The sequence below is a fragment of the Chenopodium album genome, chromosome 21 (assembly GCF_948465745.1).
Source record: "Chenopodium album chromosome 21, dcCheAlbu1.1, whole genome shotgun sequence".
NCBI classification, from domain to species: Eukaryota; Viridiplantae; Streptophyta; class Magnoliopsida; order Caryophyllales; family Amaranthaceae; genus Chenopodium; species Chenopodium album.
Genome location: NC_137854.1, coordinates 26,486,205 through 26,558,293, shown reverse-complemented (window position 1 = coordinate 26,558,293; position 72,089 = coordinate 26,486,205). Strand labels below are relative to the sequence as shown.

The window sequence follows — 72,089 nt, the reverse complement described above, 5'->3', positions numbered from 1 at the left end:
AGATTATATATCATGGACACCTTTAGTGCAGGGACAAGTTTAGTGGGCTCAATGAGAGCAATTTTCCCAAGGCATTCAGCAACCACATTGCGTACTCCCTCTTCCTCGCTTTCACAATGATTAAACAACAGGTTTAGAATCTTATCAACACTCGAGGCCTGGAACTCAGCTTTATCTGTTGATTGTCTAACAATAACCTGCACAAACATACAGTTTTAGAAGAACTGAAAAAGCTTAAAAATGAAAAGTTTAAGAATATACCTCTTTCAATGAATGCAACAACAGATACTGCTTCTTTTGCTGATGATCAATCTGATCCAGAATAAAAGGCAAATACTTCGAAAGATTTCCAACAGCAATGTTCCCAAGGGCATAGGAGGCTGCAGATTTAATTTCTTCAAAAGGGGATTGAAAAGAATCGATAACAATATTCTCAATATGAGCATGTGAGCTCAGGTCTTTCCTTCTTCCTATCTCTCCCAAACAGAGCAAGGCTAGGTGTTGCTTTGCCTGGAATTTGTAAATAGAGATTGTTGAAAAAGAATCAATAAACCCATTAGACAAATCAACACAGAGAAACGTTTCAGCATCTTAGTCAATAAAAAACATATATATAAGATTTAAATAAGCAACCTATTCTCAGTCCCCAGTAGACAATATGACACAGAATAAACATCAAAAATAGAAACAAAAGCTATCAGTAGTTCACGGGAACAACTAGGGTCATCAAAGCAATGATGTTCGAACTATGAAATGGATGTAAGCAATGATCGAGTCCAAATATCAGTAATCAAGCAAATTATGTGGCAGCCGGGAAGAAGGGAAAAAAGAAAACCTCTTTTTTTGGGCCGTAACAATCCAGTTCGGCTAATTTGAAAGCAATATTGCAATAAACTAACAAAGCTAGGTAACTTTTATAACATTCTTAATCATACAGACCAACTTTGTCTTTTTACAATATTCATATTGCATAGTGCAATTGTACTCAGGGGAAATGAAGATTTTAAAAGATGACTGACAGAAAAAATTGGAAAATAAAATATCTAAAGGGGAGTAAAGTGGAAGATCTGCTGAAAGTCAAATTAAAAAGGATCTTACTTGTACATGTTCAAAACAATGAAACAAGGCATAAAGATATCAAAGATTGGCTCTAATGAAACCCAAGATATATTTTTCATTTGAAGAAAAAAGTAAAACTGTCCGGCACCTGGATAAGGATCCTTGAAGCCTAAGTGCACGGCACAACGCAAAGGTATGCGCGCCTTTCATTACAAGATGCAACTTAGATTTTAATTTTTTTTACTTCTTTTTAGTTTTTTTGGCTGAGTTAAAATTCATTACCCATAAAGAGATCTTAGTAATGATAAAGTTAAAAACAAAAAGGAAATTTTAAAAAATATATGTAATAAATAACTTCATCCTACACTGGTTAGAAAAAGAATGCAAATCTATACTAATAGAAAATTATAAATAATGTTTTTTTTAAAAAAAAAAAAAATAAATAAAGGTTGCCGTGTAAATATCTGAATACCAAAGAATACAATAAGACAAATAAAAGTTCCATAGAAACTACAACTGACAATCAAAAGGGGAATGGCGGGCTACTAAAAGTAGGTCACTACTTAAAATAAGAAAGATAAAAATCAGAAAACCAAAGAACACTAAACAACAATAAAAACTGAAAGCAAAGAGCAGAAAGACCAAATGGCAATCCTAAATTGAAAGCAAAGGGCAGAAAAACCAAATGGCAATCCTAAACTGATAGCAAAGAGCCGGAAAAACCAAATGGCAATCCTACAAGAAATACGCACTGACAACAGCCTAGATTCGAATTGTAACCTATTTTCCAAATTAGGGTTTAGTCAAGATTAGGGAATTGTAATTTAGGATCATATTGAAGCCATTTCATGCAATTGATTGAGGCTTTTTACTCAAAATGGGGTCTTAAAGCCTGAGTAATTAAGTAAAATTATTCTCTCCCTCACAGCATTAACAAAGAGCACTCAGGGAATCTTGCGCCACAAAACAAAAAGGATAGAGACACAATGCCTAGTGCCTAGGCAAAGGCACGTCAAGGCATGCGCCTTTCATTATGTGCGTCACCTGACAATGGAAATCACCTAGGCACACTTTTTAAAAACTAATCCAATAGAAGAGGAATCTGATGGAGATATTGCTCATAGAGTCAAGGATGGCTGGTTGATGTGAGAGCACTACTAGGTATCTAAGGTTTCTATGTGATCATGGTTTGTAGGTGCTTTCTATGTGATCCAAACATATTGAAGGTGCATTAAGACTGCACTATTATATAGTATGGACTGCTACCCATTATCTTGAAAATATTGTCACATTCTTAATATGGACGAGTTATGAGACAGTCAAATAGAAAGAGTTACACCTATTCAAGACAAAATTAAGGATTAACATGATTTGGCCATGTAAGATGGATCAAGTGATGCGCCAGATAAGAGGTATAACAAGTGACAAAATGTTGGAATTGTGAAGGAAAGAGAGTAACAAAGTGCAAAGATTAAGAATATGGCATTGGCATTGAGGACGAAAATGAATGCAGATCACATGACTTTATGTATGTACATTCTTTCTACTCCGTATTATTTATTTCCTTTTTTCATTCCTTTTTAAACTCATTGTGTTTTGCAAATTATTCTCCCTTAAGCATATTTCATTCACTATCTTTCTCAAAGTATTTTTTTTTTTAGAAAACCTAAATAAACTTTATTACTAGGTATATCCTTTTTTTAGGACTTCCATTTTCAACCACCTTCGTTTTTCTGCTTCCACTATTGTCTCTTTTTTCTTCCACACTTTCTCACTTGTTTTAACCTCTCTTCTCTTGTTTCACTTTTCATGGACATTCCTTATGACTTATTCATTTTAGCCAACCCCAAAATATTTTGAAACTCAAGCTTGGTTGTTGGCACATCATCGCCTGAAAAATGGTCAAAAGCTCAATAAACCCATTCGACCTGTTTAGGAGCCCTAGGATTATCTTCAGTTTAGCAATGCAAAGTTCTCATATGCTAAGCAAATATTTATAAACAAAAAGGAATGACCAATCCCAACAATCATAAGCAGACTAGAAATTTGATAGATGAGATGTAACATAGTCAAAAACCCATAATGGTCAATGCAACGTGCCAACATGTAAAACATTTCAAACACTCATAAGCCATAAGCATGCACTTACAACTGTCCTAGTTTTGATTAACATCACCATTTAAATCTCACAAGAACTTGATACCAAAAGAAAGAAGCGGCATGCATTATATTTCAGGATCAATGCAAAAAAAATCTCTAACAGCATCAGAGCTTACTAAATTGATTGTGCTGTCACCCTTGAGAATATTTGTCAGCATGTCTACTGTAGAAGAGCATCTGTCATCACCCGCCGCAAGGCAAAGAACAGCAACACACTGAGCAATTGAAAACATCGCTTGTTTAGCGACACCACCAGACTGAGGAGATGGTTTAGCACATGAAAGCAGAGAATCTAGCAAATTCTCAAAACTTGTATAGGCAGAATAGACCAATCCAGCAAAAAAATTCTGTAGTGCCTGCAGCATTCAAGAAATTTTCTTCAGCTAGCAGGAAGATAATTAAGAATAAGTAGCATCCATTGACCAAAAAAATACCGTGAGTGCTTGCCCCTGGAGCAAGGAGCTCTTGACTAATGTTAAAGCAGGAGGAAGAACTCTGTCCCTCACAGTCAAGCCAACACTTGGGTTTGACCTTCTGTCAGTCATTAAAGTGCAGCACAGCTCCAGAGCAAGAGCAGTCATATGCAAGTCTGAATCACTGGTAAAATAAGCATTTATGTAAGAAAAAAAGTGAACTCCACAAGAAACATATGTATAATATCTCCACATATTGGTAAAAGAAACACCTAATGAGAGTTGACAATTCAACAATAATGACTCCATAAGCTGATGAAGTTATTTTGTCGCCATATGCAACTATTAGAGAATTCAGTGTCCCCAGAGTTGCCTGTCTAAGCGCTCGATTGGCCTATTTCAAAATCATAACAGCAAGGTATCAGCAAACAATTAATGCCATTAATAAATTTTAGACACTGCCCAGTAAGAATATTGAGAGAACCCAAAAAGATTGATCTTCAAGATAAGCACAATTAGCAGGATCACTATACCTTCCGTAGAAACGCCGTTAACTCAACGATAACATTCTCCAAGACACATGACAGATCGATACGAAGTGGAGAAGCAGCAATGACAGCAAAAGCCTGTGTGGAATATATCAGCACATAATTAACAAGTACTTTTTGACACAAGTATAACAAACTAAACGTAAAGCAAAAGAGCTCTATTTCTATAGAGCTCAAGCTAAACATTAAACATAGCATCTAAAGAACTTGAAACTTGAAAGATGGTGTCTTAGTTGGCAATCCCATAAAATTCAAGCAAAACTGTTGACAGGCAAAAAACAATTCAATCATGTCAAACAGAAGCGAAAAACTGAATAAAAGATCCTCTCTTTAAATATGTAACACCTAAACTATTTTACTGAAAATAGAATTCTACAGTGACAGGACTAATAGCAACCTTGACACAAGTCATAAAAATATACCATAATCACATAATGTCAGTGAAGCTTCCAGTAATGTTCCTCAGCACAAAGATACATGACCAAGATTGCAAGTCAAAGACTTCTTATCATTGCCCCATAAGAAAACAATTATGGAAAAAAAAAAATTATAAAAAAAAGGGATTTTATCACTGGTACCCTCAAAGATTTGACTTTTATCAATGGTGCACCTCATTAAGTTTTCATTATCAGCGGTGCCCCTAATATTTTCACCTAATTGCTACAGTGATCATATGTTATTAAAACGTTTAGTAAACGTTAACTTGGGGTTTTTGGCTGGTTAAATGGGTTAGAAAGGTGTAAATACTGAAATGCCCCTACCCTAAAAACTCCCTCCAAAAATCAGCTCTCCTTTTCCCTTCCTTTTTTCGATTTTTCCCTCTTTCCTCCGTCTCCTATCAAAAGAATGTATGATTAGAGCACCAAGGGAATGTCAGCCAAAGCTTCACATTGTAAGGATGGTTTCTGCCTGAAAATCACTAAATGCAGTATCCTAAAGCTTCTCAACATAATATAATTCATTTTTCATTTCTGAAAAAGTAGGTCGCCAGTTCTGGCAATAAAAAATACTTTCTCACAATTTAATTAATATATTTCCAGAACGGCAGCTGCCACTACCAAAAGATACCATCCCACCTTGTAGAGATTTTGAGACTGTAGAATAGAGTTATAAAATAAATTCATCCACCCAACCCCCAAAACACAAATAAACAAAGGGAAAAAGAGATAAATTGCAAAAGAATTGTACAGTAGGAAAAAATTAAGACTAATATCAAGTAAACAAGAGTTGCACCATAAAAATGCATAAAAAGAGAGCGAAGCCTAGCCTTCCTTTTTTTTTTTAACATCTGTTAGAAGAGCGTAAAACACCATCGTTCACTTCCCTTTTTTTAAAAAGCAGACTTAGGTAGGTGCAGCGCTTTACAGAAGGTGCTGAGAGGCACATGCCTCTGTCAAGGCACCGGGTGCTGCGTGCTGCACTTTAAGTTCAACAGCTTTGAAACTTTCAAAGTTACCAGAATTTCTTCAAATTAATCTCATCCCGTCTTAAATAAGAAAAATCCCTCAATTAATTACATGATTTTACTTGCTTTTAACTCCATATTGAAAGCTTTACTTACTGGAAACCCTAATTCGCAATAGAAAAGTAATTGGCAAATTGGTGGTATAACAGACTTTGCCAATGAGATTTCTCTGGGGTTTCTGCCAGGAGAACTGGGTGGATGTTACTTGTCAAGAAATTCTAAGTTTATTCTCTCAATGCACTTCGCACCTTTTAAAACTAAGGCCACTACTCATATTTCCAGCAACTACTAAACCCCTATCGGTGCTCATAGGTATTCTATAGTTATTCTTTTGCACAGCATTAGTAAAAAATAAAAAAAATAAATAAGAAATAAGAAATAAGAAAAAAATAAAAATAAATAAATAAAAAGATGGAAACATATATATCTGAAATTACATGGAAAACTAACCTTTACTGCAGTAAGCCTGGTTATCTCATTTCCCATTCGATCAACGAGAACAGGGAGACATGCTGGTAATTCTGCAGTAAGATTATCACCAAATGTTGAAATAACAAGTCCCATGCAAGTGATAGCACACTCCTTAACTTCTTGGTCTTGATCTTGATTCGTCAAGCGTGTCATGATAGCATTGTAGATAGGATGAACAAATGGCTTAAAGTCAAAGCCAGAAACCTACACAAACAGGGCAATTTGAATGAAGCTGTCTTGATACATCAGTAAGTTGTGAACATGTCACGATATCAATTAACTGTGATTTACATAACCAAACCAACAATCATACCTCAATACTTGGACGCAAAACTCGGACAAGTTCTCCACAAACTCTCAATGCCTCAGCAGTGACTTTGTAGTATCGCTCACCAACCGAAGATAGTACAGGACCAGAAAGAGCCTGTGTAAGTATTAATCATCAACTAAACAAGTTTAGCCAACCTTTTTCTCAGGGGTGGTGCCCAAGCCAGGTCATAAATTCATCATACCAAATTTTTGGGTTTAAAGCTTCCTATTCGTCCTACAACTAATCTAACCTGCTCCAAAGTAAATTTACTCTTAAGAAGCATTTTAATGTAGCATATTCTTATCCATTATGTCGCATGAGATTCACAAAACATACCGTCATACGACTACTTCGTGTCATAAATTCTTATCAGCAATAATAAATGTAAGAGTGTAAAATTATGATTTTAATCTTTATATTTACAGTACTACAGATAATCCCTCTTTTAAATGTTTTCCTAAGAAAACATTACAACTTTCAACAAGAAAAAACCACAGTCACATATAATAAAAGTAAATTGCTAATGTCCATTACTGTCAGTGACTGCCATTTCAAGTCAACTGTGGACAGTCCATTAAAGGAAGGAGGAAAAGTGAAAACTCTAACCAGTCTCCTAAATGCAAAATTAGCATTCAATATGAATGCTTTAAAAAAAACCACCATATGAACAAAGAGAAAAGCTATCCTAAATCCAAAAGTATCAATCATTACATCTACATCGAATAATATGAACATTGACAATAATAAACATTACCTTTATATGCGGATGAAAAACAAGAGGTGAATGTGAAGCCAAAACTAATCTCGTAAATACAAGTGCCTCAATTTTCAAATTTGATGTAGATGAATTTTCCTGACAGCATTAGTGCAGAAGAGATGAGAATCCTGGAACGAACAAACAAGACCAGCTTAGAATAAAATGAATACAACACTTACTAGTAAGGCCTTCTCTATTCCTGAAATTAGAGATCCAATCTGGTCGGCCAAGCAGTCTGGCAAGACAACAACAAGTTCTTTAAGCACAGAAAATGCACCAACCTGCCAAAAACAGGAACAGCATCAAGAAACCATAATACAAAAAAAAAAAAATATTAAGAAAAATATATGTAACTTAGTATGCATAAATTTCAAAGAGTAGAAAAAGAATTCCAACCTTAGTTTTGATAGACTTTTCACGCAGCAGCCTATTTATAGATTTCACAATTTTCGGAACTTCTTGCTTTAGTAACCACCTAGGACTGTACAAATGATGAGAGTCTACCATCAGTTTGAAACATGCAAATAATCGGTGCCACTGCTGTAGTGATCAAGGATTCACATAATAGCCCATCCAATTGCATACATATGTATAAAGGTCATTAAATATGTTCAAGTAGCCAAGGGACCTACTAAGGATAGGCTTAAGGTACACTATAATTGAGGGGCCATGGCTATGAGCCATTCCGTGATTGCCAACTATATCCATCCTAACATTCTGCAACTTAAATATATAGACAAGCATCAAAGAATCAGATATCATCCCTTCATTCTATTCTACAATATAAGCCATCTTTTAGAGGAACCAAAAAGCCCAAAATTGAAAATTTTAAGCCTAACCAACACACCCAAACTGGAACTCACCAGTGCTCAAATAAAAAATATTAGTTAATTTGTACACTAAGAAACAAACAGTTAAAACAAATCAACAGCTAACACTAACTAAATAGCCCATATTGTCAACCATTTCGTAGTACATGACAGTCATAACTCACAACATTGCTTAAATTTAAAAAAAAAATCTCATGTAAAAGATCACAAACTCATAAATTCTGAATTCTCGGCAAATCAACTGCAGATCTCCAATAAAAACCAACGCCAAAAATGCCCACAAACATCTAAATTTCCAGCGCAGGTTAAAATGTTGCAACTTTCAAATAAATAAGGAGCCAAAATAACAGCGCAATGTTTCCTACCTCATCTCGTCTGTATCCATCTGCCCTCCGGTGACGTTTCCAGTCTGCCTCAAGAGCTCAATGAATGTATTAAATACATCCATCTGCAGCCGCAGAAAATAAAATATCAAGAAAGAGAGAGGCTGAAAATGGCAGGCAGGTAGGAGAGAGCCAGTCTACTTTACCTTAACATTTTCTTCTCTTTCTTTAAACCTGTCAATAAGCTTTGGACAAGCCTAGAAAATGAACAATCAACAGAATCATCAATTATAAGCCCTTTTCAAGATAAATAAAGCAACAACATATTCTGGTAACTCGAATTACTTATAAGTAATTACCTCTTCATATAGGTTTGAGAGCATCTCAGGCCGAGAAACAATGAGTCCAGCTAAACATTTTGCTGCAGCTCTTCTCACTTTCCAGCTAGCATCCTCGTCATCTGTATATTCATTGGCACTTTCACTGCAAAGGGATAACATCAACAAATAAAAAAAAATATTGTTAAAGGATGACAACCCAATCAGATTTGAAATTTTGTGTGCTACATCAGCCATTAATTACATACTCATCTTCATCTTCCTCGTTATTTTCGTCATCAGTATCTTCCTCCATGTTATCAGTGAAATTTGGATCATAACTAAGAAATTCCAGAGTAAGATGAAGAATTTCGTCACAATAAGCAGAGATATCCCTTGGACATCTAAGTAGAAAACTCTCAAGAGCCTGCAAAATGAACAATGTAGCATTATACATTGAAAAATAAAATAAAATAAAATAAAATAAAACAGCAAAGCCAATAGCAATTACTTACTCCCTTTTTTTTACTTCCAACACAGTCTCATCCTCTTAGGAAGTGATAAGAGAAGGTAAACAAATGACTTAATTAAAATAATTTTAACACTGGGAATAGGGGAATTGATTAAGAATTTCTTCCTCCGTTCTATTTACTTGACCTGTTTTATTTATCACGCCTGCCGATGCAAAATTTTAACTTCTAATAATTTTAATTATTCATAAATAATAATTTATAAAAGTTATATATTATGATAGTATTTATTGAGACGATCCTAATAAGATCCCAAATGAATATGTTTTTCCTTGCATATAATTCAAAACAGATGGTCAAAGAAGGGGTGGTGAATAGTTTTAAAGTCACAGAAGGTCAAGTAAAAAAGAATGGAGGAAGTATGTGTATAAGTAATTTATTTCAATTTGTCTATTGACATTATCTAATCTCCTCCTCATAGAGCGTGCCACAAGGCTGTGTTGCAAGTAAAACAAATGAAGTATATTATAGCTACCAGCAAAAATAGCCACAAAACAGAAACTTGGTAATAGCTAAAATCCACATTTTAGAAAATTTAATTTTTACTGCCTTTAAAGGGCAAAAAGAATTAACATAAAATAAATTGCCATGTGATTCCTGGCAAAAAAGAAATAACATCATACCTGCAAACTGTACTCTCGAAGTTCTTCATCATTCTCAGATGCACTTTTGCAATAACTGATCAACAGAGGAACAGTATCCTGAAGATGAGGCCCAAAACGATATCCAACAGCACGACTACAATACAATAAGTTAAAATCTATTAAATGGAGAAGCTCTACAATAAAGCACCAAAAACAAAGACAGGAAAAATAATAAAATAATTTCACCAACACAAAAAGAGCACATGGAAATCACAATAAGTATTAGGTCCATATCAAGAAAAACTACATGAAAATGATTTTCTCATGAATTCTATAAAGAACACAACAAGTCCATAGGCTATCTCTGAACGCTATAAATGGAATGGAAAAAAAATAAATAAATAGGGGAAAGAGTAATGATAACGTTACCTTTACTATACATTTGGTATCCTAATGGAATGAAAACAATTTGATTAGATTGTGATTGAGTAAGGAAACGTAGTTTGTTTCCACTAGTTTCCTTCGGAAACGGCATTTGTTACTTTTAACTCATACCAAACTACTAGAAATGGAAACACTTATTTGAATCCGTTTCCTACATCTAAAATTACTATACCTAACACCCCTTGAGTTTTTACAAAAGTTAGCTTAATATGTTACGTCATGATTGCTTTGCTAATCCCATACCGTCTTTTTTTTTTTACTATCGTATTTCCAAGTGAACCACCCATTTGCCATAGCACAATCTTCCACTCTCTATTCAGCATAATTTTCCTTACCCTCTCTTCCAAACTACAAGATCATCTTTCAAAAAACCTACAACGGCTAATATAATGAAACCAAAAATATGGGTCTTAAGACAAGCTACAACAGTTCGTAGGGGGAAAATTCCATATCTTCGTATAAACGAGGGACCAAAATAAAAGTGAGCTTTAGGGGCCGCACCATCCCAAAAGTCCCCTCAAAATCAGCGTGGTCAACAGAAAGACATCCAAAAGCATTAGCACTAGATCTTCTTCCTTTTCACAATGAAATCTTGAAAAAGAAACAATTCAAAATTTTCAATGCAATGCATTAACACTAGATCTTCTTCCATATCACAAGGATATCTTGAAAAAGTAACTTTTCAAAATTTTCAATGAATGTCCATATATACCTTATTTAATGGTAGCTACCTTTAGGATGCTCTACAAACATTCAGCAAAGCTTTTAGGATTTAATTCTTAACAATGACATGCCAAAACAAAAACCTTGAACCATTCTCCACTTTTATTCGATCAGGGATTTATAAACATGCAGCATATTTTCCATAACTCTTGTCCTCTGTTTTGTATATATTATTTTTGTCTACAACTACATGGTTCAAAACAAGAAAATGCTGACCAAGGTAACATAACAGTTAACATCCATATACTTAGCCAAAGAGCTGATGAAATATTCCCTTGTCTTCAAATGTATATTGCTTTGCAAAACATGTAATCTATGATCACTAATTGAATGGACAATGATACACTCAACTAGCAATTTGTTTAGGGGAATGGGCAACATTAGACAAATTACAAAGGGATACCACTAGCATGGAATACAAAACCACGTCAGTCATAGCTTTAAAGAAATAACAGCCAGCTACAATATGACATATACAGACCTTAGAGCCCCAATCATTTGAATGTGTGTCCGCGTCATTTCAGGCTTTGTAGCCTTGCGTTTCAAAAGTCCAACAACTTCAACTGTAGCCTTCGTCAATAAATCATCAGACAGGCTTGATGCAAGTGATGCTGAGCAAAGCAAACATATGAAGAAAATTGTTTAGAGACCTTAAAGAAGTTTCTTGGAGCCTTATCCTATGGCAAGACTAGAAAGCCATGAGATCTGGAATTGTAAGGCAAAACTATACTACATCAGAACATTGTTTATAATATATTACCTATGCAAGAAACTGTCTTCTTTCTAATAGTAGCTTGAGCAAAATTCAACTGAGAGAGCAGTGCGCGAAGCAGCTCCTCATGATAGGCAACCACAAGGTTCCCATATCTATGAAGAACATCACACAAGATATCAAGACACTCACATTTGATCTCTGTACTTGATCCCTGTATCACACACAGAGGTTATCAAGATACAGTATCCAGGTTCATAAATTAAAAGTAACAAATAATATTATAAATGTAAAAATTTATCAATTTTAACCAACAAAAAAAAGATGAAATTATCAGCAGAGATAAGATTTAGCAGATTAAAGTCATGAATTTGAGGACTAGGGTCTCTACTCTCTAAGATATCACGGTTACACTCTCCATTGAGAAGCTTCTGGTCCAGTCACATACCTTTCATGTATCATTCAAAAGATTCGTCTATGAGTGGACAGAGGTGAGCCTAACCAAGGTCAAATTTCAACTATCCATTAACTTATAAAGTGTCATATTCCCCATCTCATCAAGATTTGAGATTTTCTGGGTTAAAAGATTATGTAGGGTTGCATTGTTAACTACTTAAATACTTTGGGGGCCTTAATTTGGTTGGAAAGTCCGAGATAGTGGTGTTGGTTGTGAGCATGGATTCTAACTTTCTTTCTCAAGTTAAACTCCATTATTAATAAAATATTATTTGAAGACAGAAATTCATAAGTTAATCTTTAGAAGCCCCATAATTGTTATTAGGCATAGCGGTATACTAAGGATTTGATGAGTGATGGAAACTCATCCATTAGAAAGAGTCAAGTTGATCACCATTACTGAATGTGGTTGGACCATTAAATTCTTCAATTTAATATACCAATGACCAAGGAAAAGGAATACTCCCTCCATCCCTAGATAAAAGCTTCATTTGCCTTTTACACAAGTTTTAGGAAGGTGAATAAAACAAGATAGGGGGGTTTGGTGACGTGTAGTGAATATTGTTACAAAAAATAAATTTTAATTACCAAATAAAAAAATTAAAAAAAAAAAAAAAAAAAAAGGAAAGTGGGGTTTGGCTAATTAAATGTGAATATAGAAACAAGATGGTAAAATTAGCTGATTAAAATTGAATTGATAGGGAAAAAAGATAGTGATGATTAATAGGTAGTTATTTTGATAGATTATTACAGAAACTAAAAAGTTGTCAATTTATTTTTATTGCTGGTATATTTACAACAAGGTGGTAAATTAATGGTAGTTTTAAAGTTCTTTCTTTAAGATCCACCATCCATTTATAAATGAATACTTTATTGGGGAAATTAACATTCTACTGAAATTCTTTACTATAATGGACAACATTCAAGTGAGCCACAACAACCTCGTTTCAATTAATTCAGGGATCAAGGAGACAATTTACAAGATGATTGAATTGTGATACATGGCTTTATGATGATATGGTCATCAATGATGCTATCCATGTTAAGTCAGTTAGCTCTGTGGGTTTTTTTATCTTTTTTTGGAAAGGTGGCTCTATGGTTATTTAGTAAAGCTGAAGTTGATCAATTCAAGATACCCTTCCTCTTTTCTGGGAAAGTAGACCTATGTTTTCAAAAATAATCTTTTATTATTAATTTAGGGGGTGTGGGGCATTTTTTTGAAGCAACCTATAAATTAGTGAGACCCCAGTGTACTTAAGCAGGTTTACAAATGCAAGATCATAAAAATAATTCGATTAATGGCTTAGTGATATTTAATCTTTTCCACTAGAAAACAAAACTCTTTAGCTAACTAAAAGTTAATAGTTTAAAACTCACGCTGCCAATTATTCCTGTTGTTAACTGAGGTACAAGAGAATCAAGTAGAGTTTGAACAGCTGATGAACTGTTGACTTCAGAAACGATCGTCTTTAAAGCTATGCTTGCAACATCTCTGTGTTGTTCTTTAACATTCAGGAGCTTTTCACAAAGTTTGTTCGTCATATCCAGTACCCTTGCCTCATTGACCTTCTTCACTAGTGGAGCAAGACTGAAAAGGTATGGAAACAAGTCAAATAGTCAATAGCAATAGAGACAAAAAAATGCTAAGATAGAAATGATGGAACCATTGCACTACAGCGTCATTCTTGCTCCACAAAACTAATTTCCTTATTTTATACAGAAGAGAATTGAAGAATAGATTTTCTGTGAAAGGCTATACAAACCCAATTTCACTGCCTGAAAATCTATCCTTAACAAAAAGAATAATTGTATTCCATATATGTTTCGAGGAGTAAAAGTCACTAAGTTGGCTTTTTAATCTAATCAACTATAGACGGTATAAAAAATCAACGAGAGCCACCAGCAGGCTATACAAATAAAGTCCATAGGTGAAAGATGAGATTAAGCAGCTAGGTAGCAAAACAGCAACACGTGGTTCATTGATGAAACAATGTAGAGGCAATCAATTAATACGAGTGTAAAAAGTCTCTAAATTTTTTTATTTTTTTTTTAAAAAAAAAAGATGGATTAGAAAATACAGGGAAAATGATTTCAAAATTAAGAACAAAAGGGTTTTTAAACTATAATCGACTACAAATGGTATAAAATTTAACGAGAGGCAACAGTAGGCTATACAAATAAAGTCCATAGGTGAAAGACAAGATTAAGCAGCTAAGTAGCAACACGTGGCTCATTGATGAAGCAATGCAAGAGGCATCAATTAATACAAGTGTAAAAGGTCTCTAAAACTAATTAAAAAGATAGATTGGAAAATACAGGGAAAATGGTTTTAAAATTTAGAACAAACGACTTTTTAATCTAATCAGCTACAGATGGTATAAAATTTAATGAGAGACACCAGAAGTCTATACAGATACAGTTCATAGGTAAAAGACGAGATTAAGCAGCTAAGTAGCAACACATGGCTCATTGATGAAACAATGCAGAGGCATCAATTAACACGAGTGCAAAAAGTTAAAACTAAACAAAAAGATGGATTAGAAAATACAGGGAAAATGATTTTAAAATTTAGAAAAAACCATTTCACAGCTAGTCCAGAAACATCCCCAGCCGAATCATCAAGTTGCTGAAGAATGGTAAGCGCCAACTTAATCTCCAAATCAGAATCAACCTTAAATCCCTCCTTGCTCAATTCATTTAACAAATCAGAAGTAGCCATGTAGCGGTAATCTTTATCTTTACCAGTCATCTGGACCAAAGAAGAATACGAAGATAAGTCAAGAAAAATTTAATACAATAACTCGTTAACTATTGTCAAACAATATGAATGATAATTCATGACATGAGCGCAACAATATCAAAAATACATAATGTGTTATTGTGACTCGAACACAAAAGCAAATTCATTCACCTTAAAAATCACCCAATGAATCCTACTACTACTTGAAGAGATCTTAACGTCGTAATTCATACTTTTCAATCAACAAAAACAACTACTACAAATTAGGAAGAGATGATACCTTTTCAAGTATCCCTGTCAACGCAACATTCGCCATGATTACACAACCGAAGCAAAAATGCAGCAAACTACAACAATGGAAGATTCAGCATTAAGATTAAACCCTAAGAAGCACAATCATAAATAAAGCCGAAATCGAGTAAAAACAACAACATCAAAAAAACTTAAAATTAAACCCTGAAATGCATAATTAAGCAAAAGCCCTAATTACATTGAGATTATAAGGGTTTTCGAGCAGTAACGCACAAATTCAGTTGCGTATTAAGGGGTTCAATTGGTTCAACTGAACCCCAAAATCTAGAAATTGAAATCACTGATAAAGTACGAAAGAATTAATCTGGAATTCTAAAGAAAACAAGACGAACATTGATTTTACCTTGAGAGCAAATGAGAATGGAATTCGATTTGTTTTTTTTTTTTTTTTTGTGCAAAAGGTGAAGAGGGAAGTATAGAGTCTCTTGTTTTTTTTTTTTTTTTTTTTTTTAATAGTACTTTGTATATATATAGTAATAAATCCTTCTATAGCAATAACTCTATTTTTTTTAAAGGAAAGAAAAATAATTGTCACAGATATACATTATTAATTTTTTTTGGGAAGAAATCCAAATTGATATAAATGATCCTTCGTTTTTATTTACTTGGAAGAGTTGCGACACATCTCGTTGACACGTATTTTAAGGGAGACATTAACTAGGTAAACGGATAAATTAAATCACAAATTTTTACCACTGATAAGAAGAAAGGGATAAGTTGTTACGGTTAAAATTTTATAACTTAATATATTTGTTTACCTAGACTAATCTCCTCTTCGAAAAGCGTGATAAAAGGTATGTTGCACCTATTAATGAACAGAGGTTATAAATAATAATACCTAGGGGTGAGCATAACAGCAACAGGTTCCTCAAAATGGGAACCGGAACCTGTTGAACAGGTTCCTAGAAATTGGGAACCGGAACCGTCAGGGTACCCTGTATTATAAAATACTCACTAACTTTTTACAGATTTTCTAATCAAAAACTGGTTGGTCACTAATTTTATAATGTTTACAACTCGCAAATAAGACAAACTAGTAGTAGTTGTCTAACAAATTTAATATATATATATATATATATATATATATATTTATATTTATAATTGTAATTTTGATATATATTATTTAAAAATTGAGTAAGAATTAGTGTATAATTTGAAATTAAGTGATATTTTCACCAGGTACAGGGTACCCTACAGGTTCCGGTTCCAAAAAATTGAGAACCTGATCCGGAACCTGTTGCAACAAGTTCTTCAATTTGCTACCCGGAACCGGAACCTCTTGTACAGGTTCCAGTTCCGGAACCTGCGGTTCCTAACAAGTTCCGGTTCCGATTCAGGGTACCCAGATTTTTTGCTCACCCCTAATTAATACCAGTGACTTAGGGTATGTTCTCATTGATTGAAATAAGCTGAACTAAACTGAACTGAACTTATTAGAGTTGAACTGAACTAAACTGAAACGCATATTTTAAAGAGAAGCAAATTAGGAGCTGAACTGAACTGAACTGTATTTATTAGAGCTGAACTGAACTGAAAATTATCGTATGAAAACAGGCCCTTAGGTCATATTTATTTCAAATTACCTTTAGTTAATAGAAAAAATTAGTTTAGATTAAAAAAAAATCAAAAAAATTAGTTTTGATAAAAAAAAAAAAAAAAAAAAAAAAAAAAAAAAAAAAAAGATCTTATACACTTTATCAATTTTGTGTGGTTTTTATCACTAAATATCTTTAATTTCGTAATGAAAATTAATATTAATAAAATAAACATTATTATGAAACTAACAAGACCACACTTGATGTTTCTTTATAGATTAAGGTACACATAAATGTTAAAGTTTGATCAAATCAAACAATCAAAATAGATCTAATCACACCAGATCACCTTATTTTTCCTAATCTGATATGATCTTGTTTGATTTGGTCTAATTTGATCTAATCTAGATCAGATAAAGAAAAATAAAGTGAACTAAACAAGTCTTTAGTTAAGAGCAATGTCCGGGCCAAAACAACCCTTTACCTAAGAGCAATAGAAGTATATATATTATGGATATATACTTTGTAATTGTGTCTAGATGATAGCCCGATTGTTGATAAAAAAAAATTAGGATAAAACTTTTGTTCAAACCTCTGATTTAGACAATCATGATACATATAAATCATATCTCATATGTAGTAAGAGACATATAATATAGGATACTTTGACATAAGATACAATCTATCTATACTTATTTTATATATACTAGGGATTCCAACGCGCGCGATGCGCGCGGTATAGCTAGCCCTTTGAATAGAATTATTATCGATATTCTTTATGTCTTATGCCGGTTTGTGTATAATATTTTATCAAAGATATTTGCATATAAACGATAAATGTGTTGGATGTTGTGCAATTTCTTTAGTTGAGTTACTTTAAAATAACACTCACATAAAGAAACCACCTTTCGTTGTCCAGTAACTAATGTTGTTATATAATTATACCATAAATTTCTAAACAATTGTAAACTTTATAAATCCAATCCTCCATTTAATTTATGATTAATTGATAAAATTGCAAAATTAATTACACATGAGGATAAAAAGGTAAATAAATATTTTGAGGGGTATAATAGTGCATGCACTATTCATAAGAGCAATCTTCTACTTTTTATAAGGTAGGGATTAAAAAGCATTCTTAAAATCGTTTATGTGCCACGTCATTCCCCTCTCATAGCATTGTGCTACATCATCACTTAATGACATGTCATTACCAATTAACAAATAATTCCAACTACTATTGATAGATTAATATTAAAAAGCATTTAATGGGTTTTGAACACTAGACCTTGAGGATACAAGATCTAACTCTTTACCATCTTAGCTAATAATAACTCATGTTATCTATACAAATAAATATAACTATAAATGACACGCACCTAGGGTTGTTAACGAGCCGATCCTGCTCGTGAACTATTCGATGCTCGGCTCGGTCAAAGCTCGATCAAAGCTCGGCTCGAGCGGGCTCGACTCAAGTTCGAGTTCGGCTCGACATCTTAACAAGCCAAGCCTGAGCCACCCATGGCTCGGCTCGAAAACTCGTGAACAAGCTCGATTGTTTTTTTAATATTAACATTTTATTGTATATATTAAAAAAAACAAAAAAATAGTAATAAAAAATAAAAAAAAAAACAATTTAGACTTTTTTTGCATACGTATTTCCCAATTCTTATATTGGGCCTCATTTTCATTTATAGATTTACCCTCCATTATACACATCTCAATATACTACCTTCAAGTTTCAACCCTAGCCGTTATTGCCTGATTGCCTCCCTTAGTTCTTCACTCCACTGTTTGCCTCACTCCTCCGATCCAATTAAGCAATCCTCTGACGGGTGAGTAGTCTTCCGATCAAACTCCGATTTCACCTGTTTGCCTCGCTCTTTTGGTCCCTTAGTCCTTCGAAGCTCCGACAAAAAAATGGCAGGTGATTTTCGTTCAATTGTCTCATAAAATTATTTAATTTAGTTATGAGTGATAAATTGATTATGTAATTAAGCAAGATTTGATTTCATATTTTGGTTATAAACAACAAAATCAAATTCGTTGATCTATGTTTAATATCCTGTACGAGTTTGTTTGGCTATGAGTTTAAATTAATTTATTTTTGTTTAAATTTGTTAAATTTTTTGTCAAATTATTGTGTTTCTGGTTGTACTTATTAAATTTATTATAAATTTGTTGTTAAATAATGTCTTGTACTCGTGCAATGAGTTTCATCTTTCTTCATAATTTGTGGGTGCATGTTAAATTAGAGAATTTAATTGTTAAAATGGTTGGTAATTGAAATTGTATAATACCACTGTGCATTTGTGCATTGTCTCTAATTTTTTTATGTTGCATTATTTTTCCTCAGATGAATGTAATTCTACATAATTACCAACTCCTAATTGTTCTTCTACACCTCCTGTGGAAGAATTTTTTGTGAATCACGGTGACGAAATGCAAATGCCCAATGATGAATTGGAGGAGGAGGACAATGTTGAAGAAGGGGTACCCATTAACAACCAATCAGAGACAAATAAGATGTATCCCAACCTGCTAAGAGAGCAAGGACATCTGAAGTATGGAAGGACTTTGACGAACCTTTTCTCTTAAGTGGAAAACGGAAAACTAAATGTAAGCATTGCAAAAGAATTCTTAGTTTTCCCAAATCTGGTTGTACAAGTCATTTAATACGTCATGCTTCTAGTTGTTTACCAAAAAAAAATTTTATTGAAAAAACAATCTATACTAAACTTTGTGTCATCTGATTCAAGTGCGGGTACACCTGATTATGGGTTTATTAGTGCTTTGCATAATGGTAAGCTTGATATGTTGAGTATGAGAGAAGGAATTGCAAATTGGATTATGATGCATGAGAAACCATTTTCTGTTGTAGAAGAAGTAGGGTTCAATATGATGTTAAAGAGGGGAATACCACAATGGACAAGTGTATCACGTCATACTATAAGAAATGATGCATTTAAAGCTTATGAGATTGATAAAAAGAAGTTGAAAGAAACCTTAAAAGATGTGGATAGGATTTCTCTAACCACGGATTTATGGCGTTCAAGACCACAAAGGATTGAGTACATAGTTCTTACGGGTCATTATGTTGATCGTGATTGGAAATTACAAAAGCGAGTGTTGAGCTTTGTACATATACCTCCTCCTCGAAAGGGAAAAGACATAGCAAATTGCATATTTAAGTGTTTAAAGGAGTAGGACATTGAAAACAAAGTAAGTTGTTAATTATGTTGGGGTTTGGTGAGTCCGACCCACCGCGGAAACAACCCCGACCCGAGGAACCACTCGCATTAATAAAATCATAAAGCATAAATAAATAATCACAAGGAAAGGAGAACGAATCTTACCCTCGAAGCGAGCTTTGCCCTTACAAAAACGGGCTCTTACTTGAAAGCCACGAGCACCGCAAGCGCCGTGCCTCCGACGGTATCCACCCACAAAGGACGAACACAACTTTAAGGTCCGCTACCTTGGAGTTATCAAGGTCCGACCAAAACCCGAGTGTTATATGAGTTTAAGAGTTTTCCCAAAAATATGAAATGCTCTTTCTAACTTCCACTCAAGCACTTTACTCCAAATCCCAAGGTTGGTATTTATAGAGGAAAGTATGAGTGGGAATTTCTATCCCATCAATGTGGGATCATGAAATTCCACAAATTAATTTAAAGCTAAATTAAATTAAAATTGCAAACTAATAATAAATCTACGAGTGGCATTACCATGTGAGATGGGTTGGTGAGGACCACATGGAGAGTAGGGGACCATACTTGCTCCCCACTCAATACTCTCCTTATGCCACATGTCCTTACCCACTTGCTCCCTTATTCCCATGCTTCCCCTAATCAACGGCCCTATGGCCCGAGCCTAGTCACGAGCCCAGCCCGAGCCCGGCCCGAGCCCAGCCCGCACCCAGCCCCGCACCAAGCTGCGGGCTACTGCTGTGCGCGCAAGCCACGCACTTGGTGCGGGCTTGCTGCTGCTATGGCGCGGCTGCTGCTGTGCTAGCGAGCCTCTAGCTGCTGCACGCACCACGTGCTGCGGCTGCTAGCTGCTGCTGGCCGTGGCTGCTAGCATGGTGCGCTAGCACGCACCTAGCCAGCCATGCTAGGCTCGGCTTGGTGCTTGCTAGCCACCTTTGCTAGGACATTTTTGCCCCTAGCATTCGAATGCTCGGGGCACTCCGATGCTAGGGGTATTTTGGGAATATGGTCGATTTATTATTATTTTTGCGCGTCTCGTCTTTTATTATTTTGACTCGACTTCCGATGATCGGTTTCGACGCTCCAAGCTCGAATTACCGATGTCTAAATATTTAACACTCGGGCGACGAATTAATTTCTTCCGAATTAATTCGTCGAGTCGGTTCGTATATTTTGCTTGGGTGTGACCCAAAGGGTTCAGTCAAGATTAAGTTGTAATATTAATTATATTAATATTACTGATCGGAAGCGGCCTCCACCCAGACATTCCGATCACTTGACCTTACTAAATATATTAGCTTTCTAATAATTCTGAACCCGCTATCAGAATAAAACACTTGTTCGAAGGACACCATTCCTTTCAGATTATACATTTGAATATATTTATTCCATGTACTTGTTATTAGTGATAAAATTAACAACTTTTTTTTTCTTAGGTCTTCACGGTATCGGTTGACAATGCCACCGCAAATGATTCATGCATCCAAATCATGAGAGACACTTTCTCACATACTAAGAGATTGATTTGTGGGGGGAAACTGTTCCATGTTCGTTGTTGTGCACATATTCTTAACATCATGGTGCAACATGGTCTCAAACAAGTCAAATCAATCATTAAGAATGTTCACGATTCTGTGGATTACCTTAATGGAAGTGAGGCAAGATTAATAAATTTTTGTGAGATTGTCCAACAATTTAATCTCAAAGAGAGGAAACTAATTCTTGAATGCAAGACTCGATGGAATTCAACATATGATATGCTTGCTTGTGCTATCAAATTTAAGGAGGTATTTTCTAGACTTGCTTTAGAGGATAATGAGTATGTTTATTGTCCTAGTGCCGATGAGTGGTTGAAAATTGAAAAATTGCTTGATATCCTAAAGGTGTTTTATGATACTAATAATATTATCTCGGGCTCAGAATATCCTACTTCTAATTTATTTTTGTCCGAAGTATATTATATTAAAGAAATGTTGGATAGAAGTTATGATTCCCCTGATATGTTTGTTAAAGATATGGTTAAAAATATGAAAGAAAGGTTTGATAAGTATTGGGGTGAATGCAATTTGATCATGGCTATTGGTGGGATTTTAGACCCTCGTGTAAAAATGAAGGTTGTTGAAATTACATTTCCTACAATGTTTCCTTCAGATAAAGTTAGGGATAATATACATAAAGTTAGAGATACTTTGTTTGAGTTGTATGATGAGTATTATAATATGTATCCCCCTTTGATGGAGGAATTTGGTGAATGTGAAAATGGTACTTCAAATACTAACATGGGGCCAAGTCTTCATGGGATGTCTAGAATTTTACAAGTTGTAAGAAGTGGGCAAACATCTCAACCTAGGAAATCGGAAGTAGAGTTGTATCTTGAGGAAGAAACTTATATTGATGAAGGAAATAGCCCAACTAAGTTTGATGTCTTGCAATGGTGGAAAGAAAGAGCTAATAAATATCGCATTTTGTCTAAAGTGCGTGGCTACGGATGTTTTAGCTATTCCTATTACAACCGTTGCTTCATTCTGAGGCTACTTTTAGTGCTGGAAGTCGGGTTATTGATCCTTATCGAACTTCACTGCTTCTCGAAACCGTACAAATGCTAATATACACCGGAGATTGGCGTAGGTCTCTTTTTGGAGTAAAAAGAAAGAACAAAGTAAGATACTAATATTTATTTTTCTTTTATATGTTCCTTTTCTATTTATAATGTGTAAATTGTATATATAACTTTATTATAATTTTATAAACTCGATGAAGATGAGCCAAAGGAAATCACTCTTCCAATTCCTTAGGTTAGTTTTCTGTAACTTTTTCTCCTTATACTATATTATTCAAAATATATATTAAGCTATTGACTACTCTTAATCTCTTACATATTGTGCAGGTGTTTGGGAATCAATATTGAAAGACCAACAAAATTTGGCAACAAAGAGGCGCTACTGCATGCTACTATTATTTATTGATCGAAAGCGAAACCATTAACTTTATATATTCTGTAATATTTATGTAGTAGTTTGTACCAAATTTCACCACCTATAAGTATTTATATTCAACTGTTGTACTTTGATAGCTAAAAATATTATTTTGTGCTTCACAATTGAATGTCTAATTCTAATAAGTTAATTAAATTAAAAAAGTTAAATTTTGAGTAAACAGGTAAATTTCAGACTAATTAAGGCTCTTAATTCTCATATCCTAAATTCGAGCTCAAGCCGAGCCTTGAGTTGGGCTCGAGCTCGGACCGAGCCCAAGCCGAGCTCGAGCTCGAGCCAAGCCCTTGTATAAGTGTTTCGAGCTCGAGCCGAGCTCAATATCTCAAGCTTGACGAGCTTCGAGCTCGAGCCGAGCCTGAGTTCAACATTGTCGAGCTCGAGCCAAGCCTAGAGATGTTCGGTCTCGGCTTGGCTCGTTAACACCTCTACACGCACAAATTAAAAAGAAAACGAGATAAGCAATTTGAAAAAAACTAAGAGGAATAAAATCAACATTTCTCAAACAATAGAGTATTAAAAATTGCTTCCTATACTCTTTGTTAATTAGTAACATTATGTTTAACATTTATACATAACATACATAATGGATGATAATATATTTCATAAAGAAACAATTTAATCAAAGTGGTAACCCGGTGCAATGCCCGGGCAGCACACTAGTTGATTTATGTAAAAACAATCATATCATATACAAGCAACTAATCTATAAAGTCGTATGATTAGTTTGGGACATGAAACAATTAAATTTGGCATTCCTACTTTATTTACAAGTGTCGTGCCATGTAGGCAACAATTAATTATTAGTATGACATGTACTTCCTCATTTTTTTTTATACTTGCAACACACCTTTTATCACGCTTTTCGAAGAGGTGATTAAACTAGGTAAACGAATGAATTAAGCTATGAAATTTAAACTATAGCAACTTATCCATTTCTTCTTATAAGTGGTAAAATTTTGTAAATTAATTTATCCGTTTACCTAGTCTAATATATTCCTTAAAATACGCGCCAAATAGGTGTGTTGCAACTAAATACAAACGGAGGAAGTATGATTTTTTTTTTTGGTAAGATTTTAAAGTATTTATAAATAATTCCATACGATATCTATTGTAGGTTATATAAAAAAGTTTATAACTATATATATTATTTTATTCAATAAACGCATATGATTATCATTTATTTTTGTAGTTATAAACATATCATCAATATCAATCATCATCAATATCAATCAGTGTATTATACTAAAAGACAAGCAAATCAATGTGAGGCTGACACATGTCACTCTATGATTTGCTTGTCTTATAATGGTTAAAAAATAATTTAAAGAAACCTAAAAACAATAATTTTTGTTAAAATTTATTGTATAAATCATTTGATTCAGAATATTATTAACAAAATTTGATAGAATCTAAACTATTTAGAATTAAGTCAATTTATGGCAACTTATATTTAATGAATTTATGCTAATACGTTAACAATTTTTTTTAAATGATTAGTTCAAATACTTCCTCCGTTCTTTTAATATAGCCCCACTTGCCTTTTAAGGAAGTTTCACAATTATTGCCCCATTTCCGTTTTAGGACAAAAATTATCTTTATTCACACTACAAATATCCAACATACCCTTACTTTTTCACCCTTATTCTTTAGTTCATGTTTACAACACATGGATACTTTTTAATTGATGATAATAATTACTCTATTTCATTATCTGTGTCTTTTTAGTTTATTTTAGGGTTGTTCCCAAGCTAATGCATAACAGGTATTATCCGGAGTCTAAAAATGATATTTTTTGAAAAAATAGACATGATGAGTACCATGTACTAAGGTTGTACGTACTTGAGTGGACCTACTCTAAAATTTATATGAACATACTAATGTTCATCATATTTTTTTAGAAAATAGTATCCCTGCTTCTTATTACTTGCAACAAAGGGGAATTATTTAGGGATATAAAAATATTTCTTAGTTGCAACTAATAAAAAAAGGAGTTAGTATTAATTCGTGGTATTTTCAAATGTCAAGTAGTATAATTTTAGGAATAGTTATACACTTGGGGTGGTATTATTGAATTTATGTTCTTAATGAGTTTATGTCAATTGTTCTAATCACGAGAGTAGACATGATATTGATTTTAATATACGTTTTCTACCTTGGGAGAGGAGATAACATACTATTGGTAATTCAATCATTTCTATGTTATATTTGTTCAACACTGCAATTAGTTTAGTTTCATTATAGAGAGTAATTGGCGAAACTCGAAACCTAGAACTATTTCTCATACTTGTCTGTAACTTTTATAAGTTTGCAACTAAATTCATTTATAGTCTTAGCAGTACTTTGCTCATATTTTCCACTATCTAAATAATATTTTACTTTTAGCTTCTTAATTAATAATTGAGTAGACCTCCTTGTGGATACGATGGCTTGCTCACCCTATATTTACAGTAGTTAACCCGTACAATTGCAGTAGATTAAGGCCCGACCAAGTTTTTGGCGCCATTGCCGGGGAAGCAATAGTTCAATATCATATTAAAAAAAACTTTCCTACTAGTTTTAGACTTTATTTTATTTTTGCTAGTGTTAGCTGCTACTATTTTTACTGTTTTCTATAATTTGCATTCTAAGAAAATTACCTGTTATTGCTATACTACTGAAAGGAATGGTATCTTTCGGACAAGTGTATTATTCTGATAGTGGGTTCAGAATGATTAGAAAGCTAATATATTCAGTAAGGTCAAGTGATCGGAATGCCTGGGTGGAGGCCGCTTCCGATCAGTAATATTAATGTATAATTAATATTACAGCTTAATCTTGACTGAACCCTTCGGGTCACGTCCAAGCAAATATACGAACCGACTCGACGAATTAATTCGGAAGAAATTAATTCGTCGCCCGAGTGTTAAATATTTAGACATCGGTAATTCGAGCTTGGAGCGTCGAAACTGAGCGTCGGAAGTCGAGTCAAAATAATAAGTGACGAGACGCGCAAAATAATAATAAATCGACCATATTCCCAAAATACCCCTAGCATCGGAGTGCCCCGAGCATCCGAGTGCTAGGGGCAAAAATGTCCTAGCATAGGTGGCTAGCAAGCGCACCAAGCCGAGCCTAGCATGGCTGGCTGGAGCGTGTTAGCGCACCATTGCTAGCAGCCGCGTGCGCACCATGCGAGCAGCAGCTAGCTGCCACAAGCTTTGCGTGCTAGCAGCGCACGCAAGGCCAGCAGCTCGCACCAATGTGTGTGGCTTGCTAGCCATGGCAGCAGCCCGCAACATTGGTGCGGGGCTAGGCTCTCGGCTGGGTCGTGGCTGGGCCATAGGGCCGTGTATTATGGGGAAGCATATGGAAGCAAGTGGGGTAAGGGACATGTGGCCAAGGAGAGTATTGAGTGGGGAGCAAGTATGGTCCCCTACTCTCCATGTGGTCCTCACCACCCTTTACATGTGATAGTGCCACTTATAGATTTATTATTAGTTTACATTTTTATTTTAATTTAACTTTAAAATAAATTGAGGAATTTCATGATACCACATTGATGGGATTGAAATTCTCACTCCCACTTTTCTCTATAAATACCAATCTTCGGATTTGGAGAAAAGTGCTTGAGTGGGAGTTAGAAAGAGTATTGCATTTTGGCAAAAACTCTTAAACTCTATTAACACTTGGGTTTTTGGTCGGACCTCGCTAACTCCGAGGTAGCGGACCTTAAAAGCCGGTGTTCGTCCTTTGTGGGTGGATACCGTTGGAGGCTCGCATATTATCGGAGCAAGAGCTTTCAAGTACGAGCCCGTGTGTGAGGGCGAAGCACGCTTCGAAGGTAAATTCCGGTTTTACCCTTTTGTGTTTTTGTTATGCTTTATGGTTTTATTAATTGCGAGTGGTTCTTGGGTCGGGGTTGTTTCCGCGGTGAGTCGGACTCACAAACCCCAACAACTATTGTTTTGGGTGTTTTTGTCCCTCGGGAGAGTTACAACACAAAGACTGGTCCGGTGCGGCATGTACCTGCAAAACAAACGGAGACACCGGTTGGGTGGTGCTCCGCCTCCAACGATCAAGTTAGGAATTTGAAGGGAGTGAAAAAGGTGCGGAAATTTAGGTGGGTATCTACTCGGATTCCAAGCTCAGATGTCTCTATCAAAGGGACAGTTTGTAACAAAATGGTAAAACGTGCCCTCGAAAAGAGGAGAATCTCCCTATTTATAGGGTCCTCGGGATTTGTGCCCCTGATTAGGTCACTGAACCCTAATCATTGGTGGGCTGCGCCGCATTGCGGCTTTCTCGGGATTTGGACCTGAAGGCCGCCATTTCCCCCAAGTTTCTGGAGTGACACCTGTCAAGCAGGGATAGGTCGACTTTGGGCCATCCTGGGGCTGACACGTGTCATCCTCTGATTGGACCACGTGGCGGGGTAAAATTACCCTAAACATTTGCCCCTCACAGATGTGACGTGGCACGCCACGTGGCATGTGTGACACTTGTCACGCTCCGGTTGGTGGTAATTTTACCGCCAAAAAAGTAATTGTTCACCTTCTGAGTAAATTACGGGAATGCCCCCAAATTTACCTTCTATATATAGCCGTTTACCCTCATAATTCTGTACGTTTACAAAAATTTCGAGAGAGAAAACTTTGAGAGAGAGCAGAAGTCATCCGTCTGAGTCAAGCGCAAGTAAGAAAACCCGTTCTCGTCAACCCAGCCGGACCCGTCTACCTTCAAATATCAAATCTAAAGGTACCGTCTCTGTCTCTCTCAGGTCTTTTTCATTTTGCACTGCTTGTACATATTTCTTGCAATAAATGGATGCATCACCAACACACATGGCACAACCTAGGTTAGAATCCAGCCGGTCACCAGGGACGACTGAGTCTAGGACTGGGAGTGTCGTGTCGGGGTGTTGGGACCACCCTTTTGCTTGGATTCTGACCATTTACGTGTCTGTGCAGGACACAATGGCTCGGACTATGCAAACGGCCCCTGATCCAGATTACCAAAGCGAGGGCTCAGGCGGCCAAACGCCTGAGGTAGAAGCGTCTGGTCAGGGAAACCAGACGGCTCTGGAGAGATCCCCTCTGCGTGCCCCTTCGACTCCCGCAGATTCTTTTTTGGAAGAATGCGACCAAGGCGGCGATGAAGCCGTCTCAGCTCCTGTTTCACAAAATGAGGAGGAGACGGAGAGCAACAGCACCGCCTCCACTTCTGAGAGCAGTGACGACTTGCCACTGCTTGAAGATAGTGAGGAGGAAGAGAGGAAGAAGTGGAAGGAGAAGGACGACCCCTTTAAGATCCACGTCTCAGCCAAAGATAGGGGTCACATGGAGGACAACCTTGAAAAATTTAAACAACTGCACCCGTTAGGAGACAGGTGCAAATCAGAGTGCCGCCTGAGGACGGCACCATCTCCTGGGAAGATGATCAACGGAACGCCAACGGCTACTTCGGCTGTTATGAGGCGGCGTTCAAGGCCGGTCTTCGCTTTCCCCTACACTAGGCGGTGAACGCAATCATGAGAGGCTACGGCCTCGGAGTCTGGCAACTTACCCCCAACTCTTGGGCAAACATTTTGGGGTATGTTGCCGCCTGCGAATTTCAGGGGCTCCACCCCCGCTGGGAAGCTTTTGCTAAGATACATTATCTTAGACGCAACCTAGGCGGCTACAGGGCGTGGTACACTTTAACCGCGTATCCCCAATATATGATGACCTTAGACAAGGTCTCCAAGTTTGACGGCTGGAAGCACAGGTTCTACCTGTTGACGGCTCCTAGCAGGCGGGATAACTATGAGCTCCGCCAATACAATAAGAAGCCCGAGCTGTTGGCCGGAAGTGCTGTCTTCCCTAGATCCCGGATGAGGACTTCAACAAAATAATTGAGGCCGACTTTTTCGACCTCACAGACGCGACTTTGTCAACCTGGGAGACAACAAAAGTCCCCAAAAACTGGATCCCCAAGAGCGCCTGGTTTAGGGATGAGTGTTTCTTAGCCGCCTGCGAGCTAGGAAACATGTTTACCAGACGTATGCGCCTGAGTTCACATCCGTCTGTAGTACTTTTGTATCAGAATTGTTTGATGATATACTGATCAACTTTTGTCCTTTTTGCAGAAGAAGCTTTGAACATGTTTCTAGACGAGAAGATACACAGGCAGTCCTCTGCAACCATCCGCCAGGAGCTTGCGGAAAAACAGGCGTCCGAGCTTAGGGCCAAGGTAAAAAACTCCTGACTCTTTCTTAGGTTTGCTTCAAAGTTTACTTTCCCCGAATGCTACCTTTAACTTGGTCATTTTCACAGGGAGGAGAGGTAGGGAAGAGCAAGACGTTTGAGAAAAATCTCAAACGGGCCATGGAGGAGTCCGCCTCCACCCCCAGCAAGACCAAAAAGTCCAGCTCTACCATGACTCCTGGCGCCCCAGCCGGGAAACATCAGATGCGGATAGGGGGGCGAATTGAGAGGGTAAGCGGCAGTCTGGGCCTCAAACTCGCCAACCCCTTATCAGCAACCGGGGGGCTCACCACGCCTGCAAGCGGCTCTCGTTTAGCCGGCTCTGAAGGTAAGAACCCATTTGAATCCCCGCCTGAGCTGGGGTGACCTTTGCGAGTGAAATCCCACTCCCAACAGACGTCATCCTCAGACGGTCGGCAACAGATAGGTGCCGCCTTAATTTCGCACTCATCACCTGTTAATTATGGTGCAGATCAATCTCCTCGATGGCCAGACGTCCAGAGGCATGCTAGGGCCATGCTGGAGGCGGTGAGCAAGAGGGACAAGGATGTTATCCCTGGGATAGAGACGTTCAACCTGGAACGAATCCTGTCCCTCCTGGCTGAGGTAAGATACTTGAAAAATTTTTCTAAGCACTTTACTCTGCCTGCAGTACTAACTTAATTTGCTTTTACAGGCTCTGCTGCGGGTAGACGGTGTAATACCCCGTATTTTTATACGTATTTTATTTAAAGTATGTATTTTATAAGGTATTTAAATAGTTATAATTATTTTAATTAAAGTATTTTAATTAATATTATTATAAAGGAAAGTATATTTAATTATTTTATTTTTAAAGTTGGGGTTTTATTTTAAGAAAGTTTAATTTTTAACAAGCTTTATTAGGAAAGGGATTAGGAAAACTAAAAGAGGAATGTTTAGGGTAAAGGGTTGGTAGAGAAGGGGTATAAATATCCCACTTATGAGGCAAATCAACTTTGCCCAGAGTGGAGAAAACCCAAGGTAAGCTTCTCCCCTTTTCTCCTTACTTTTCTTTCTTTTTTCTTCCTCTTCCCCTTCCCCTTCTCACGGTCGGCCACCACCACCACCACCACACACGTGGCCGGACCACCACCACACACCACCACGTGCCACCAGCACACAGCCAGCAGCAGCCCAGCCGTGCCGTGGTGGCTGCTGCTGCCGTTGGTGTTTCTCGAAAAAAAAAAATTTAATCTTTCTTATCCTAATTTAATCTATGCTTAGATCTAATTATAAATTATGAGTTTTGGGATTTAATTTTGATGTTGAATGTTGTAATTATATCAATAAATTTTCAGATTTGGTTTTTAATTAAAAAAACCCCAATTTTTGAAACCCTAGGTTCTTGATTTATGAAATTATGAAAGTATGAGATGTATTAATGTTTAGATCTTCAATTTAAGTGCTTTAAGACCAAATTACAGCAAGTTTTAATTAGAACCCTAAATATTATGTTTTTGAAGGGAATTTAAATTACCCATTAAGAGGGACTTAATTATGGTGTTTTAAATATAATTTCAGCCTATTCTAATTAATTTATGAGGGGTTTTAAAATAGTATATATTGCTGGAAATTCGTTTAGAGTGGGTTTTAATACTCTATTATAATTTTAACTAGGTCTACCCCGTGCCATGCACGGAAATTTTTAATAACTAATTTTGAATTAACATTGTATAAGTAAATTTACATATGTGAATATTATGATGGATTATAAAATATCCTACTTGTCAAGCAGATCTTTTAAAATATGCATTTGATAGTGGAAAGATACATGCATACATCAAATAATTTTATTTATGTAAATAAGAAATTTGTTTTATATTTAAGTTTATAATTGGCAATAAATATTAGGACGGATCAAATCTTTTATTTATGTATTTGTTTTTTAAATGGATTTTTTTTAAAACAAAATTTTAAAAATATAATCGACACACCAGGAAATGACACGTGTCATTGCTGGTGTGTCTTTTAGTATATAGTATTGATGTGTAGGAGACTTTGAAGTGAGCAATTTTTACTAGTCGTGGCGATTTTGAAGTGAGCAATTTTTACTAGTCGTACTCTTAGCATATTTTGATGATGTAGAATCATGCTAGGCTTAATTTCAATCAATTGCAAGTAGTATCATGCTAAGGTTTATGTATTGAATTGTGAATTATTGGTGTTGGTGATTGAATTGTGAAGCATGAATTATTTGTGATGGTTTATGGATTGGAAAATTATATTTTGGCATGATTATATGGACTAAATATTTATTTATGGCATGATAGAGAGCATGTTTAATTAAACTAATTGTTTAATTATGTTTGGAATATTGAAAAGGAATTTTATTATGGTTCATATAATTTTTATTGATGCTTTAAGCATAAGAAAGGAGCTATATAAGTGTCTATGTACACAAGGAATAAATTGTATGTTGGTGTCTTTGTGCACTTAAGGTGTTTTTAACACCGAGGGTTATGATTTTTGGCGCTTTATGCGTTTAAGGTGTCTTTGACACTGAGGTAGAATTTAAAAGGGTTCAACATTAAATATTATGTGGTCACTAAATATTCAAGAATTAAATTGGTATGTTTGAATGATTGAATTATTATTGATGATTGAATTGTTATGCTTTGAGGGTCATCACCAAGTCTAATAATATGTAAATAACGTAAAGTGAAAGAGATTACGCACCAAAACTCTTGGAACGTATATATATACCTTGAGTATGAACAATGGGGGGAGTTATGGGGTTTTATATTTAACCATAACTTCTAATGGAGTACAGGACGCTGTACATTCCTGTTTATTTATTATTATGCGCAGGAATTCCGCCACCTTTGAGTGGTTTTGTCGCTGGCATGGTTAGCTCCCGTGTCAGTTAACCTCAATTTATTTGGGGGAGGTTTAGTAGGAAACCCATTCGATGAGTAATCATCGCTAAATGAATTATTTAGTGTCTAGTTAAAGTGTCTTGTTGAATGTTGTGTGTGCTTGTAAACAAGTGACGTTGGAATACAAATAAGAAATTCCTAAATTCCTTGCGAAAGGGCGAAGGAAAATTCTTAGTGTATGGAGATGAAAATGTAACACCCCCAAATCTCCCTCTACGGAAATACTAGTATAATACGTATAATTATACCGTAGAGATAGACTTGGGCGTGTTACCGCCGCGTGATTACGCAAGCCTACTCAAACTTACTAAATAAAACCAATACTTTGCAGCGGAAACTCAACTTTCTTTTATTAATACTTATGAAAATAATAACATTGTTATGAGTACTCTAAATAAACACAAGACCAACATTCCTAAACTAGGTGAAGCAAATCCCGGGACTCCCATATGCTCATTCATGACTGCACCTGAAAATAGTCAACACTGCTTACCATTACGGTAAACAGGGCGAACCAAAACAAATAGGAAAATACGGATTAGCAAAATATGCTATGTACGATAAGTACAAGAATGTAAACTCAATTTATTTGCAAACATGCTTTTAAAACCAATTCCAATAAATAATCCAATAATTCCAAAACTCATGATTTAAAACCAATTCCAATGATTCAACATTCAAAATAATTGATAAACCAATTCCTTTGAAAATCCAATTCCTTTTTGAACCAATTTCTTTAAATTCAATTCCTCACCCAAGTGTGCACACCCCCCAAGCTAGTCTCCTTATATTACAAGGCTATTCTTGAGGAAAGACTAGGTCATACAAAGTCCATAGTCTTATCAATAAACCAAATCCGCATAGTGGGATTACCAACATGCTTATAAAGCATTAATAATAATATTTCAATGGTTCAATAATAAATCCTTTTAATATCCAATAATTACAATATAATTCAAACTCCTTCCACATGCTTTCAAAATCAAAATCTTTTAAATAAATACTTGAGAATAAAATCTCATATTAATACTTTTCAAAATCAATAACTCTTCCTTGAAAACCTTTTATTTAATTCAATAAACTTTTCAAAACAATTCCTTAAAACATGATAAGTAATTCGATTAAACCATTCAAAACATGATTTAAAAATCAATCATTCAAAATACTTTTATCAATACCTCCAAACATAATTTATTTCAAAATCACAATTCAAATCAATTTAATTCAATCACCAATCAAATCATATAAAACATGTTATTCAAACCAATCACTTTCAAAGGTATCTAGCCACCTAACGTACCTTGATCCTTGCTTAGCTATACACACCAAAAGAACCTCAAGAATCTTGATCGAACACACCCTGCAAATAAATATAACCTTAATCAATATAAGGTTAACAAATAATTAAAAGCCCCCAACTATATGTACATTAGGGTTGAGCAAAACTATCTGATAATCCGAAAATCCGAAAAACCGATCCGCATCCGATCAGAAAATTTAGGATAACCGATCCGAAAATAATTTCGGATCGGATATCCGATCCGAAAATTTCGGATATCGGATCGGATATCGGATATCGAAATTTCGGATTTCGGATATCTGAATATCCGAAAAAATACCCTAAAACCAGCAAACCTTATATACTTCCCAAGGCCCAAATATCCCCCTGACCCAAATAACTAAACCAGCAAAATGAACAAACCCTAACCCATTCCCTTCATTCTCATTTCTCACCGCCCCCCTCTTCTCCCTCCTCCCTCTTCTCAGATCTACATGTAACTCTCCTCTCAAGTTCTCAGATCCTCCTCTTTCTCCTCTCTTTTCTCCTTGTAACTCACACCCTCACTCCTCCACCAGTACGTCGCGCGCGACTTCCCTCACTCCTCCATCAATCGCAACTTCCATCACTTCTCCACAAGCGGCAACAACCTGAGTTCCATCACTCCTCCACCAGCAACGGCGGCGACAACTGGAGTTCGTTCCCTCGCTCCTCCACCAGCGGAGACAACCCGAGTTCGCTCCCTCGCTCCTCCACCAGCGGCGGCTTGGCTTGCTTCCCTTGTGCTGCTATTTTTTTCTCATTCGTTATTACCACTAATTTGAATTAGTTAATCGGTTTTAGTTTTGATTTTGGAAACCAATTTCTGGGTTATATAGTTGTGATTGTTTTAATTTTTCTTACAAATAATGGATATAGGTTAATAACTTAATAAGTTATGCTTTTTGAACTGTTAATCAAGTGTCGTTCTATTTTTGCTCTGTTAAAAAATGGGAAAAAAATATCAACTTTTCCATTAAAATAAAAGTTGTAATTAAAGTAGTCGGATATAGGATATCCGATCTATCCGATCCGAAAATTTCGGATATCCGAATTTTCGGATATCCGAAAATTTCGGATCGGATACGGATACCAAATATCTGTATTTTCGGATTCGGATATCCGATCCGAAATCCACTTTCGGATCGGATATCCGATCCGTGATCAGGTATTGTACATGAACCTTTTAATTTATTTTCTCATAAACATCATTAAAAATATGATTTTATATAATTAAAACTACTCATTATAATTTTTATAAATCCCCCATAATAATAATAATACTTGAATAAGAGAAGAGAAGAAGAAAAGATAAGAAGCCAAGGAAAAAAGAAGAATTGGATTTGCGTAGGAAATAATAGGCAGAACTTGCAGAGGCTATAACTCCTTCGATATAACTTCGAATTGGGTGATTCTTGAGCCTAACCTCAAGAATTTTTTGAGAGGAACAATCTTCTGTGAAACGTCCCTACCCCAAAAACTGACCAAAAGTGCCCGAAAATTGGATTCAAAGATGAACGGGATGATTTGTGTAAAATTGAGGAGAAGAAAAGAAGAGAATTTGTATGAAAAATGTGAGAGGTATGAAGGGGTATTTATAGGCTAGTATGAGCATGAATTATGGTAGGAAAATGTAGGAAGAATTATGGTAATTAGGGTTTAAGATATTACTTGGAGAAGTAAGCAAAGATTTAAGGAAAGTTTTGATATTTGAAGGGATTGTGTATAATTGAATATGGAAGGTATGTATGTCATGAAAAATATTAAGGAAATTGGAATTGCTTGGGAAATAATTAAGAAGAATGAATGGCAACAAAATATAATAATTGGATATCAAAAAGATGGAGAATTAGAATTATGGAAAATAGGAGATTTTAGGGAGATAATTAAAAATACAAATTACCAAAATATTTTCCCAAAATCTTTATGGGATGGCCGAAATTATTGAGCTTTCCTAAGCTCATATTTTCAGCCTTCCTATTTAGTATTTAGGAATATATTTTGCTAGTTTTAAGGAATTAAAAATAATTGTGTAAATAATATATATTGTAATAAATAATTAAATAATAAAATACCAAATATTCACCAAATAATTTAACTTATAAAATCAGATTTAACACATAAGAAAATCTGAAATTATTAGCTAAGTAAATGGGATTTTCGGACTTATTAAAATAATAATAAAATATTGCTTTTGCCTTAATTAAAATATCCGAAATATATAAATAATCCGGTTTTTATAATAGGATAAATGGATAATAAATCTTATCCAAAATAATGATTAGTTTTCAAAATACTTTTGGCGCCAAAAATCAAATATTATTTTGGCTCCAAATTATAAATTTACTAAAATACCCTTTTTATAAAATAATTCCTAATTAATAATTAGGAAAATACGTATGAAAATACGGGGTATTACAGAAAATGATTATAAGATTTAGAAATTGCAAAGTTCATGTTTATGAGAATGTCTCATGAACTCTACTTACTGAACCCCTTCCATGACCAAGGTATGAGAGTCATACTAAGGTTTTTGGATTGAAGCAAGTTATGTAATTTTAGTTGTGTATGTTTTGAGAAAGCATATTACAAAAGTAAATACATTAGCTTGTAGAATTATGTTTATTAATTGAAACAAAGTTTCAATCTAATTTAATCGTGGTTTCAAGATTAAATAAAATGTCCGAAATAATTATGAATTGATGGGCTCACTAGGTTGATGACCTTTTGAATGAAACCCCACAGGTGAACCAAATTCATATATTATTTAAGTTCCTAGTTCGGAATCATTAAACTAGACATAAATGACTTCCAATAATAATGGACTAGCATGTTAAGATTGGTTGGATAGCGCAGTTTCATGGGCTATAGGAGCGTAGTGATGCTCGGTCAATCACATGGATATGCATGAATGATGCATGATCGAACTATAGACCTACTTTGAAGTTCAAGTATAGAGCTTCCGGATATATTAGTGGATTCCTTTGACATGAGTGGAACACTAATTCCATTCAATGATTGATTTAACTGTGGTACATTCAAACGTCTAGCCGTAACTGGAGATTATAAAGGATGTTTCCCGGTTACTTCATGAGTTGAGTGGGAGCTTTGGTTGCCACAAGATTGGATAGAGTCTACCTATTTAATTAGGAATGTGTCTTGGCCCCTTGAAGAGGGAGAATTCAGAAAATGCATGGCCGGCTCAAATGGATTACATTGTAACCATTTGTTTTGTAATTCTAACTCAGATTTCAAGAAAGATTTGTAGATTAATATGATCACGACATGAGATGCAATCATATTATCAAATCGACACACATTGACTTAAGGAATTTGAATATTGCGCACTTGTCTCAGACAAGTGGGAGATTGAAGGAGTTATGTCTTCGATAAGTGCAATTACTAGATATATCAAGGATCACTATTATGGAGATAATAAGTTCATTCTATAGGGTCGTCAATATCTGTTGCTAGATACAATAATTGATCTTTGGGTTAGTTAAATAGCCCAAAGCCTTATAGAATGGTTCCTATGAGGTCAGACAACAAGGGTATTGAGTTAAACAAGTAAGAGGCCCATTAATGGGCCTCATGAGATTATGACATACCATGTAGAGTGTTGGGCTAGAGTAGTGTGTTTAGGATAAGGTTTTGGGCTTTTAACATGGGCTCTTATTTAGAGATGTGATCTATAAATAAGATCCATGCCTAGGGTTGCTAGTAAGCAGTAACAATCAACATACAATAGATTGTGAAAGAAGCAACCAAGTCCCAAACCCTAAACACTCTCCTCCCTCACGGCCCTCCCCTCTTCCTTCACGTCCGTACGTGCGGCGCCCCTCATGGTGGCTCGTGGTGTTCGTCGTGGTGGTTCATGGTTAGCTCGTGTCTCTCTTCTCCGTTGAAGGTTGATTGAAGCGTTCAATCACAACTAACTAGCATTAGTGGAGGTTTAACTTGTGCCCGTGGACCAAGTAGAGGAATCACGCTTGGGGTTCTTTATCTCCCTTTGTTCTTGCTCGATCGCATGTGGAATCACGCTTCAAAGGTACAATTATGTGTTATGCAATGATCCTTGGTTTAGGTGCTTTTTTTAATATGATTCATGTTTATTTCCGCTGCGTAGTACCTATAAACCCCTACAGTGGTATCAGTTAGCCTATTGCATTTACGCATATTGCCAATAATTCTTTGATAATCCACAATTTTAATTCAATTAGGAGGGAGAATAATTAATTATGGTTCAATCTTTATATAAATGGAGATTTAATTTTTAGGATATGATTAAATATGATTTAATTGCTTAACAAATCTGAATTAAGCCCTAGTTTTTCGAAAATTTTGATTGAAATAAAGCCTTAAAAATTTTGATTTTTGTGCTTAATTTTGATGATTTTCGAATATTTATGCTTTATAATTTTAATTAGATTGATTTGATACATAAAATATGATTTTTGTATAATCAATAATTTGATTTAAAAGTTAAATTAAATTTGAATTAATTTTGTGAAGAACCCTAGATTTGAAATTAAATTGTGAATTTGATTTCAAAATTGAATTAGGCATAAATGTTATGTTTTTTTTTTTTTAATTCAAAAGACCTAATTGATTTAATTTTGCAAAAGTTGTTCAATTAAATTAAACTCTCAAAAGAAAAAAAAGGAAAACAATTAATTTTGGGAGGGGGCAGCCGTGGCTGGGTGGATGAACCACCGTGAGGTGGGCCACGGCGGCTGCCCAGGAGGTCGAATAGGGTGCGGGAAGTGAGGGCGGCAGCTACCGGCGACAGGCGGTGCAACAGTTGCACTGCCGCAACTGCAGCCGTGTTCTGCTGGTGGCTGGGTGTAGGGAATATTTCAAGCATTACGATAACCCCAAACTTGAACCCCACTGTGATCATACACTAAAGTACGGTGGCGTTCCAAAGGGAAAGAAAAAGAGCAAAAAGAGTCGCCAACAAGTTTTAGGAACTTGTAAACCCAAAAGACAATCCAAAGGACCGTCAACTACTCCATAAGGTCTTGAACCAAACAGGGTCCGGGGATGAGGGTACGAATCCAATCTACAAAAGAAAGGACCCGCCCTATAAAATAGGCCTCTACTTTGTTCTGCTCGTATTCATGTGCGCTTTTCGAATAACATACAAACATTATATTAAACCTACCCTGTTTATCTATGTTGGTTGAAATTTAATGCACAAATAAAACTATTATTGGCGATCACTTGACTTAAAATCATATTAGCCTAAACCAAATTATTAATTATCTTATTAAGCGTGATTTCAAGTACAAATTCCCTTTAACAATCATAAAAGGTGTGATCAAGCAATAACAATAAAATATAAAACAAGCAACATAACAATAAATCAATAATAATCATAATGATGATAATAGCATGATAAGGCATAATAAAGCTTGATAATAATAGCAAGATCCTAGGCATGATACCAACAAGATTAATAACAAACACTGGCATGTCACTAAACAATAAAGATCAAAGCTTTAAACCTAACATGGTACTAACATGATAACATGATATTAGAAAAGATTAAAGGCACCCTAAACATGATACTAGAAAGCAATAATAACATCCTAACGTGATACTAGGAATTAATCAATAATAAACATGCTTTCTACATTGAAAGAGAGTAATAAGATTACATACTTTGAAGCCTCGTACCTCTTTCTAATAACAAAATACACAAGTTAGTAAACTTCAATGAAAATAATAAAGAATTATTAAAGAATTAAATTAAAATCAAATTAAATAAAGTTTAGACTAGTTTTGGACCAAACCCTCAGAAATTATCAACCTTTCACGTCTAGGGCGAAGGCAACTTCGAACTTGGCTAAGAGACTCTAAGTCTTGTGAATGCGGAATATTGTATGTAAAAAGGCTAGTTTAGAAAGAGAGAGAGAGAAAAGAATTAAGGAAGAATTGATGAGAATTGATGATTCTGAAAACAAGGATTCAGATGCTATTTATAATGAAAATAGTCCAAAAAAATCATAGAATTTGATAAGGAATAAAACTCCACGCTGTCGCCAGGAATTAACTCTGTCGCGACGCGACAATGTCTGTCGCGAGGCAACAGGGTCTGTCGCGCGGCGACAGACTTGTCGCGCGGCGACAACCTGTATTAGCGCGTTTTTCTTCACGCGGAATCCGATCTTTAATCAACTTGATCTACGGAATCCGTACAGAAGATAAAATATATATTTTTAAGATAACAAAATGATATTTTATTCCAAATAAAAATCTATTAAAGATAATTAATTATTAAATCTAATAATATTAGAATTAAAAAGAACTTTCTAGAAACTTCTAGAAAACTATAATTAATCCTAACAATTTTAGGAATAATAATTAATATTGGGCCCTCCTCTAGATCATTGGGCCGTATTAAAATAATTAACCAGGCCCAGTTTAGTATTTTGGCCATAACTTCCTCAATATTCATCGGAATCGGGCTTATAATATATCGTTGGAAAGGTCTTTTCGAGCCCCATCCAACTACACCATTATTGGACCTTAGTTAAAGACCAAACTAAACTGGTTCGGCTATTTCCAAATAAATAAAGTCATTTTCAAAAACAGAGAGAAAAAAATTTAATTAAAACTAAACCGCAACACTCGACTTTCAAATCACTTTCACCTAATTCGATAATAACACAACGTGAAAGACATTCATCACTGGGTTTGGTTTTGGGGAGACACAAATGGGTGTCTACACTGGGCTTGGCCTAGCTGCTACGGCAGCCCTCAGACGACGCCGCTGGGTTCAGGCGAGGAAGAAGGCGGTTCTGGCGATTGGAGCCCACTGAGAAACAGCGGCAACTTCCAGTCAGACTGCTTATGCGGTTGTGCCGTGGCTGGGGTTTGCTCCTGGCTGCGGTTGCGGTTTTGCAGGAAGCAGCTGCTTCGTTGGTTGGGGATTACTCCCTAGCTGACGTGGCAGCAGCAATAATTAAAAAAAATGTTTTTTAAAAATTATTTTGTTTTAAAGATATTTCAAAATAAAATCTGATTTTATTTTGGATAAAATCAAATTTCAAAAGTTGGTTTTTGACAATTATCTTTAATTAAAGTTGTTAATTTTGGATAGGATTTCTTAGAATATTCTGAGCATATTCCAAAAGGATAAAGATTGATTTAAATAATGTGATTATCCCATAATTATTTTTGGATATAATTGATTTAAAATATTGTGATTGGCTTGTAATTAGGATAGAATTTTCTAACTTTGTTAGGATAATCTTTGAGGATAAATATGATTTATCTTTTAAGATTAAAATAAGATTTGATTCTATCTCATGACTTATTTAGAATATATGATATTTTAGTGATGATCATGAATAATATATGATATTATCTAATTACTTAATTAAAATATGAGATATTTAGATGCCATGTTTCCTTAATTGTGAATATTCGATGTTGTAGTTTAGGAAAGCATGATGAGTGATTTATTATGTGGCAATTTTATAATATATGATGTTGTTTATTGCTATATAATGACTAGTATGGCCCAGTAGATTGCTAAATACGATCTGCGCATCGTGATGTATTTATGTAATCTTAGTACGGTCTACGAACCGATAAAGTATTTTGTAATTTTATTTTATTTTATTTAAGTAGTAGATAGAATAGAGTAGAATTACAGGTTGCAGTTAATCCAAGAAGCCCATGAAGTGAAGGCCCAAAGGAGCAAGGTGGATGAGATCCATGAGGATTCAAGTGGGAGCTTTTTACTTTGTTAGTTTTCTTAGGATTAGGGGCCATGCTATGTCTTATTTATGCATTCAATATTTTATGCATGTTAGATTTTATTGATGTTTTGTGATGATGCGCTAGAGTTCACTATTTAATCACAACATAATAAATCTAGATCCCAGTAATATTGAGGCAGCTTTTCCAATTAAAAACCCGACGAAACCTTCGATCGTTTATGATGGGTCGGCCCTCAGCAGAGCATCATAATATATCTTGGGGAAGTGGGGGTAGGACCGCATTCTACACTTTTAATTGGTTATATTCAACAAGGTTACCTAAAGCGTTTAGAACCTTGAAGCTAAGGGTAATAATTAAACATGTGATGGTTAATTATTCAACCAAGAGTTACAAGAGTTGTAATCAGTAAAGAGTTTACTCACCTTGAAAATGTAATGGTTGATGGCAGGGCCTCAGTCCGGTCAATTATTGCACAAATAAAGGATCTTGGAATCACTTAATTCAAGTTGGGATCACTTAAATTGAATAGAGTGTTTTAAAGTTACCAATTTAATTCGCTTTTGGTACTTTAAATTTTATTAAACATAATTGAATTTTGCGTTTACTTATAAGTAACATGTCGTTCTAATTTTATTATTATATATAATCTCCTCGATTGAAAATAAAGTTGAGAAAAGTTCTTAAAAGTTTAAAAGATAATCCATAAACCTATATTCCAATTTTGCTAAGATTGTTCTAAAAGACAAGTTTTAGAAATTCATGTCACATGTCTAAGACTGGTTTTATTCAAAATGTTTGAGTAATATGTCAACACATCTTCATTTTGAAAAATGTTTCAAGGGATATAATGAGATGAGAGGTACAATCCCTCAAAAGACAAGTGTATAAGTCCAATAAAATCTCTTATCTTCAATATGATTGAATATAAGAAAGTGATTGAAAATCTCTTTGATCAAAAGTTGATCAAATAACAGTATTCTTCATCTACTTTATATAGAGTTTAATACTTGATTAAACTCAAATATAAATAATGATAGAATAGACTTAGCAGAATCATGAAAAGTGCTTAAAGTAGTTGAGCAAAGTATCATTTTGAACCTAAGAGAAGTGTTCTAAGTGGCTCAAAAAGGAAAGGTTTAGGAATATATGAGGATTGCATTAATAAGTTATAGGCCAAGAATTGCAAACAAGTTGCTACTTCTCAAACCTAGAACTACTTACATGCTAAAAGTTGTTATGAATAACAAATGTTTCAAATTAAATGGACCAATTCCAATTGATTAGAAACTACCTCATATAGTTGGAAGTTAAAAGAATGGAAATGTTCCAATTTAAGAATTATATTATAGAAATTGATTTAGCATATTGCTACTTCTTGAACATATGATGTCTTGTTTAGTTCACTCATTGCACAATGTGATTGAACTAAAGGAAGAAGTTATGGCTAAAGGAGAAATAAATCTACAAGTTTAGAAGCAAATGTTGCTACTTCACAGTACATCTTCACAGTACAAGTAGAATCTACAAGTTTGGAAGCAAAAGTTGCAACTTTACAAGTAGAACCAGTATTTCACCACTAATAATGGGCTAGAATGCTTCAGACGGCGTACAAAACTTAAAAAGACAAACATAATTGAAAACAAAAAGAAATTTCTCATTAATGTACTTCTTGTTTACAAACATTACAAATCTCAGAAGTAGTACTTTTTCAAATTGTCTACATTCCAAGTTCTAGGCAAGCGCCTGCCGTCTAGAGTTTCCAGGCGGTAGGTGCCGTCTCTTACTTCTTCATAAATCCGGTAGGGGCCTTCCCAATTTGGAGTTAGCTTTCTGTAGGGAATATTTCAAGCATCATAACCCCAAGCTTAACCCCACTGTGATCATACACTAAAGTATGGTGGCGTCCAAAGGGAAAGAAAAGAGAGCAAAAGAGTCGACAACAAGTTTTAGGAACTTGTAAACCCAAAACGAGGTGAAGGTCACACCCCTTAAACGATCCAGGAGATCGTCAACTCCATAAGGTCTTGAACCAAGTAGGGTTCGGGGATGATGGTACGAATCCAATCTACGCCCTATAAAATAGGCCTCTACTTTATTCTGCTCGTATTCATGTGCGTTTTCTGACTAACATGTAATCATTAGGTTAACCCTAAACCTGTTTATCTATGTTGGTTGAATATTAATGCACAAATAAAACTATTATTAGCGATCACTTGAGTTAAAATCATATTAGCCTAAACCAAATTATTAATTATCTTATAAAGCGTGATTCCAAGTACAAATTCCCTTTAACAAGCATAAAAGACGTGATCAAGCAATAACAACAATATAAATATCAAGCAACACAATCATAATCATAATAATGATAATAATCATAATAACAATAAAGCTTAAATATAATAGCAAGATCCTAGGCATGATACTAACAAGATTAATAACAAATCCTAGTATGTCACTAAACAATAAAGATCAAAGCTTTAAACCTAACATGGTACTAGCATGATAACATGATATTAGAAATAATAAAAACCATCCTAAACATGATACTAGAAAGCAATAATAACATCCTAACATGATACTAGGAATTAAAATAATAAACATGCTTTCTACATTGAAAGAGAGTAATTAGATTACATACTTTGAAGCCTCGTACCTCTTTCTAATAACAAAATACACGCGTTAGTAAACTTCAATGAAAACAATAAAAAATAATTAAAGAATTAATTAAGGAATTAAATTAGAATCAAATTAAATAAAGTTTAAACTGGATTTGGGACCAAACCCTCAGAAAAGTATAAACCTTTCACGTCTAGGGCGAAGGCAACTTTGAACTTGGCTAGGTGTTTCAAGATCTTATGTATGCGGAATTGTGTTTAATAAAAGGCTAGTTTAGAAAAAGAGAGAGAAAGAAAGCATATATTGCTCAAGAGAGAGAATAGAGAGAATTAATGATTCTAAATGAGAGTTGATGAATAAAAACAGAGGTCGAGGACCCTATTTATAGGAAAATAGTCCGGAAAATCATAGAATTTGATAAGGAATAAAACTCCACTTTGTCGCCAGAAATACACGCTGTCGCGAAAGCGACAGACTTGTCGTTTGGCGACAGTCTGACTTGGACGTGCTTTTCCACGTGGAATCCGATCTTTAAATAAATTGATCTACGGAATCCGTACAGAAGATAAAACGTATTTTCAAAAATAATAATATAATAATAATATTTTATTCCAAATAAAAATCCATCTTAAAATAATTATTAAATCTAATAATATTAGAATTTAAAAGAACCTTCTAGAAAGTTATAATTAATCCTAGTAATTTTAGGAATAATAATTAACATTGGGCCCTCCTCTAGATCATTGGGCCGTATGTAAATTATTAACCGGGCCCAGTTTAGTATTTTGGCCATAACTTCCTCAATACTCATCGGAATTGGGCTTATAGTATATCGTTGGAAATGTCTTTTCGAGCCCCATCCAACTACACTATTATTGGACCTTATTTATGGACCAAACTAAACTGGATTGGCTACTTTTAATAATTAGAGTTATTTTCAAAAATAGAGAGAAGAGAATTTTAAATAAAACTAAACCGCAACATTTGACTTTTCCACACTTTCACCTCATTCGATTATAGTTCGACGCGAAAGGTATTCATCATTGGGTTTGGTTTTGGGGAGACACAAATGGGTGTCTACACTTTCCCAGTTCGTTGGCCCTACCGGTTGCCTCCATTTTCCGTAACACTAAGTCGTCAACTTTCAAAGGACGTTTATGTACTCTCTTGTTGTAGGCTCTGGTCATTCTCAGACGGTAAATCTCATGACGCAAGGTGGCATTGCCCCTGCGTTCTGGGAGTGAGTCCAATGTCAGGCGCATTGCCTCCTAGTTTGGCTCTTCATCATATAGCATGACTCTGAGAGTCGGCTCGTAATGTTCAATGGGCAAGACGGCTTCAGCACCGTAAACCATGAGAAATGGGGTTTCACCGGTTGCCCCCTTTGCTGTTGTCCAGATGGCCCATAGGACATGGATTAACTCTTCTGCCTACAAGCCACCGGCTCTTTCAATTTTCTTCTTAATGCCGTTTGAGATCAGTTTGTTGAAGGCTTCAACTTGGCCGTTTGCTTGGGGTCGGCCGACTGATGCAAAATAGCTTGAGATCCTTTGATCTCCCAACCAAGTTTTGAGCTGAGGCGTCTCAAACTGAGGAGCATTATTAAACACCATAGACATAGGTACCCCATACCGGGTGATGATGTTATTCCAGATGAAGGAAATTACGTCTAATGTCTTGATGTTCTTAACTGCCTCGGCCTCCACCCACTTGGTGAAATAATCCACAGCCACAAAGATGTAGCGCTTTCCGCCTGGTGCAGGCGTGTAAGGACCTAAGATGTCCATGCCCCATTTGCAAACGAGATTGGGTTGTGGATGGCCGTCAAATCAGTAGCCGGACGGTGAATAAGTTTGCCAAATTTTTGGCACTTGTCACATTTCTTCACCAACTCCTTGGTGTCTGCCTCAAGAGTGGGCCAAAAATAATGTCGTCTGGTTCTGACGGCTAGGGACCTACCGCCTATGTGGGAGGCGCAGAATCCCGAGTGCAAGTCTTCAAGAACTTCCTTCCCCTTTTCTAAGGTAACACACTTCAATAGAGGCTTCAGAAACCCCGCTTGAAGAGTTCTCCGTTTCTCAACTCGAAGCTTGCAACTCGTTTCTTCAGGACGGCTGCCTCCTGTGGCGAATCGGGAAGTGTACCGTCTGAAAGGTAGGTCCGAATGCCATCCATCCAGGTAGAACTTTGGTCAAGAATTCCAATGGGATCTTCATAGATGCTTCTTTTTTCAAGAACTTCCCAAAAGACTGACCGAGGTGTATCATGGCAGGCGGAAGATGACAGCTTTGATATGCATCCGCCTGGTTGTTGTCTGACCTGGGTACTTGACTCAAGCGGAACTCTTCAAGTGACCCAACCTCCTCTTTGACCGCCAGAAGATACTTGATCATAGCTGTAACACCCCAATAATTCTCCCTTTTTCCAAACTACTTACTTTAAATAAAATAGTTGAGAACCATTGACATGTTACCGCCACGTGTTAAAACGTTAAGGCTTTATCAAAGTATCGCAGCGGAAAATCAAACATAAGTCTTTAAAATAACATAGTTTAGAAAACGAATAAGTCAAAGCTTACAAATTGGAACCATATAAGGCCCTTATTTAAAACTATACCAATAATCAAAGTCCAAAACATAAATGAAATAACAAAGCATAAATAAGTTCAACACAAGAATCGAATACTCTCAATCACACCAATCCCTTGACAATGCGTTTGTCAAATCCCTGAACTTCACATCATCAAGCTAACCTGTGCATACTGCTCCCCAATAATACAAGTGTAATAATTGGATCATCACAGGGTCATTGAAAGGCGAAGGCCATGACCAAAGAAAGACACACAAAGCACGCAATCAGCAAAGCTGAGTACATACAAGCTACAACGCACAAAACCTGGCATGCTCAATTAATTAAAGTAAATAAACATACAACTCGAATTCATTAATCAAGACTCTACACTTAAACAATTCAATTGACTCAACATACTTACTAACCAATTCCAAACACTTGACTCTCTATAATTAATTTAATTAATTTAATTTGGAGTAAGCAATAGACCAGGTTGTCCAATCCACCAAATCATTTTGGTCCCAAATGACCATTTGAAATAAAAGTTTAGCGCGATGCAAGAATGGGCGCGACTCCATTCTCACAAAGTTAGTCTAGGATCCCATCTAACTTTCATTATAAAATAAAATGTAAATACCAAAAGAGAAGAGGACATGTTGATCAAACAAGCCTCGAAAAGCCACGGGCTACCACCGTGTACCCCAACCCATAATCGTCAATACTCTAGAAGTGCACGCTTTCCAGAGTTTTATTGCTCATCCATGTTTCACTTTACGTGATTACAATTTTAATTAATAGCCGACTCATTCAAGAAAACCATGCATAACAATCATACATCAATTCATTTTAATCTTATTTAGGACAATGGTGATCACATCACAAATTGACCTTTAATTCTATAAAACTTCCAAATTATCCAAAATTGTTGAACATAGTCAACTCACCTAGCCATTTCGGCTTAATCCACCTTTACTCAACATACTAACAAGTTATGATTGAGTAATAAATAAATAATAATAACCTTGTGGAATAATTAATAAATTTATTCCACTTAAACCATTCAATTCCAATCCTTTAATAATCCAAATGTGGTTAACAAACCAATTCAATAAAATTATGCTTGTATCAACATTCCATACAAACATTTTATCCAATATAATTCAACATGTTTGCATCCATAATTCCATACAAACATAATCAATTCACCAAAACATGTTTCATAAACATAAGCACATGAATTAAATCAATGTGTAACCAAACAATTTCCATCCAAGTGTTCCCTAATCATGAAACTAAGTTCTTTCCTTTCGGTACCTAACATGATACTACTTATAACGAAGTAGACATGTACGTACCTCGTACAAACAATCCTTTGAGCCACTTTTAATCACTTAAAATTCTCCTAGGGAATAATCACTTCCTAGAAAACAACCAACAATTAATATTACTATCCCAAGTAATTTCCAACAATATAATATGATGAAAAACTTATTAAAATAAAAAAAAACATATTTATATGCTTAATAACTTTAAACATAATTAATTTTATTAATCAAACTCAAGGATAAAATTTTAAGCATAAAAAACTTCGTTAAAAATGAAAAACTGCCCGAAAATCATATTTAGAGGCAGAATTTGGCCACGAGAAGGTGGTGCTCACTACCAAAGGTAGTGAGTCTTTCTTAAAACATCGTTTCCACATGGAAAACACTACTTTTTTGTCAAAATCGGATGAGTTCAGAACCTGATCGGGATTAAAACGGGATTAATATTAACGAACCGAAATCTAAACATTAAAACACGAATTTACGTGTTCAAAATAATCTGGAAACTAATTAGTAGTATAATCACCAAAATTTCAAAACATCATTACTATAGAAGCCCTAAATCAATTGTTCATAAAAACCCTAAAATCATAATTTTCAATAATTAAAAACCGTAGGTTATTAAACTTACAAAATCTGAAAATTATAACGTTTATAAAATCTGAAATTATAAAGTTTAATCATCAAAACACAATTTGATACTAATTAAATTGATTTCAAACAATAAAATCAAAACCCATAATCAATAATTATAATTACACAAATTAATAAAACAAAAGAGAAAGAAAATAAGACTAACCTTTTGTGTGGGGAAATTTTGGGGATGTATGGGGTATTTATAGGAGAGAGAGTGGTGTAGGGTTAGTTTTAAGATTGGGCCTCATAAAATTAATGGGCCAATTAAGAAAGGAAAGTGGGTTTGGTTTGTTTGTTGGACATAAATTATTGAAGAAAGGTTCATAAAAAGTTTTTTGTAATAAAATTGTTTATCAACCCCAAAAATAATTTGAAACTTTTAAAATTAAATCCGAAAAAAATACAAATAAATATTATGAATAAAATATAATTTCATTAATAATATATTTAAAAATACGGGGGATTACAATCTACCCCTCTTAAAAGAAGTTTCGTCCCGAAACTTAGCACAAAATCCCTTAAATTGCAAAACTTTTGCATAAAGCCATTTCAAAAATTTCAAAAATATGTTGCTGGAATTCCAATTGTGTCATAATATCGACACTAATACTTTATCACCATCCCAATTTACGCACTTCACTAGATGCGTAAACAATTAAAATTGCTATGAAAAACATGAAAACACCATAAAATAGCATAAAATAGGGCAAAAAGCGCGAAATTATACGCATTCGATCTACCCCCCTTAAAGAACAAGAGTTACGCCCTCGTAACTCACCTCATTAAATAACTTAGGTTATCTCTTTTTCATATCATCCTCGGCCTCCCAATAGCTCATGTTTTCCTCACTTTTCGAGTATACCAAAATATCATCAATAAAGACAACTACAAACTTGCTCATGGAATACTCGATTCATCAAGTCTATAAAGATTGCAAGTGCATTGGTCAACTCAAAAGACATAACTGTAAACTCGTAGTGCCCATATCTAATCCTAAAAGCAGTCTTAGGTATATCCTTATCAGCCACTCTTAATTGATGATACCTAGCTTGAACGTAAATCAATCTTTAAAAACACACTAGCTTCCTTCAATTGATCAAACAAATCATCGATCTTGGGTAGTGGCTACTTATTCTTTATTGTAACATTATTTCAACTCCCTATAATCGATCCACAATCTCATGCCCCCATCTTTCTTCTTCACAAAATACATCCAAAACTCATTCACAATTGGCACATCTTCCACATTCACTTACTACTCATTTCCAAGTCTTGCACACAACAAAAGAACAAAGGATGCCCCTTACGTACAAGTTTGACAACTTCAACGCAGAAATAATCCGAATACCATTTGGTTTCCCAAAACGTCTGTAATACACAATCTCCCCCAAAGAACTCCTTAAGTAAACCTTCTTTATCTCACAGTCAATCTTATATTAGCTTATAAGTGGCTAACGAATCTATTCCCAAAATAACATCAAGGTCACCCAACTCAAATTCTATAAGATTAGATGGAAAAATTAGTCTCTCCAATCCTCAAAGGTAAACCCTTATGTATCTTGGTGCACCTCACAACCTCACTAGTAGGCAAACTAATAGGCAAGTCAATCGAATTTGGTTCAACTAGTCCTAATAGCAGCAGCTAAAGCATCGTTGTTAGCCATCCTCCTTCTCTGCCTAGAAATGTAACACACTCTTAGGCCGACATCTGCGCGAAAGAACTCCACTTGCTTAATAAATCACATTCATGATCATCAAATATATATATATTAAGGTAGAAAGGTGGACACGGCCACACAATCGCCCCTAATAAGTCACTTTCAAAGGAAATGATTATTTATTTTTAATCATTCCTACGCACACGAAAATTACATAAAATATTTCCCTTGATTCAATTCCCACCAAAAATCCAAGCATTAAGCAATTAAATAACCACATATTAATAGTCACATAATTACATGCTTCACATAAACAAATTAAATCATTTAAAACAAAGAATCTCATTCCATTCCATATTACATGCTTTAATCCTTAAACATGATACTAAGTGATCACTCAAGTTTGCACCAGTACATATAACATAGATAAATTAAATAACTTGCATGATCACTTCATACATGAATAAAAGCATAAAGTAATTAATTACAATGCATACAAAAATAAATAATCTATTTTATACGCCCTTCCTAATTCCACCCAAGTCTCACCGATTAATAAAATAAGCACACAAGTTAGGAATAAAATAAATAATCAAATTCATTTTATTTCAAAATAACTAAATAATTTGAAAATATATTAAAATAGACTATTTTTGAAAACCTAAGTTAACTTTAAATAAGGTAGTTTAATAAACTCATTAGATTTAAAACGTTAGGCGCCTAAAAACTTTAAATTGGCTTTAGTGGTAATTAAATCGAACCTAAGCTCTGATACCACTTTGTAACACCCCAATAATTCTCTCTTTTTCCAAACTACTTACTTTAAATAAAATAGTGGAGAACCATTGACATGTTACCGCCACGTGTTAAAACGTTAAGGCTTTATCAAAGTATCGCAGCGGAAAATCAAACATAAGTCTTTAAAATAACATAGTTTGGAAAAAGGGAGAATTATTGGGGTGTTACAATAGCCGGATGAGTTGCCTCAAATTTTCCCTCATAATGGCTAACGACCAACTGTGAATCAGAGTAGGCGTCAATTTTCGTTGCCCCTGCCGCCTTACACATACGGATTCCGGCTAGCAGGGCTTCATATTCCGCCTCATTGTTAGAGGTCTGAAACTTGAACCGTAGTGCATACTCATATATGTCCCCTTTAGGCGACTCGTAGATTACGCCTGCACCACAGCCGTTCTTTGTAGAGCTCCCGTCTACATACACTTTCCAAACCTGATCAAGATTATCCGGAGCCACCGGACGGGTCATTTCAACAATGAAGTCGGCAAGCGCCTAACCTTTCACTGCCTTTCTTGGTTCATAAGTGATTTCAAGACTTTGCATTTTAATAGCCCATTTCAACATTCTGCCGGCTGACTCCAAGGTAGACATTGGCCGCTTAAGTGGATGGTCGGTGTAAATCACCACCGGATGTGCCAGAAAGTAAGGCTTCAGCTTTTTGGATGCCATGTACAAAGCAAGGCCAAATTTTTCAACCATGGGGTACCGGAGTTCCGCATTTATGTGAACATGGCTTATGAAGTAAACCGGGAGCTGAACGTCGTCTCGCTCAGCAAGGAGAACGACGTTGAGAGCATGATCTGAGACGGCTAAATACATGTACAACGTCTCCCTAGGCAAAGGACTGACCAGCCTAGGTAGAGAATGCAAGTGCTCTTTTAACTTCTGGAATGCCGTCTCAGCATCGTCTCCCCATCAACCTGGTCTTCCTCCTGTTTCCTTGGAAGAAGTAAAGATATTTGTCGCCTGACCGGCTGAGGAACCTCCCCAAGGCGGCCAAGCAACCAGTGAGTCTCTTAACTTCTTTGACAGAACGGGGTGACTTCATGTCAATCATTGCCTGTATCTTTTCGGGACCACTATTTCAGGCTGACCCTGATTCTCAATAGGTAGCAGTATAGGTACGGTTCTTGTGAAGCCATCTTGGAGGTACTTTCCCCACAGACGGCGCCAAATGTTTTGGGGTTTTCTTTGTCCCTCGGGAGAGTTACGTCACCTAGACTGGAATCGGACGTCTGTACTTGCAAAACAATGGAGACTCCGGGTGGTTGAAGTTCCGGCTCATACGATCAAGTTAGAACGTGTACGGAAAATGTAAAAAGGTGCGGAAAAAGTAAAGTGAGATCTTCTCGGATTCCGAGATCAAGTGTTTTCTCTAATGTGAGAAAATGTAATAAATGTACGTGTCCCCAAAATGGGGAAAATCTCCCAATTTATAGGGTTGTTAGAATGAGTGCCCTCTCTTGTTAGGTCATTCTAACCTAGATTTGGTGGGTTGCGTCGTTTTACGGCTTCCTCGGGTATTGGGCCCTGAAGGCCGCCATTCTAGGGGTGCCACGTATTAATTGGTAAGTGGCCCATGTTGGACCTGTCCTGGGATGACACGTGTCCCTCTTTGCTTAGGTCACATAGCAAGGGTTTTTACCCAAAACATATTTCCCTTTGGACGCCGCCATGTTTGAATACATGATCACAGTGGGGCTTAAATTTGAGTGTTGAAATATTCCCTATAGGTGGGTTGTGGGTAAACCGGGTATATTATATTTATACAATTTAATTGTCTTCTTTTTTTAAAAAAAAAAAAAATAAGAACTTATAGAATAGTTGACTCGAAGAGGTGATCTATATATAAAAAAAGAGAGGTTAACTTATATAAGCGCTCTGTAGGTTTCAACATACAAAACGCTTATCTTAAATAGGCGATCTGTATAATTCTAGAGATCGCCTAAGTAACTTGACAGTTGTGTATTGTGTGTTACTTATTCCCTCTTTTGTAATAGTGATTAGAATTTGGTTGTAATCTGTGTATCTATCCATGAAAGATAACATTGCATGCTCAGTCGTATTATCCACCAATATATCAATATGTGGTAGAGGGAAATCGTCTTTGGGACTAGCTTTGTTGAGGTTCCTAAAGTCGACACACATGCGAACTCGTCCATCCTTTTTAGAACGATGTTTGCTACCCATTCCGCGTAATTACATACGTGAATGAAACCTGCGTCAAATCATAAATTAATCATCACATTCTAGAAATTAAATTAAATTAAAAAAAACACATATTGACCATGCAATAATACCTGAGTATCTTCACCTCAAATTCGAATCCACTAAATCTTTCTCTGTCTTCCTGCTTCCGCCTATTTTAGAGACAAACTAGAGAAACTGGAGGATGAGAAGAAAAAATAAGGGCAAAAAATAAAAACGAAAAAAGAGGAGAAATAAACAAAAAAAAAACACAGTCAACATTCATATAAAAGGTTAAATCTAATCGAAGGGATGAAAATTGAACCAATTAGAACAAGAAAGAGAAAGGGGGGAGAGAATTGTACCTAGAGATCAACAATTCAGCTACAAATCAAACAATAATGTTACTAACAACATAAAGTATCAACTCAAAGGAACGATAAATCACTCAAATTCAACCCAAAAACTACAACAAAATCGAACAAGGCACTAAAATTCAACCAAGATAAAATCAACCCAAAAACCACAATCAAATCGATCAAATAACCCCATTAAAAACAAAACAATTTCGTATAAATACACCCACAAATATTCAAACAAAAAAATTCAAAAACACATTGAACATATCGAAAACAACATGAACATATATGCAAAAATCCACGACAATTAAACAATTAAACCCTAAAATTTGAGACTAAATCGAGAGAGAGAAACGAGGTCGAACCTTGATGAATGTGATGATCGGAAAATCATCTTCCACAACCTCGGACTCAACGGTAATCTTAACAATAGCGGCGCTGAAACCAGAGGAATTGAAACGCCGAGAAGAATCGAAGCCTCATCGTCGAAAGGGATGATCGGTGGTCTTGAGCTGCTGAAGTTTTCTCTCACTAGGTTTCTCTCTCCTTGTTTCCCCTAAATACTCTGATCCTTTTTCCTCTTGAGATGAAAAGAGAGAAAGGGAAGTAGGTGAGGAAGTCAGTGAGAAACATGGGGCCACTTTCAATTACAACTGTCACACAAAATGCAATTGGCAAAGAAAGGGCAATATCCGAAATCCATTAAAAGCAAGCATGTCTATGTTATAACACCACAAGTTACTATTCATACGCTACAGTATTTGGTTTTATTTTTATATATAAAGATTATTATAGATAATTACTCTACTTTGCTTATTATTTGGAAGTATGTTGTATAAAAAAAGCTAAATCAATTCATTGATAAAGTCATACGACATCTACATTGTTATAGTTTTATTGAGAATAGCATACATTATTAATGTAACATAATGTATACTACTTTTAAATATTTTCAACACAACTAATCAACAATGAATTTTTTTTTTCTCAATTGTAGTTTTAATAATAATTGTCTTATCTTTCAAAAAAAAAAAAAAATATTAATTGTATTAATCTATTAATAACCAAACAAATGAAAAAAAAAAAAAAGACTTATAGGTTCCCTCTAGGTTTTTTACTTGGGAGAGTTTTTTTGGTTCCCTCTAGGGTTTATCCTTTGAGAGAGTTTTCCTAGCCCCCATTCCTAGGTTTTTTCAATTTTTTTTTGAAGGTTTTCCTTTACTTACCTCTCTCTTATCCCTTTTCTTACTGTCTCTACCATCTATTTTCCTTTTCGTCTTAGTTGTGAATCTTTGCAGGGTTGATTCCATGTATTGGTGTTCTTAGCGGTGATAAGCCCCAAAAACCTTTTTTCTGCTTTTATAAATAGATATCATCCTTACGATGATGATTTTTCTCTTGAGTTTATCTTCTTTTATGTTTGCATGGTGAGAATTGAAGATCTAGGGTTTCATAATCTTTACAAGAATCCGGAGAATCACATGAATATTTTCATTCAAACGACATTAGTAGATTTCAAGTCAAACAACGCAAACTCACATACATATTGTATTGCTTCAGATGAAGTTTTTCACTGAGGCGATTAAGGTGTAATGTAATTGTGTTGGAATTATGGATTTCTTAGGAATTAAATGTAAATACCTTTTGACTATTTTTATTTTAAAAAAAAAATTCTTGTTATTTCATTTTTCATATATGCATTGCATTTGTTTATTCCACGAATTGCCTCATTTTATACTACCCCTGTTGTTATTTATTAGCAGCACAGCTTTGTGGCACGCTTTTTGAGGTCGAGATTATATAATGTAAACGGAAAAATTATTTTAAAAAAATTTACGCATGATACCTAACCCAATTATAATCCTCATGTTATAATTATTTTGATAGAATCGCTCGTTTTCGTTTACAAAAAAGATTATTACTACTGTGCATTGCATGGGTCATAATCTAGTTTACCTTCACTAATCATCTCCTAAAACTGTGTGCCTTAAAAGTGTATTGCAACTTTTTATTTTTTTATTTTTTTATTTTTTTTTTGTTGTATTTAGAGAGCCACAAGGGTGAGAGTGAGAATTGATCCCAGGATCACTTTGAAAAGGTAGGGAAGCACTAACCACTTGAGCTATCCCTCACTTTCGTGTATTGCAACTTTGTAAGTAAAAAAAAAAATAAAAGCCATTTTGTAAGTTTATATAAACCTATTCTCACCAGATCCTCTCTGGGCTATTAATGGGGCTCCAAGGCGAGAATGTAGAAATGGAGGAATATTATGTATTTGTTGGTACATAGCATAACAATTCGTAAATATTATTTAAAAAAATTAACATTAGTTTCACTGAGATGTGAAATGTGGTGAATATTCATGAAAGATTTGGGGACATTTCGGGGCAACAACTGAATTTAAGTAAATCCTTTGTTAAATTTAGCAAACTTGCAATAGTTGAAGAAGTGGAGGATCTTAAGGCAATTTTGAATATAGGCCAAGTGCAAGTTTTGGATAGACACTTGGGTGCACCAATTGACTTCACAACAAGGAAAATGGATGCTTTTAAGTACTTGGTGGACAAGGAAGCGGCTCGAATACTTTCTTGGGCGACTCTCAACTTGTCACAATCGGTGAAACTAATTTTAATAAACACTGTTTTGATTAGTATTTCTTCACATGTGATGAAATGTTTCAAGTTGCCAGCCTCGATTACGAATAGGATTGACTCCTTAATTGCTAGATATTGGTGGGGATCGAGAGGAGAAAAGGGCATGCACTGGGCTAAAAGGGAGATTATTCAGAAACCAAAGGGCATGGGTGGCCTAGGTATAAGATAGATGGAAGGCTAAATGATGCTCTTTTGTTTAAGCAGGTAACACGTATGCATTGTAACCCCTAGTTGTTAGTGGCTCGTTGTATGGATCCAAGTCATGAATGCCCTCTTTGTATGGGGGAGGCGAGTACTTGTCTTCATGGTAATACTTCTTGGGGTTGACGGGGTTTATTCAATGTGGCGAATAAAATGGTCAAAGGTTATCATTGGAAGATAGGTAATGGTGAAAGGGTGAAGGTTGCAAATATGAGATGGATACAGGGATCAACACCGGTCTTTAAATCAAATCAGTTGCTACGAGGGGTTGGGTCGGGGAGAGTGAAGGACTTGATCTTCCCAGAAACGAGGTCTTGGAATGCTGCAATCATAAGGGAAAGGTTTGAGTGGAGTACTGCACAAGAAATTTTGGAAATGGAGATGCCTTCAAATGAGGAGAAGGATGTGCTTTATTAGGGGGGGGGGGCATCCCTCAAGCATCTACACTGTTAAAACGGGATATGCTTTTCTAATGAATACTTTTTCTTTGCAACAGGATGCTATAGCTGACAACGTTTTTTACAGGCTAATTAAGCTTAGTATTCCACCGAAATGGAGCTTGTTTTTGTGGAAGCTAGTGATGAATGGTTTGGCAGTCAAGTCAAACCTAGTCAAAAGAGGAATAGAGATTGAGGATTATTGCGATTCTTGTGGTATGGCAGAGGAAGACCTACAACATCTTTTTAGGATGTGCTCTTTTGCGAGGTATGCTTGGAAGAATTGTTCCTTGAATATCTTGTCTGAAAATGATGAATCTACTCCGTTGGGACAATGGATTCAGAATTATATCCTGCTTTTTCATAGCAAGGATGGAAAGCAAAGTGAACGAATAGGAACGTTGATAGGAGTTCTTTGGAGTCTTTGGCTGACTAGAAATGGGAGGGTCTTTAGTAATTAGGGAGGCTATCTTGTGGACCTGTTTAGGAACTATAATACAACGATGCATAATTTCTCAATTTGGAAAAAGAGGGATGGAGGGGAGGATGTCTGGGCAAAGGAAAGAGGTAATAATGGCGCGCCGCCGGGTTTTCAAAGAATAAACATTGGGTGCAAAAAGGAAGATATAAACCACCCAACGGATGCTAGATTGGAAGTGACTATAATGGCTGATGGCTCTTGGCAAAAGCGGACTAGAATGGCAGGAACGGGATGGGCATACTCGGAAGACCAGATAACCTTTATGGAAGGGGGAGGAAACTATGGCAAAGCATACTCTTCTCTACAAGCGGAAGTTATGGAACGTGTAGATGCTCTAAAGTGGGCAGAAGTGAAAGGGTCCCAAAGGATTCTTTTATTCACTGACTCATTGGCACTGGTCAACCTAGTCTAGCAACCGAAGAGACGAGAAATAATGCGGATGATGTGGACGATCCAAGATCTAATAGAGGTGGGACGAAGGTTTAGTACTTGCATCATATGGAAAGTTGGGAGAGATCAGGTTGCTAAGGCTCATAACATCGCAAATAGTTGTAGGATCAACTTACATAGCTATATTGTTTAGTTTTATTGTGTTTTGCCGTTGTAAAAAAAAAAAAAAAAATAATGATTGTTACAATGGTATACTTTTGAAGTTAATATGTGTACCACTAGGCTGTGAAATTATGCCATTGGAGTAAAATGGTTAATAGTAGCTATAATGGTATTAAAATGACTAGAATAGTACAATTAAACCTGAAAATTGAAATAATAATATATGATCCCATCACTTACTCGTATTTGTTATATTAACTTACCATTATGCCCCTATTATATATCAATAGGTACACAACTTTTCTCCCTTTAAAACGCCTCCCTCCAAGGCCTCCAACTTTCCCACGTCCCACTCCCACCCATTGAAAATTTTCTCTCTTAGTTCTCTGTTGAAGAGCACCTGACGTTCTCCATTGAGGCGCCTTATAACACCTTACACATTGAAGCAGCTTCTGAGGTACATTATTGTTCCTTTTTGTTATCGTCAATTCGTCATATCAATTTCCCATTCCAGGGTTTAATTTTATTTTCAGTGTAGTAAGTTTAGGGTTCGAAAATCTCAACTATTGGTTCTAATTACTAAGATTATGAAAGTTCATAACCAGCGATTATGTGGTTAGGAAAGAAAGTTATGAGCCTATTTTTTTGATAATTGAATCAAATATTCCTAATTTTTTAATTATTGAATCAAATATCCCTAATTTTTTGATAATTGAATCAAATATTCCTATTTTTTTTTTTTTTTTTTTTTTTTTTTTTTTTTTTTTTTATATATATATATAATTGAATCAAATATCCCTAATTATTTAATAATTGAATCATTGAATCAAAGATCCTTAATTTTTTTGATTATTGAATCAAATATCCCTAATTATTTTATAATTGAATAAAATTTGGTTGCTAATGTATTGCAGAATCCTTTAATGTTAGGATTGAACTATGAAATTAGACCTCTTCTCCCTGGGCTCAAGGCGGCCGCCCCTCCTTCCCTGGCTCGGGGACGGGCCTGGCCTTCCCGACGTCTGCACACTGCTGCTCCTCTTGCTCAAGGTAGTCATTCTTTCTTAAGCTGATTCTTGCTGAATTGTCTAATTTATGTTAAAACAAATTAGGTATTGTGTTTGGTCTTATTTATTGAATTTTACATTGAGTAAAATGTAGTTAAATTGTTTGCCCACAATGATGAACTTATTACCTAAATATAAATATCAGCAACTATGTAGTTTACAATGACTCTCGGAAATGGATATTGTTATGGATACTTAGTGTCTTGGACATGTCATGTTGGACTTGAAACATGTTGGAAAACTGACAAGTAAATACTAAGACTAGGAGCGAGTCGGTAAATAAGTTTTTTTGGCTGGATTTATCTGCGTAATGTTAAAATTATTATGGCTACCTTCGGTAATAATGCACAATATCGTACGGTTTTTTGTGATGATTCATGTTAGCTGGCTCCAAATCATTTTGCCATTTTGGGACTAGGGATTTGTTGTTGTAGCTCATTATCAACTATTTTTAGGTAATTGCTGGTTCCAGTTGGCAAAGGTGTTCAATTTAGCTGTGACATTTCTCAGCTGTAAACAGCTGGCTCCACAACCAAAACAGAAACCTACAAAGGCAGCTAGCTCTTCTTAAAATTCAAAAATGCAAAACTGAAGACAAATTATTGTGTTAGATGGTCACCCTCTATTTAAAACTACCAATGTGCTTGAAATTTTAGACAATGTAAAAGTAAGCCGGATTTCCTGAAACATGATGTGCTACTTTTAGGAGATATGTCCATGGCCCCATCACCATACCAAATAATACTTCACTAGTGGGTTTCTAATGATTCGAGAGCTTGCAAAGTCCATTTATGGGTGTAAGTATACCAAAATCTTGTTTAATTAAGATTCTCTGTCGTGAAGCAAAGCGTGATGAAACTAGTATTGTTATCTTACAAGTTTTTACATCACTGTAGTCCATATTAGTTCTAATGGCAATAATGTTATGTTGACCCAGAAGTAGGTGCGCTGCGTACAGATACTGCTGTGAGTTTAAGAGGAGTGCCTCTTACTTTATTAGCTGCAGAGAAGGAAGAAGCCAAGGCTGTTTTGATGCTATTTCTGAAAAAACAGGGTTTGAACAAAACTGCTGCATCAAGAGCCATAAACAAGTCAGATCTTTTCATTGACCACCTTGTATCCCAGCTTCACTCCATTCACAAGTCTCGGTATCTCGTAGGTTTGACTTCAGTAAAACTATCACATTTATATTACTCCCTCCGTTTCATAATGTTAGTCCCATATACTATTTTGGGCGTTTCAAAAAGATCTACCCATATTGAATATATTTCATTTATAACTTGATTTTTTTTGGAATTCATTGATTGTGGATTGATGTCTTGATGACATGACTCTAAGTAAGGAAATTTTTACCTTAAATTATGCAATTGTGACTTGTGCTTTTTTAATAAAAAATCGAAAATGTTAAATAAGGTAAACTAATTATAAATTATGTTGTACTTTAATGTTAGATTCCAAATATATTTGTTTTCTTATTTTATGTGATTGATTCCATATGGGACTAACATTATGAAACGGAGGGAGTAATATTTTTTTTCATATCATTGACTCAAAGAGGGAGATGCTTGATTGGAAATATTTAATTTGCAGGTAGGGAGCTGACAACCCTAGAAATCAGAGATGCTCTTATTCCTTACCTTGAAAACCTGCAACTAGAGCATGGAAGCAACCTGGTTGATGTTGTGGAGAACTTTCCAAATATGCCTGTTAACGAAAATGTGACAGCAGAAGTTGTCTCCCCAAGTGAAATTTTGGAATCTAAAAAGCTGCCTGATGAGACTTCAGAATCCCGCAAGCTTAAGGCCATTGCACGGGTTAGTGGGTCTGTCCCTGTAGATAAGCTTCCTCAGCATGTTATTTATCTCATTGAACTTGGAATGGATCTTGAGGATATCCAGCAGATTACTCGAAAGTTCCCAGCTTTTGCTTACTACAGTTTGGATGGAAAAGTCAGACCTGTGGTTGAGTTTCTTCTTGAACTTGGAATTCCGAAAACCGAATTACCCATTATTCTTCGTAAGAGACCACAATTATGTGGAATCAGTCTTTCTGAAAACCTAATACCCACCATGAAGTTCTTGGAGGGCTTGGGTTTGGACAAGGAAAAATGGGCAAAAGTAATATACCGATTTCCTCCCCTTCTTACATATAGCAGGCAAAAGTTAATGTCAACAGTTGATTTCCTATATGAAATGGGTCTCACAGCACAGGATGTTGGCAAGATTCTGACCCGTTGTCCCAACATAATAAGCTATAGTGTTGAGGAAAACTTGCGGCCAACAGCAGAGTATTTTACTTTACTAGGTATAGATGCGGCTGTTGTTCTGCAACGATCACCACAGACTTTTGGACTAAGCATTGAAAAAAATCTCAAGCCTATTACAGCATTTTTCTTGGAGAAGGGCTATAGTTTGGAGGATCTTAGGACCATGATCCAAAGGTATGGGGCCTTGTATACTTTTAGTTTGGTAGAGAACATGATACCAAAATGGAATTTCTTTTTAACAATGGGCTATCCGCAATCAGATCTTGTCAAGTTTCCCCAATTCTTTGGCTACAGTTTGGAAGAGAGGATTAAGCCAAGGTTTGCTCTTGTCAGGCAGTATGGGGTGAAGTTGATACTGAACCAAGTGTTGTCTTTAACAAGTGATGAACTTGAAAAGGTTCTGAAAAGGAGGTTGAAACGAAATGGTGGGAAGGTTTCAATGGAATAGCCTTATAAGTGTTGTCTTTATCAAGTAATGAACTTGAAAAGGTTCCGAAATGGTGGGAAGGTTCTAGTGGTATAGCATTTTTTTGGATGCTGTATGATTTGACATGTTCAACACGATGAAGCTGCTCATATAGGTGATTTCGTTAGGGGTTTTTGTTAGTTGACTGGAAAATTTAGTTGATTAGAAGACTGTACAGTTACTAGAATGACTTCTTCAAAAACGTACTCTGATTGATTGAGTACTCTTTGTCAGCTGCAGTGCTAAGGAAATTTCTTTAGCATGATGCATGTATTGCTTAGTCCAGCCTTTTCACTACATGCTACATTGTGAAATTTGACTGTTGAGATGTGTAAATGATACAGTTATGTCAAATGGGGTGAGGTGTGTACAATAAATCCATTTTGGTCCATTTGGTATTTCCCTTGGCCTGCAATTGGTGTACCTATGAAGTATGAATTTTATTAAGCAATGCAGAGCTGATTCGAACAATTTTCCAAATTATGTCAAAAGGACAGTGTTGTCCTTGTACCTCCTCATGTATTTGCTGCAGTGAATGATTTCTGCATCCCACTTTTATTGCTCACCAATTTCATACCACTCCCTATCACTAAGGATCCTGCCTCATGACATTAAAAAACAACCGTAGAATTCAGCTTCCCTTTCCTGTTGATATTCTCTGTTAGTCTTTGCTTTTCCAATTCTGTGATGTTTAAATATTATCTGATTTCCACTTATACATCTGTAGCTGTCATTTGGTGTTACTTTTTTTTCTTCATTTTGGTACTTGCATTGGTATCATGCTGTAGAAAGTACCAATCATTTGATGCTTATAATTCTATCATCAGTATTACTGCTGTAGGAAGGGCCTTCTACATGATTACTCTGCAGTATTCTTGATGGCATTATGTAGTGATATTATGCAACTAAAATGAATTGAAAAGTGCTTATTGTTCTGGCTGTCTTGTTTTATATCAGCTTGCATATTCAGTTTTGAAGATTTTATCATTAGTATCTATCCAAGTGTCAGACTTGGTAATTTATAATTTTTTTTCTTTGTATTTAAAACTTAAGTGTCTAGCTCTCAAGTATCCATAACCAATCGGTGTGCCAAGGATGTCACATGGACACTAGAGATAAAATGAAGAGTCTAATTAACATAGGTTATCACCACCTCTATTTGGAACAAGAATGAGCTACTGAATTTTTGTGATATGATTTCTTTTGGCAGAATATTATCTGTAGTATTTACTCAGAGTTTGAGTGCCAATGATGCTCCTTGATTTAGGCTTTACTCCTGAACGAGAGCCTAGTCTGTGCCAAGATGTATGCTTGTTTAAAATTTACATTTTTACTCAATTTCTGCTATTTGGATGCAGACTGGTTTAGTGATTTCTGAACTAAACAACCAAATGATTCAGCAAGTAGAACTGTATATTATTGGTTTGGTTTCTTGCTTAGATTTGTAAAGGTTCATCGAGTTCAAGTGTGCCTGAGCTTGCCACAGTTGTTGTTTGTGTTTTTCTGCTGTTTAGATCAATTCACCAACAAAAAAACTCATCAACTGCCTACGTCGCTTTCCGGCCAGATTTTGCTGCTGTACGCCTGTAATAAGCAGCAGTAGTAGAAAAAAGCAAAAAGGCTCCAAGTGAAAGGCACCAGTTTAATGTAAACCGGTGCCTAAACCAGTTTTCGAAAGAGGTTCCTTAATTTGTAAGGTAACCCCATAAATTGGAATTAGTTACCCAAAATTTAGATCTACTTCCTCCCCTCTCACCTCACTCGACACTCTCACTCTCACTCTCATTCTCAACTACCACCACAGCCCTCCTCCATTACTGGTGCTCCCTCTACAGCAGCTGCTCACCTCCAAAAATCACCGTCGATTCTGTCGCTAATGAAGATATTAAAGCAAACCCTAAATAAACCAAGGACAATGATGCTGATGTTGAGGTCTCTATTGGCGATGCTGCTCCTCACCAGGTTTCTCTCTCTCTCTTTGTTCTTCGTTGCTTTTATATGATTTGGGTTAAGATTTTGATTTTGTTGAGTTTACGGTTTTCATTTTCTATGATGTTTTTCAGATACCTACAACCAATTCTGGTTCTTCCAGTGGAGGTAGGGTTGGAGGATTTGGTTTGATGTCAGATGACCCATGCTCAAAGTTTCAGTGAATTTGAACTCGAGCTCAAATGTTGAAGCCATCTGGGAATGGGAGCACTAGTCTCTAATTTTGTGGTTGAAACTGATGATTTTCTGTCATCTGATCGTGCTGATGATTTAGCTGGCAAATTTGGAATGGCAAATCTGGTCCGGTTTGAAGCAGGTCTCTAAAGATGGGATCGGACGATTTGATACCAGGGTTTTAGAGAAGCAATGATGCCAATGGCAGGTATGCAACGCATGTATAGCCTAAATTTTGTCATATGTTGATAATTTCCATGTTATTGTATAATTAATGAGGTATAGTTGGCCCATATTGTTTTTTGTGTGTATTTTTAATGTTATGATTGATATATGGTCAACTAAAAATATATAAGCTGCATGCAATAGTGCTAATGGACATTCCTGCTTATTGGATTGGTTGAACTTTAACCTGAGCAGGAAACCAAAATGGCAAACATATTGCTTTGTATAATGCTGTCTCACTGTTCGTAGCTCATGCTATGTTTAATTCTGGTCTGTAATTTGTTCCTTGTAAGAGTGTCCAATCATCTTGTTGGCCATCCTGTGATTATCTTTGTGACTGAAATTTCTAATACAGATGTGTAAGACTGACTGAAATTTCTAATACAGATGTGTAAGACTGATGGGTGAGGATTATAATTCACTGTAAGAGTCTTTAAAGAAATTAAACTTGCCTATTTTTTTTTATTTTTTTTTTTATTTTATTTTATTTTTTTCCCTGGGATAAAATCTTGCTTTATATCTGGGGGTGATAATGAGATTGAGCTATTCGTGAACTGTTCGAGCTTGGTTCAGTCAAAGCTCGGTTCGATGAGGCTCGACTCGAGTTCGAGTTCGGGCTCGGAACCTTAACGAGTCGAGCCGAGCAAGTCAAAGCTCAGCTCGAAGAGCTCGTGAGCAGTTCGATTAAAATATATATATTAAAAAATAAGTTTGATATTTTAAAAAAATATACAAAAAATAAAAATAAAAAAATATATATATTCTCGTGACTTTTTAGAACCCTAACCACAAGTCCACAACTCCAACCTCCAATACCTCACGGCCGTCATCCCCCTCAAAACACTCTAAACAACCACAAGTCCACAATCCACGAGTCCACGTCTACCGCTGTTCATGCTCCACTGCGAATTAGTGTTCTCCATCATCTACTCACCGTCGTCTACTCAACTATGGCAGGAATAGGAGGTTATTTGTTTATATAAATATGAATCTCATTATTAAAAATTCAATTCAAGAGTATCTTATTATGTGATTGTAAATTGCTATTGAATTTGATTATATAATTATAAGTTTGTGCTTGTAAGTTGAATTTGGCTGCTTTCAATTTGTAATTTTTCATCTCGTATTTTTTTGAGTAGAAGCTGTATTTTTTTTTAAAAAAAAATTTATTGAATTAGATTCAATTCGCTCATTTGAATGTTGATTTGGAAAGAAGAAAAGAGCAGCAACTTTTTCACTAAGAATTGTGAAGCTTCGAGCCGAGCTTCGAGCCGACCCGAACTTGGGTTTGGAGTCTCGAGCTCGAGCCGAGCCCAAGTTTCCAAAGCTCGTCGAGCTTCAAGCTCGAGCCGAGCCTCCTTTATGACAAACGAGCTCGAGCCGAGCCTGCCACTATTCGGGCTCGACTCGAAGGTTTAGCACCCCTATTTATATCAATGGGGATTGATAGCTTGAATGGACTTGTAATGTGACTGTATTTCCCATCAAGTGTTATTGATTGAGTAGTTGTGTATTTTTTTAGTGCTTTGTTCTATATGCTCATATAAGTGATATTAGATATAACTATTTTTTTGCAGAATCATGGTAGTCATTGGGCTGAGTTAATGCTAAATAACTTCTCAACAAGGCTTGAGTGTCGTATTGGAAGGTCTCCTTTATTTCCTCTTTAATACTAGCATTGGTTTGATGGTAAAATGGGTGGAATTAATTGTGATTTTTGGTTAATTTAAACTGGTGTTGATTTAAAAAGGTGGATTTTTGTGATGATTGACCTAGATGTATGTTGCTGTGTGCCTGTGTTTAATTATTTTTTAATTATTTTTTTATTATATGCAAGTTTAATATCACAGGCATTTATACATGGAAATATCTAACACCTGCGCGGCTGCGCAGCCTGGTGGCGTGGCCGAGGCGTAATCGCGCGCCTCGAGGTCCCTGTTTCGTACCCTCTAATGCGCGGCCGCGTAATTCCTTGGAGATGGTCGTGCCTGTACGGGTCTTCTTTGGACGATCTATTTATTTCTCTTAGTTAATTTTACTATTTATAGTTTTTTCTTTTATTTTTAGAGAGGAGGATTAGAAGATAATTAGAGATAGTTTTAGATCAAATTTTAGAGAGAGAAATTCATGGTTGATGATTGATGATTCTAAACACATTTCCTTTGATTTGAAGCAAGTTTGTAAGGATTTCTTTTACTTTAATGCAATCTTTAGCTTTTGATTTCAATTGTTTAGTTGATTATTCAAGTTTAATTGATTAGTTGATTGAATTTAGTTTGATTGAAATGATGATAATGAATTTGTTGATTTGCTTAGTTTTGATCTTGATTTCTTCCATGGATTGTGAGTAGTTTACTTGTTAGGGATGTGGTGAAACATGTATGAGTGATGGATCATAGCTAATTGGGGGTTTTAGATTGATTTAACATTATGATTAAATTGGTTGATTGATTTTGTGCATGTGTGTGATTGTTAAAGTGTAGCTAACTTTAATTGTCATACTAGATTGCATTGTGTATTCACATTGATCTTTTTCTATCCCATACCCACTTTTACAATTCTTATATCTCTTCCTCTCTAAATCTTTACATACCTATGAAATTCCAAATCAAATTTGGAACAACTGCTCTTTTTGAATAGAAAAACAAGTAAAACAATATAGATAATAGTGGTTTAGATAAAGATATTCACAACTTTAAGTGGAACTTTCATAAGAAAGAGAACAATGCAAAATCCTCTTGGAGACAACCAATGAATAGTGTTGAAAGTGTCGGTTAAGACGGTCTGAAAAACTGGGATGCTAAAAGCGGAGAGAGGAAATCTCAATCTTCATGGGATTCTGATAAGAAATCTAGGTATTCATTAGGTTGGGGTTCTGAAGAGGTCACCTTGGCATGGACAGTGAAAAAAAGACTCTTGGGGAAACCACAAACTTCAACTAGGAAAAAGGAATTTTCAAAAGTCCATGTTTTTTATGATTGCAAATCACCATAGGAACAACTTGGAGGATCTAGATGAAATAAAGAATGGCTTGAGGCTTCAAAAGGAAGGTAGCCTACATGGATTTGGTTGTGGATAATCGAATAATAGTAATGAAGCTTTAGGTATTTGTAAGTTTGACAATTACTATAAATAAGGCAAAAGTGATAGTATTGTAGAATTGTGTTAGATTCATGAGTAAATACTATTTTTTATGTTTGCACAACCATAAGGAGAGAAAGAAAGATATAAAGGGGTATAGAAAGAAGAACAAAAAGGAACCGGAAAAATAAGGGTTGGAAGAAAGAGAAACGACAACCGAAAGATAGAGATAGCGATTCAAAAGAGAGAGGGTGTAGGACATGAAAATAAAAAGAGAGAGGTAGGGAATAAAATAGCGAGAAAAATTAGGGGATGAAGAGGAGATAGAAGAAAAGATAGAGATGGATAAAGTGCAATGTATAATTTTCAAAGAATTTTAGAGGATGGGATGAACACGGATAAGAAGGATTGAGAATTTTCAAAGCCGCCTTTTAACATAAGTTTTTAATATTATGGTAGAAAAATGTATAACTTACACGGACATTTCATGCTTATTAATGTATAACTTACACTGACATTTCAGACTCTTAATCTTACAACGACAACAAGTTGTAAATTGGTTTAGTTTTCAATTTAAAGTGACATTTCAATGCACTGACATTTTAGTACACTGACATTGCAGTACATTGGCATTTCATTACACCGGCAATTCATTACACTAACATTTCATTGTCCTTTCCAAAGTTGGCCTCTTCAGAATTTCATTGTCCTTTCCAAAGTTGGCCTCTTCAGAACCCCAACTTGGCCTTCCATTGTCCTTTCCAAAGTTGGCCTCTTCAGAATTTCTTGTCCTTTCCAAAGTTGGCCTCTTCAGAACCCCAGCTTGGCCTTGTAACACCCCAATAATTCTCCCTTTTTCCAAACCACTTAATTTAAATAAAATAGTGGAGAACCATTAGCATGCTACCGCCACGTGTTAAAACGTTAAGGCTTTATCAAAGTATCGCAGCGGAAAATCAAACTTAAGTATTTAAAATTGAAGGAATTGTGTCTTCGATAAGTGCAATTACTAGATATATCAAGGATCACTATTATGGAGATAATAAGTTCATTCTATTGGGGCGTCATCCTCTGTTGCTAGACTATGAGAGATGATCTTTGGGCTAGTCAAATAGTCCAAAGCCCTTTAGAATGGATCCTATATTGGTCACACACAAGGGTATTGGGTTAAGCAAGTAAGAGGCCCATTAATGGGCCTCATGAGCAATTAACTAATCATGAATTGGATTGGGCTAGCATAGTTAGATTGGAATTAGGTTTTGGGCTTTTGACATGGACTCTTATTTAGAGATGAGATCTATAAATAAGATCCATGCCTAGGGTTTGCAGTAAATAGTCATAATTCACACACAGTGAATTTTGACATCAAGGCAACCAATCCCAAAACCCTAATCCTCTCTCACATTCACGGCTCTCGCTCCTCCCCCCTTTGGACTCACGGCCGGCCACCCCTTGGTGGCGCGCGTGGTGGTTCGCGGTGGTTCTTGGTTAGTATGTCGCTCTTCTCCATAGAAGGTCAATTGAAGTTTTCAATTGCAACTAACTAGCATTAGTGGAGGTCTTAACTTGTGCCCGTGGATCAAGTAGAGGAATCACGCTTGAGGTTCTTTATCTCCCTTTTGTTCTTGCTCGATCGCACGTGGAATCACGCTTCAAAGGTATAATTATGTGTTCTTTATGTGTTATGCAATGATCCTTGGATTAGGTACTGTATGAATATGATTCATGTTTATTTCCGCTGCGTAGTACCTATAAAACCCTACAAAAATAACATAACTTAGGAAATCAATAAGTCAAAGCTTACAAATTGGAACCATGTAAGACCCTTATTTAAAACCAAACCAATAATCAAAGTCCAAAACATAAACGAAATAGCAAAAGCATAAATAAGTTCAACACAAAGAACGAATACTCTCAATCACACCAATCCCTTGACAATGCGTATGTCAAATCTCCGAACTTCACATCATCAAGCTAACATGTGCAATACTGCTCCCCAATAATACAAGTGTAATAATTGGATCATCACAGGGTCATTGAAAGGCGAAGGCCATGACCAAAAGAAAACACACACAAAAGCACGCAATCAGCAAAGCTGAGAACATACAAGCTACAACGTACAAAACCTAGCATGCTCAACTAATTAAAGTAAATAAACATATAACACAAATTTATTTAATTAAGACTCCACACTTAGACAATTCAATTGACTCAACATACTTACTAATTACTTCCAAACACTTGACTCTATATTTAATTTAATTCATTAATTTAATTTGGAGTAAGCAATAGACGAGGTTGTCCAATCCACCAAATCATTTTGGTCCCAAATGACCATTTAAAATAAAAGTTTAGCGCGATGCAAGAATGGGCGCGACTCCATTCTCACAAAGTTAGTCTAGGATCCCATCTAACTTTCATTATAAAAAAAATGTAAATACCAAAAGAGAAGAGGACATGTTGATCAAACAAGCCTCGAAAAGCCACGGGCTACCACCGTGTACCCCAACCCATAATTGTCAATACTCTAGAAGTGCACGCTTTCCAGAGTTTTATTGCTCATCCATGTTCCACTTTACGTGATTACAATATTAATTAATAGCCGACTCATTCAAGAAGACCATACATAACATTCATACATCAATTCACTTTTAATCTTATTTAGGACAATGGTGATCACAACACAAATTGACCTTCAATTCCATTAAACTTCCAAATTATCCAAAATTGTTGAACATAGTCAACCCACCTAGCCATTTCGGCTTAATCCACCTTTACTCAACATACTAATAAGTCATGATTGAGTAATAAATAAATAAATTAATAAACTTGTGGAATAATTAATAAATTCATTCCACTTAAAACATTCAATTCCAATCCTTTAATAATCCAAATGTGGTTAACAAACCAATCCAATAAAATATGTTTGTATCAGCATTCCATACAAACAATTAATCCAATATAATTCACATACTTGCATCCATAATTCCATACAAGAATAATTAATTCACCAAAACATGCCTCATAACATAAGTACATGAATTAATTAAATATATAACCAAACAATTTCCATCCAAGTGTTCTCTAATCATGAAACTAAGTTCTTTCCTTTTGGTACCTAAACATGATAGTACTTGCAACGAAGTAGACATGTACGTACCTCGTATAAACAATCATTTGCGCCACTTTTACTCACTTAAAAGTCTCTTAGAGAAAAGTCACTTCCTAGAAAACACCCAACAACAATAAATTAATACTTAACCAAAATTCCAGCAATATAAATTAGATTAAAAGTCCTTAAAACTTTATCAAAAACATGTTTTTATGCTTAATTATGCATTAGAAATTCAATAGGAACAAAAGCCCCAAATTAATTGCTCATTAGAACCCTAAAATCCCAATTTGATTAAATTAAAACCCTAGGTTTATAAATTATAAAATCTGAAAATATATAACACAATTAAAATCTGAAATTATTAGTTTACAACATCAAAAACATGATTTTGATACTAAAAATATAATCTTTATACTACAAAAATCAAACCATAAACAAAATTATATTAATTATTTTAAGCAATGTAAGAAAAACAAAGGGGAGAGAGGAAGGAGCAGCCACGAGTGGTGGCTGGGCTGGTGGTCGCCGGTGACCAGGCGGCGACGGCGGCAGGGGGGCGCCGGTGGTGGCTGGCGGCATAAGGGTGGCAGCAAGGTGAGAAACAATTCTCACGTGGAGGAGGAAAGGGAAAGAAGGAAAAAGAAAAGAAAAGAAAAGAAAAAAAAAAGAAATTAAAGGAAAAAAAGAAAAAAATAAAGGAAAAAGAAAAATAAAATAAAGAAAATAAAGAGGAGGAAAAATAAGACTAACCTTTTGTGTGGGGAAAATTTTGGGGATGTATGGGGTATTTATAGGAGAGAGAGTGGTGTAGGGTTAGTTTTAAAATTGGGCCTCATAAAATTAATGGGCCAATTAGATAAATGAAATGGGCTTGCTTTGTTTAATATGTATGGCATAAATGTAGAATGGACAATTAAAAATCCTTTTAGAACAAAATCAATCATCAACCCAAAAATAATTTGGAACTTTAAAACTTAAATCTCGGAAAAACACACATAAATATTATAAATAAAATAAAAATTCATTTATAATATATTTATAAATACGGGGGATTACAGGCCTTTCCATTGTCCTTTCCAAAGTTGGCCTCTTCAAAACCCCAACTTGGCATTTCCATTGTCCTTTCCAAAGTTGGCCTCTTCAGAATCCCAACGTGGTCTTTCCATTGTCCTTTCCAAAGTTGGCCTCTTAAGAATAAAGGAGTCGGGAGAAAAAAAAAAAAAAAAAAAAAAAGAGGGATAAAGTGCAACCTATAATTTTCAAAGCGCTTTAGAGGATTGAACGAGGATAAGAAGGATTGGGAAATTTTAAAGCTTTTTAAAAATTTCAAAACCTTTTGAAAGATGGAACAAGGACAAGTCATCTAATTAGTTACACATTTAACATTATGGTATAATTGTGTTAGATTCATGAGTAAGTACTGTTTTTTTTATGTTTGTACGACCATAGGGAGAGAAAGAAAGATATAAAGATAAAGGGGGAAAGAGAGAAGGACAAAAAGGAACCGGGAAGAGACAGAGAGAGGCCTAAGAGAGAGAAATGATAGCCGATAGATAGAGATAGCAATTCAAAAGAGAGAGGGGGTAGGCTATGGAAAGAGAAAAAGGCCGAGAGAAGAAGATCAAGAAAAATATCCACCTTTTAGAATATTCAAATTCTTTTAGAAGATGGGACAAGGACAAGTCATCTAATTAGTAGCACATTTAACATAAAAGTTCACCATTATGGTAGAATCATGTTAGATTCATGAGTATGTACTTTTATTTGTGTTTGTACAACCATACATAGGAAGAGGAAGAGAAAGAGAAATATAAAGATAAAGGAGGAAAGATAAAAGGAGAGAAAGGAATCGAGAAATAGATGGTTTGGAAGAAAGAGAGAGACACGGGCCGAGAAAGATCACTTAACATAAAGAGGGATCGGAGACCACTTAGAAAAATATCACTTAAGAAAATAAGAAAAGTTAGCTTTGGAAAAAGAGTTACTAAAATGCTAGAAAGAAGAAGAGATAGCGCTTAAAAAAATCACTTAGGAATAAAAATCACTTAAGAAAAAGATCACTCAAGAAGAAGATCACTAAAGAAAAGAAAGAGCGCTTAAGAAAAGTCACTTAAGAAAAGACACTTAAAAAGAAAGATCACTTAACAAAATCAAGGCAATTAGCTTAGAA

At 35.5% G+C, this 72,089-nt stretch overlaps 4 protein-coding genes across 6 annotated transcripts in view; 3 read left to right on the top strand and 1 right to left on the bottom strand.

The window, feature by feature from the left end:
- LOC145600890 (cullin-associated NEDD8-dissociated protein 1-like) overlaps positions 1-15,580 on the bottom strand; it is a 21,182-nt gene extending 5,602 nt beyond the window's left edge. Inside the window, exons 1-22 of one of the 2 annotated variants that reach the window (XM_081656749.1) lie at positions 15,498-15,580; positions 15,123-15,189; positions 14,682-14,851; positions 13,480-13,690; positions 11,695-11,860; positions 11,416-11,545; positions 9,807-9,921; positions 8,923-9,080; positions 8,696-8,819; positions 8,543-8,593; positions 8,379-8,461; positions 7,580-7,664; positions 7,363-7,464; positions 7,181-7,279; positions 6,430-6,540; positions 6,096-6,320; positions 4,166-4,258; positions 3,905-4,026; positions 3,654-3,816; positions 3,336-3,575; positions 262-510; positions 21-197 (exon numbers count right to left, since the gene is read on the bottom strand). In XM_081656749.1, the coding sequence (XP_081512875.1) occupies positions 21-197; positions 262-510; positions 3,336-3,575; positions 3,654-3,816; positions 3,905-4,026; positions 4,166-4,258; positions 6,096-6,320; positions 6,430-6,540; positions 7,181-7,279; positions 7,363-7,464; positions 7,580-7,664; positions 8,379-8,461; positions 8,543-8,593; positions 8,696-8,819; positions 8,923-9,080; positions 9,807-9,921; positions 11,416-11,545; positions 11,695-11,860; positions 13,480-13,690; positions 14,682-14,851; positions 15,123-15,158 (2,910 nt within the window). In that variant the 5' untranslated portion in view covers positions 15,159-15,189; positions 15,498-15,580. Of the gene's footprint in view, positions 1-20; positions 198-261; positions 511-3,335; positions 3,576-3,653; positions 3,817-3,904; positions 4,027-4,165; positions 4,259-6,095; positions 6,321-6,429; positions 6,541-7,180; positions 7,280-7,362; positions 7,465-7,579; positions 7,665-8,378; positions 8,462-8,542; positions 8,594-8,695; positions 8,820-8,922; positions 9,081-9,806; positions 9,922-11,415; positions 11,546-11,694; positions 11,861-13,479; positions 13,691-14,681; positions 14,852-15,122; positions 15,190-15,332; positions 15,398-15,497 lie in introns of those variants that run through there. The other variant, XM_081656750.1, reaches the window with a different exon arrangement.
- Positions 15,581-19,131: 3,551 nt separating this feature from the next.
- Positions 19,132-22,806, top strand: LOC145600578 (zinc finger BED domain-containing protein RICESLEEPER 2-like). Its single transcript, XM_081656463.1, has 4 exons — positions 19,132-19,253; positions 19,449-19,827; positions 21,335-22,372; positions 22,786-22,806. The coding sequence occupies exons 1-4, from the start codon at positions 19,132-19,134 to the stop codon at positions 22,804-22,806; spliced, it is 1,560 nt and encodes a 519-aa protein (XP_081512589.1).
- A 33,413-nt stretch (positions 22,807-56,219) lies between these two features.
- Positions 56,220-56,964, top strand: LOC145600577 (uncharacterized). The gene is made up of 2 exons (XM_081656460.1): positions 56,220-56,471; positions 56,563-56,964. Exons 1-2 carry the CDS (start codon positions 56,220-56,222, stop codon positions 56,962-56,964), a joined length of 654 nt encoding a protein of 217 aa, XP_081512586.1.
- An 880-nt stretch (positions 56,965-57,844) lies between these two features.
- LOC145601520 (transcription termination factor MTERF5, chloroplastic-like) lies at positions 57,845-62,007 on the top strand. Of its 2 annotated transcripts, none has more exons than XM_081657552.1 (4): positions 57,845-57,993; positions 58,451-58,586; positions 59,544-59,762; positions 60,194-62,007. In XM_081657552.1, exons 2-4 carry the CDS (start codon positions 58,460-58,462, stop codon positions 61,315-61,317), a joined length of 1,470 nt encoding a protein of 489 aa, XP_081513678.1. In that variant the 5' UTR covers positions 57,845-57,993; positions 58,451-58,459; the 3' UTR covers positions 61,318-62,007. The 2 variants fall into 2 exon arrangements, with proteins under 2 accessions (XP_081513678.1, XP_081513677.1); XM_081657551.1 differs by having other exon boundaries at positions 59,541-59,762; positions 60,194-62,006.
- Positions 62,008-72,089: the final 10,082 nt, after the last annotated feature.

What these genes read in the sequence shown, in the direction of transcription:
- LOC145600577 (XM_081656460.1), top strand. Translation starts at nt 56,220, where the DNA reads ATGGTCAAAGGTTATCATTGGAAGATAGGTAATGGTGAAAGGGTGAAG. An exon ending in CTTCAAATGAGGAGAAGGAT is followed by an intron (nt 56,472 to 56,562) that starts GTGCTTTATTAG and finishes TCTTTGCAACAG; the next exon opens with GATGCTATAGCTGACAACGT.
- LOC145601520 (XM_081657551.1), top strand. Translation starts at nt 58,460, where the DNA reads ATGTTAGGATTGAACTATGAAATTAGACCTCTTCTCCCTGGGCTCAAG. An exon ending in TGCTGCTCCTCTTGCTCAAG is followed by an intron (nt 58,587 to 59,540) that starts GTAGTCATTCTT and finishes ATGTTGACCCAG; the next exon opens with AAGTAGGTGCGCTGCGTACA. An exon ending in CAAGTCTCGGTATCTCGTAG is followed by an intron (nt 59,763 to 60,193) that starts GTTTGACTTCAG and finishes TTTAATTTGCAG; the next exon opens with GTAGGGAGCTGACAACCCTA.
- LOC145600578 (XM_081656463.1), top strand. Translation starts at nt 19,132, where the DNA reads ATGCAAATGCCCAATGATGAATTGGAGGAGGAGGACAATGTTGAAGAA. An exon ending in AGAGAGCAAGGACATCTGAA is followed by an intron (nt 19,254 to 19,448) that starts GTATGGAAGGAC and finishes ATCTGATTCAAG; the next exon opens with TGCGGGTACACCTGATTATG. An exon ending in AATATCGCATTTTGTCTAAA is followed by an intron (nt 22,373 to 22,785) that starts GTGCGTGGCTAC and finishes CATATTGTGCAG; the next exon opens with GTGTTTGGGAATCAATATTG.